A 71854-nucleotide genomic window follows, 5' to 3' on the forward strand; every position below is an offset into this window, starting at 1 on the left:
GCGCGGACTCGCTCTTCCCACTCCCACTCTGGCCTTGCTGGACTCCAGCGAGATGAGCTGACGGGCTGAGCGCTAAGCTCAAGGTCATGCCGGCACACTGGGCCTCCCCACCACCCCCGCCGGCACCACGTGGGCCCACGTGGCCTTGGAAAATCACAGTGTTCTGTGCTTCACGCTCGTGACCCACGGTCTACGGGGGTCCCCGACCAACTGGGTGACAAAGTCGACTAGCGCGCTCCTCGTTCAGGACGAAACTGTCTGAGCACAGCACCCAGGTGTGCGGGGCAGCAGGGCAGGAGGGAGAGCGCCACGGACGAAACGGTGGTCGGGTTCGGACTGTTTTTGTGGCCGATAAATACCCACCAGGAACACTTAAAACAGAAACGCTGGCCGCAGGGGAATGCTCAGTGCACGCGACCACCCTTCCCTCCAAATGGAGAGACGGCCGGTGCGCCCGCGTCATGAGGACCGCAGCCCCGGGAGACAGCCGTGGACCCTGTTCGGACCCTGTCTGGGCACAGCTGTCTGGACACCCTTCCAGGGAAGCAGGAGGAACAGTGAGCGCACACTTGCTGGTGGCCGGCTCCAAGGCGGCGCCCGGACGGCTCCTCTCGGATGAGGGAGCCGCCAGGTGTCTAACTGCCTTTGTAGGGAAATGAGCAGTCGGCTCGCTTGCGGGTGTCGAGACAGAGACAGAGACAGACAGAGACAGAGACAGAGACAGACAGAGACAGAGACAGAGACAGAGCACACCCTCTTCGTTGCCGACGCTTATAAACCTTCAACCACCGACACAGCATTTCAACAGCTCCTGTCTTTTTCTGCTGAATGGCTTCCCCAGCTCCCACTTCTGTTCTTGTGACCAAGGACCGTGCTGAGCGTGCAGACTGCCCCACCCCTGCACGCCCTCCCTGGCTGGGTCATCTCAGGTCAAGGTGAGCACCCCTGCCGGGCTGCTCAGGCCTCGGACAGCAGAGGACGGGCCAAATTCTCCAGTGTGTCATAGCATCAGTGTGCTGACAGTCTGTGGGTCTGTGTGAGGATGCTGGGGTCCCCGAGAATTCCAGGACATGGACAGCAGCCCTCCCCCTCGTGGGATCTCCCACCATCTGCACTGACACACCCTCAGTCCTCTGCACCTTGGCCTGGGTCCCCAACCACCCTCTGTCGTTGCCCCCAAGTCCAGTGTCGGGGCTTGCCGGTCCACACTGACAGCAAACCTCAATTTTTCTATCCCATTCTCCCCTCACCTGCCCTTCCTCCCTTCTCGCGTCCATCTCACCTCTGCACGACCTTGTCCTCCCACCGTCTGCTGCTCCAGTGACCACAGCCCTGCAGGCAGAGGCCACCCAGGCCGGCTCAGGCTCTCAACCACCCCTCTGCTCTCTTCCAGTCCCACCCAAGGTCTGCCCTGCCACCTCCAGAGCCGGGAGAGAGCGTGCACTTTGCAACAGCTGTCCGTCTGCATGCCCAGAGGACTTCCATCCTCTGCACGCCTCAGTTTCTAGGTTGTGCCAGAAATCTGGCTGTTGGGAAAGCTGTTATTAGGGTTGAATCAGGGGAGGTGCCCAGGCCATACTGTCAGAAATGTGACCTACAAAAGAAGAGCATAGGCAGTAAAATGCCGTCTCTCCATCTTACTGAATGCTGTTCTCCTGGCACTTTCCACATCCCTACAAGAAATGAGACCAGCACGCACCTGCATTTACCCACAGTGTGTGTGTGGCCTGGACCTTTCGGTGGTCTCGCCAAAGAGGTCTGTTTGAGACCTCAGACCAAAGCAGCTCAGCTCAGAGATCCTTCTGGGTGTGCCCCAGACCAGATGCCTCCAGCGAGAGCACATCAGGGTCCCTTCCCACGGCCTCGATGCTGGCCACTGGCCACCGGCCGTGGACGGTCTTCCCCACGGTGCCGAAATCCAGCACAGCAGGAGTGAATGGCCCATGCCCGGGAGGGATCAGGGTGCTCTGGTCCCAGCGAGCCCCCCGAGACAATGCTCAGGCCCGTGGCTACACAACCAGGCCTCCTCAGAGCATGCGTTCCATCAAAGCCACCACCACCACGTGGCTCCTGTCTCACTGCTGTGTCTCAGAGCAGCCTGACCTCCTCACGGCCCTTCCAGGCTCTCCTGTAATGATGGCCCCTAGGAGATCACCAGGTCCGCCGTGGGCTTCCTACGGTGCGCCATGCTGTGTGTGAGCGTGTGAGTGTGGCTTTCTATCCTCCTCTGCTGGGGCTGGCCACAGACTCTGGATGGAGGCCCTTGGAGCAGGGGAACCCAGCCACAGGGCTGGATGTGATCAATGTCCCCTCGGTGCCAGTGGCCCCACCTCCAGAGTCCTGATCACTGATTTTAGCACAATGGCTTCGTCCCTGAGTGTGACTGGCTGGCGGGAGGGCATGGCAGATGGCGGGTGGTGCACTAGAAAAACCTGCCAGGCCCTTGGACAGGGGGCTGGGAACCAGCTGACTCCGCCCTTCTGAGCCCCACCACAGAGGTAAGGGGACCTCCCCAGCCTCCCACCCTGGTTCCCAGCTTTAAGGAATGGGCACGGTCACATGGGGTCCCAGAGCCTTTTCACGGTGGAAGTCTGGGATAGTGGGAAATTCCAATCTTGCAAGAATGCAGCTTTTAGGCATGAGCAATCCTGAGAAGTCCCTCACCATCAATGCTGAGCAGACATTTCAGGAGCCATTTCTGGCCCCAGACTCCACTGAGAAAGTCTCAGGCGGGAAGAAGGTTCCCTGCACCGCAAGCCTGTGGCTTTGGCCGGGTGTGGTGGGGTGTGGGATGGACACCTTCGGAGCAGCCCATCACCTCTCCTAAATGACACAGCTGTCCCTGGCTGGGCCTCACTCAGCAAAGAGGGGCTGGGAGATAGCTGTGCCTCGTGCGCCAGCCTCAGAACTAGACTCGGGGTGAGTGAGACCCAGAAAGCCACCACTCTCCGGGAGCTAACGTTCAGGATTGGGAGGGTGGAAACACACTAAGCCTGAAACAGACAGCGAGGAGGATTCTGGACAATGAGCAAGGCTGGAAGTCAGTAAGCCAGTGAGACGGGGTTTACTCCAGAGGTGCTGCAGAACAGGAAGCCTGGGTCTCAGAGCCGAGGCCCAAATGATGGAAGAGTAGCCTGCATGTGCCGTGCTGGGAGAGGAGCTGAAGACAGAAGTAGCAGCCAGTGCAAAGGCCCTGGGGCAAGCAGCAGCTGAAGCGCACGCTAGGGCACACACTGTGGGTCCCATGGGCTCTGGGTAGAAGCCTGGGGTTTACTCCCAGCGTCCCGAGACCAGCCCCAGCAGTGACCCACATGCCCCGTGAGGAAGACGGCTTATATGAAAGGGCATGGTGGGAGCAGAGAGACGGCATGGAGCAGCCAGAGTCTGCCGGTGGTGCTGGCCTGGATGGGGAAGGTTGACTTGGGGGCCGGTGTCAGGAGGGTGAAGGCCAGTGGACCAAGGCTGGCCCCCTTCAGGCAGACTGAGGCAGGTCCTCGGGAAGAACAGGATTTACCCAGCAGGCTGCAGGAGAACCGTTCTCGTGTTCTGCTTTTATGAGCAGGACTGCGGGCTGGGAACCAACACTCCCTTTAAAGGAAAGTGCCGTTGGAGACACGACCATCAGAGCAGGTGCCCAGCGGGAAACCAGACCCATCAACAGGGCGCTCAAGGGAGACACGGGCCTGGGGGAAAAGGCTTGGTGAGTTACCGTCGAGCAGAGGGTTTGGGGTACTGGAAAGAAGCCGTCTGGGACACTGTAGAGTCCTGTGCACACACGCCCCCCCCCCGCCGCCACCGCATACCAGCAGTGGCATTTTAGGAGACAGCCCAGTCGCCCAGCAGCAGCAGAACACGGGACACACAGCATGGATTTCTGCTAACAAACGCAGGCTTCACCGAGGGCACGCGATCGCCCTAGAACTCCGAGCATCCGTGGGACGGTGCAAAGAAACAGCAACAAAACTGTCACCCTGACCAGAAAAGGCATCACAGAAGAGTGCGTGGATTATGATACTTACGTAAAATTTGGAAAAGCCTCAATCACACGGCGCATTGTTTGGAGACGATACGTACATGGTAAGAGTCTCCCAGAACCCAGCGAAGCGGCGACTTGCACATGTTCGGGAGAGTGAGTACCCCCAGGGGGTAGTCAGGCGTCGGGGCTCCCAGGGGCAGGGGGGCGCGGGACGTCCGCGTTCTCGGGCCCAGCGGCAGTGTTCGGGGCTCTACGGTGCTGGCGTTCTCTACAGCGGCATAAACTCACACGCGCTTTCGTGCGTGCGGCGGTTTCCGGCGTTTCTTTTCAAGGAAGGAGTGAATCGCAGCTGGGGCGCAGGCGGCTCCGGGAGCCGAAAACGGGCGGTGGGAGGGGAGCAGGCCGGCGGGGAGACGGTCCGAGGGGGCCTTCCCAAGAGGCATCTGCGGCCGCAGGTGCGCTCGCTCTCAGGGAGGACTCACCGCGGGAGCCGAATCCGGCAGCCCCTCTGGATCCCCGCTTTGGGGTCTCTGTTTGGGGAGACCTGCACCGTCTCTAGTAGTGAGGCCGACCCGGCGACCGGCAGCTCGGCCCTTCAGGAGCTCACGGGACACAGAGCCCTTCTGTCCGTGTAAACCAGTACTTCTGGGGAAAGCAGCAAGATCCCCGTGTTAGGGACTCCCGTGCCTCACGGAAGCCGGACACTTGGGAGCTCCAGCGATTTCCCTGTTAGGAGCATTTTTGTCTCAGAAAATCTCTAAAATGTGAATATGCCTAATGACATCTTTGACTACGGCGGAGGAGGAAGTAATTCCTGGTGGGAAGAGAAGAGCCTTCCTCCCCCGTGGCCGGCTTCCTGCGGCGAACCCGTGCTGGCAGGAGCGGGTATCGCTCACGAGGGCAGGTGCGGTGTGGGGGCTTCCCTGGCTTGGGATGGGGCCTGGATGTGCCCTCCCCCGACAGAAACGAGAGGAGTCACTTCCCAGCTGTTCGGCGGCAGGACAAAATGTGAAATTTAAACCATTCGATAGTTCTGGAAGCAAAAGAACAGGTGGTAGACGGCTTCCGAGACAGATGGCACTTTTTAATAGTTGTGTTCGACCGCAGCCGCTCTACGAGCGGCCGAAACGATCACTCATCTTTTACCTTTTTCACTTGAATGCTTGCAAAGTGTGGGCCAAGCTTTTTTTTTTTAAGATTTTATTTATTTACTTGACAGAGAGATCACAAGCAGGCAGAGAGGCAGAGAGAGAGGAGGAAGCAGGCTCCCCGCCGAGCAGAGAGCCCGATGCGGGGCTCGATCCCAGCACCCTGGAACCACGACCTGAGCTGAAGGCAGAGGCTTAACCCACTGAGCAACCCAGGCGCCCCCAAGTTTTAAAACGAACTACCATCAGTCTTAAAAAAATTAGAATCCCTTCCTTTATTTCCTCAGCTCCGAGCAGCGCCAGAGCCCTGCGGCATGGTGACCCCCAGGGGCCGGGGGACAGAGGCTGCAGGCAGGCCGGCAGGTACGAGCCCCGGTGGCCCGCAGGCCCCAAAAGCTCCCGTCTCCTTAGAAACTAGGAAGGAACTACGATTCAAGATTCGTCTTTCTCCGAACGCTTCCTTCTTCCACTTGAGCTCTGACATTTAAGGGAGTGGCTACATCAGCGTGCAAGCCCGCGGACAGGAGGACAGGAAGACAGGAAGACAGGAGGACAGGAGGACAGGCGGAAATGACTCTCCTGGAGCTCCAGCCGCAGGCACAGGCCCTCAGGTGGTGGCCCATGCTGCCAGCACAGGGCAGGGATGCGGCATCTCCAGGCCCTGCCCCCACTCTGCCTTCCCTCCCGTCTACGTCACCCCTGACTCAGGAGCAGGAGTGTGACAAACACTGGCAGAGGCAGAGATGGTGTGAATGACAGAACCGGTCGTGCAGGACGGAGATGGGCCCTCGGGGAAACGCCGAAGGAAGCAGAGGGAAGGAGCATGGCCTGGGCCCGGTGCAGGCTGGGGGAGGACAGGCAGACACAGCCCCACCACACGGGACCTACAAGCCAGGGAAAGGGACGGACAGAGGCCTGTGGCCTGCGAGGTCCCAGGGAAGAGGACAGCAAGGACCAGCTTCACGTGTGCCTGTAGCGCCCTGGAGGGAAGAGCCCAGTTCACGACAGGCGCAGACCAGCTCGTGGGGCTCTTCAGATACAGGGTCCTATTCAAAATGTTAAATCAGGCTGAAGGCATATAATTAAGTGCGACTCTCCCAGCTGATCTCCTTTCCCGTGATATGCCTACCTCCTTCTGGGTCCTTCTGCTGCTGGATCACTGACGCTCCCCAGTGAGCTGACCCACGCACCAGCACAGGTTTCCATACCTCGCTAAGGGGCGTTCTAGAATCTAAACCAGGGCTTCTCGACAGAAGCACTACTAACATCTTGAGCCACATGATTCCTCATCGTGGGGGCCGTCCGGGGCGTCGTGGGGTGTGTGGCTGTCTCCCCAGCCTTGCCCACCGGGTTCCAGTAGAACCCCCCACCTTATGACAACCAAAAAAATGCCTTCAGCCGTCACCAGCCATCTGCCCCGGGCGAGAAGCAGAGAGTTGCTCCCCACAAGGTCTCAAAGCTTCGTGGGCTCTCAGGACCAAGCAGGGTCATAAATAAATGAGTCTAGTCCTTCACCGAATTTGTGAATTCTCTGAATAAAAACAAGATTATTCACCCGTAGATAAATTAAAATTCACATGCTTTTGTAAAATCATTTTCAATATGGAGCACATTTCACAGACAGGTGCGTTTTTCTTGGTCTGTGAAATCGGCTTCGCAGGGACACGGTTCTGTCTCAGCGCTGCCCAGCCCTCTTCCCCATCCGGCCCCCCTCAGGTGCCTGTTTTGCGGGGTGGCAGGAATTCCCCAGCATCAAGAACACTCATTGCCCTCGAAACTCCTTGACCTCAATGAGTCTCGTTCTATGGAGCCACTGACCGCGGTTCACACGAGCTCTGAGGGACAGACCGTCGGCTCAGGCTCCTCTGAGCCACGGTTCTCAGAAAGTTCTCAAGGAAATCCTGGAAATGGCTCATCACAGGCATGGCCAGTCTCACCCAGATGTGTTCTGCCGATGTCCAGCAGACACTGCCCGGGCGGACTGCAAGGTGTCCAGATCTCCCAAAGGACCCACTTAGCAGGGACACTCCGGGTCGGACCACAGACACTGCTGGTGTCAGACGTGGGCACAGAGCTCGGACGGAGGCTACCCTGAGGCTGGGGTCATGTGTCTGGACCAGGCACTGCCTCCTCCTTTACTTCAATTGCCACCGGGTCCCTCTGCTGCAGTGCTCAGTTTTTGAATCAACACATTAGGGGCCATTCTAGAAGCTGCCCCTGGAGTACCCCCTTTCCTTCTTCCTGATGGGCACATTACAGTGGTTACCTACAAGACCGATCACGTTGACACCCTCGTCCTCTAACTGGACGCACATTACAGCAAATTTGATTATAGCACCTTATAAAATGCAAACACAGAGAGACACCTAATTATTATGTCACTTTATAAATCATACGAGGCATGGAAAGTGAAGCCACCCCTGGGGTACATGGGTTTGGGTTCCCTCTAAGATTAATTTTCTCGGAAAACAGTAAGTCATCCTTAATAAATGCCAATGGACTGATGGATTTTAACGGAAATCTTGACGCAGCTGTAAATTATGTTGCACACGAGAGATTATTCATGTGTTTTATTCATTTCCCCATCACACCCTAAATGCATGTTCACTAACAGCTTGAAATAGAAATAAGAATTTGTTCTTGAGAATACAATGTTCTTCTGGCCGATTCATTTATCAAGCCAATAGAGAAATACGGATTCCCAAGACCGCATCTGATTTTCCAGAACAATGTCAGCAAACCAAAACAGGAAAAGAACAAAACTGCGTTATTCCTCTTTCTCCCATGAACTTGCATTTGTGCGCACGTGTCTCACAATCTGGTGATGTTTCCTGTTACTGATAACCTAGTGATTGAGGACATCATGGTAACATTAGAATTCTAGCACCCGATTAATGCTAGAACCCATGGAACTTCCATTCAGGTCTCCTGCATCACAAGCAAACCTAACACCCAAGCAGCAGTTCCAGCTCTCCGGGTCTGAGCACCTACTGAAGGCTCACTCCAAGTCCACGTTGCTTTTGCTACACTTAAGGGAAGGACCTAAGCTCACGTTCACGGGTGGCTTGGACACACGGTGTGCGGTCACCATTAACAGACACACACCTACATCTGTGAACACACACATGGACAACAGAGTTGCAACGAGTGCAGGACTGAGGGTCCTCTCTCTCTCTCTGCTGAGCCCCCAAACACGCATCACGGCACCACTCGGGCTCCAAAGTGTCTGCCAGCCCCATGTCTGTCCTAGAGGCCTCCCAGAAGAGCACACGCATGCATTAAGGAAGCCAAGGACCTCCGTGGCCACCCACGCCCCTCACAGTCAGCCACGCGTCTGGGGCTTCCCGAGGTCCCTGCCTCGTGTTCAGAACGAGCCAGCCAGCAAGCCCGGGGGTGGGGTGTGACTTAGTGAGTCCCAGCATTGCACTTTTTTGTGTTTTACTAACTTAGATGCTCAGCCCTTTCCTGGCGTGCTGCCTTTGCTTCCTTCTGAGCTCCACGTAGGGAAACCACACACCTCTGGGTATCTTGACTCTCTCACTGACTACATTACTCCCCCTAAAAACTTAGCAAAGGGAAGCCTCGCTTCTCTGAATAGAAACTTCAAACTTGGTCTCACGGCAGGAAACACCCAGTCCGAGTTAGCAAGACCATCTTCAGTGGGGTTGAGGAGCATGAAGAGGGGCAGAACCTGGGTGACGCCACAGCATGTCCCTCCCAGGGAGCCCCTCGGCACGTGATCCAGGCACAAAGCCAGAGTCAGGCTGGCTCCTGCCTTGTTCCCCACACGGTGAGCTCTGAACCAGCTCCAGGCTTTGAGAGCCCATGCTCTGTGCTTACCGGAGAAGGGGGCGGTCCTCAGGGGTATCTTGATGGGTGCCAAGGTCAGGAAGTGGCAGGGCTGCACACTGGAGGGGGATGGGCCCCCAAGTCCCTCTGGGTCCACGGACACCATGGCAGCCGTGGCAGTGATGGCAATGCCGGGGGTACTGCCAACAGGCTTCAGGCTGTTGTGACAACCACCTGCAGAAGAGAGACAGGGAGGTCATCACGGGAATGCCCGGTGTCCACCGGGGAGGCGCCATTCCACGATGCAGCATATCCTCACCCAGAAAACAAGGCAGCACTAACCCATTTCTTGGAAACCCATGCCGTGTGCCAATATCCCAGAAATACCCAGGCTGAGTTCTCAATCTGTCCAAACGCTGATTGTGCAGAGCACATGCACACCGCTATGTGACGTCCGGTGAGTCACAAGGCTTAGTTAGCGGGGGACACACGTGCCTGAGCCCCTGGCTGCGGGGGGCACGAGGTATCTGTGTAACCAGGGGTGGTGGTGACAAGCACGCCGTTCCTTGGAGCAGCGAGGGAGGGGGAGGGCAAGACAGGAGCACAGAAATGTGGGAGGTGGGCTCAGAGGAGAAGACAGCCTGGGTCAGGGTGGAGAGGAGGCTCAGCTGATCCCTGAGGACGAGGCTGCCACCTGCCTGGTCCCTGCAGGGAGAACCTCGATCTCACATCAGCCTGGGCAGCCCCTTGTGAGGAGCTGGGCCCCAAGCCTATAATTCGGCTGGTCTTTCCTGGCAGAACTGGAAACACTTGAAACTTTGCTTCTGTCTCTGCCTTTTCTGTAAAGCTGTTATTTAAAAGGACTCTTTAGTCCCTAAATAATTGCAGATTCTAAGAAATAGTCTGTAACTACCTGCTCACACGGATGGTGCAAGCTCTGGAAAGCAATCTGGAAATGTGTCTTAAAAATGTTAATAGAGTTTACAATTTTAATCTAATGTTTCCCTTCCTAGAATTCGCCCACGTGCCCAATGCCTTCAGATACAGGTTTGTGGCAGGAGACTGGAAAAAGCAGCAAAGGGCAGATGCTTGTACTAACGGTGGTGCGTCCGGCCAGCGAGACGCTGAGCAGCTGGTAGAACCCCACAAGGAAGAACACCCAGTGCCACAGGGGGCAGCTCGCGGTGTGTTCAGAAAACAAAGCAACTGACAAAATCATTTCTATTTCTACACCACATAGCCATTCAGTCAACAATGCTTTATTGGGTTGACTAGGTGTCCACCATGTTCCGGCTGAGGGGCAGAGCAGTGACCTGAGCAGAGGGAAGGCCTTCCTCCCGGGACCACACCTCCCAAGGGGGGAAGACACATGCCATATGCTTCCCTCATTTATTTGCTTTGTGTTATAGGTTGATGGGCACAACGCAGAAAAGTAAAGCAAGGAAGAAAAAGGACTGGGAATTGGTAGGCAGGCTCCATCTTTACATGGGGTTGTCAGGAAGGTCTGCCCTGGGAAGAAAAGTCACAGTTGACAGCCTGCAGGAGGCGAGAGTGGAAGAGCTGGCCGAGGAGGGGTGGGGAAGTGCAAAGGGTCTGAGGCAGGCGCCAGTCCAGTGTGTTCCAGAAGCTGCAAGGAGATCAGGGAGGTGGAGTGGAGGGGCAGGGATGAGGAAGTGTGCGTGTGGGGAAAGGGGGACGACTGTGCCTTGCAGGCACAAAGGGGCATGCAGCTGCCAGGAGGGGTGGGGTGCAGGGGCGGGGAAGCTCTGCCGCCATCTCAAGTAGCACCCTGCCTGCTTTGCTGGCTACAGACAGGAAGGGAGCCAGCTGGGTCCTGGCTACACTCAGCCAGATCCTATCAGTCTGTCTTTGCTTGTCTTTCCACAGTATTCAAATCCCCTTTGATGGGCATATACAAATTTTAAAAAAATGTAACTTAATTTTTATAGAGTCAGCTCAAGTGTACAGAAAAGTGGAGCAGAAAGTACAGAGAGTCGGCAAGTACTCTGCCACAGCCCTACCCCCGCCCCACCCCCACCATGCTCACAGCCCCGTATCAGTGCGAGCGGAGTACCTGTTAGGACTGATGACCCAAAACTGATACATTGTTGCTGACCGAAGCCCCGGCACACAGCGTGTTTGTGGTTGTGTTGTGCATTTCTGATCTTTGCCAAAGCCAGACTGCCATGCAGTCCCACCATAGAGCAGAACACGGAATACAGAAGAGCATCACTGTCCTAAAATCCTGTGTCCTGCCCATTCACCCCCGCCCCCACAGCCGCACCCCCACAACCACAGACCTTTTTATTGTCTCTACAGTTTGCCCTTTTCCAGGATGTTGTATAATTATGTAGACTTTCCAGACTGGCTTCTTCCACTTAGCAATGTATGACTGAAGTCTCTGTCTTTTCTTGGCAAGATAGGTCCTTTCCTTTTATCACCTCCGTCATCTGGAGGGGCCACCGTTCACTTATGCACTCAGCTACTGCAGAACATCCTACTTGCTTCCAAGTTTTTGCAATTATGAATAAAACAGCTATAAACATGTGCGCGCATGTTTTCGTTTGGACGCAAGTTCTCTATTTGGGTAAATACCAAAGAATGTGCCTGCTGGATCATATGGTGAGACAACGTTTAGCTTTGTAAGAAAGCACCAGACTGTCTCTCCAAGTGGCTGTACCATGTTGTATCCCCAGCAACCGGGAATGAGTGCTCCTGCCACTCCTCGTCCTTGCCAGCATTTGGGGTCAGGGTTTGGAGTCTGACCGCTCTGACAGGTGTGTAGGAGCCCGTCCTTGTTTTCACATACACATTTGTGGTCAGAAAAAAAGCCCTACTGCTCTAAATATATTATCTTACTTGACAATAAAAACCTATTATAGAAAACTCATAGAATGGAGTGACTCAGTGTGTACAAACGCCGCTGTGGACCCCCCAGGCAAACACGGCTCATCCTTCGTCATGCAGCAAACCTCAGTTTCCTGGGGGCACGGTGTGGCTGCCCTGGTGTCCCCATCAGACTGCAGGAACAGCTCTTTTTTGGAGATGTTATGAAATAAGCACTTCCCTGATCGTTAAATGGCTTACCCAGTCCAATTATTACCCGGAGCCCAGCATTCCAGGAAATCCGGCTGCCACACAAATTTGCCGCATTCACTATGATCCCCCGTCGTAACAGGAGCTGCCTCCTATTATAAGTAAACATGATGAAAACAACGGCTTGCAAAAACGTTCGTTTCTGCATTTGTTGCTCTGGGACAGACGTTCAGGGTCAAAGCAGTGTGAGTATTTTTGGGTGAGCCTGTGTCACTTTAATGAGGTAATTCTGTGAAAGCCAACACACCATTAGAGCCCTCTACAATTTCTTATTAAGCCCGGCTTCTCTCCCTCAGGATCCACACATTCATATGATCTCTCCGAGGGCGTGTTCACTGGGGTGCAGCCATCAGACTGTGCAGTTTAGAGACAGACCCACTGGGGAGACACACCACCAAGTTCCATGACCTCAGTGACAAGCTGCCTGTTGGATTTGTCTAATAGCCCCAACCTACTGTTCAAACTGAGGATGACCTTTTAGAAACGAATGACAAAGTCATTACTGGTGTTTTAAAAGAAGCAGAAGCCAAGGCAAGCGTGTTTCATAGATGGACGTATAGGGACATGTTTATTATCATGCGATTTTGTTGTCAAAAATAATATGTCACTTGCTGATTTCAACTCTACTATGAAGCTATAATCACAACACAGTGTGGCACTGGCGCCAAAACAGATAAATCGGGCCACAGAACAGAATCAAGAGCCCAGAAATAAATGCAACCATATTTGGCCAAGTAATGCTTCACAAGGGAGCTAAGACCACTCATGGAGAAAAGACAGTCTTAAGTGGCACTGGGATAACTGGAAGAATGAAACCGGACCCTCATCTAACACCACTCACAGAAATTAACTCCAAATGGATTAAAGACTGAAACATAAGACCTGAAACCACGATGCTAGGAGAAGACCTGGGAACAAAGTTTCCAGACATGGGTGGTAGTGATGACTTTTTTTTGAAATTACACCTACAGCATAAGCAACGAGAACAAAACTGATAAACGGGACCACATCAGACCAAAGAGCTTCTGCACAATGAAGGAAACCATCAACAAGCTGAAAAGGAAACCCACAGAATGGGAGGAATGGACATTTGCACACCACAGATCCCATAAAGGGTTAATATCCAAAATACATAAAGAACGCCGACAGCTCAAGAGCAAAAAACACAAATAATCCAACCTAAAAATGCGCAAGGAACCTCAGTAGAAGTTTCTCCACAGAAGATGTGGGAAAGACCAACCGGCAGGTAAACCGGTGGTCCTCTCAACTCCTCATCAGGGAAATGCAAATCAAAACCAAGATGAGGGGTCGCCCCACACCTGTGAGAAGGGCCGTCTCCCCAAGATGAGACGACAGATGCTGGAGAGGATGTGCCGGGAACGGAGCCCTCGTGGGCGGCTAAGATGGGTGCAGCCATGGTGCGCAGCTCGGAAGACCCACCAAAACATTAACTACAGGCCGAGCACGTGGCCCAGCAATTCCGCTCCTGGGAATATATCTGCAGGAAATGAAAACACTAACTCAAGAGTCTACACTCACAGGCACACAGCCCGAGTCACAACAGCCAGGTCGTGGAGAGCACCGTGCCCCTCGATGGATGAATGGATGAAGAAGGTGTGTGTGAACATAGGACGGCTCTCAGTTCTGGAGCTCGGGAAGTCGTACCATCTCTGACAATGCGGGCGGGCTCCGAAGGCATTATTCTAATTGAGGTAGGTCAGACAGAGAAAGACAAACGCCACGTGATTTTGCCAATATGTGGAATCTTAAAAGAAAAAAAATACAATAAAAACAAAACCCCCAACTTATAGAAAGAGATCAGCCCTGTGGCTCCCAGAGGCAGAGGGGCTGTGAGGAAGGAGAGGTGGGGGTAGGGGAGGTGTCAAGGGGAACACATCCAGGTGTAAAGACGGTGCTGAGAACGTCACTGACAGCAGGACACCTGTGGTGGACGCTGCCCAGGGATGCAGAGGAACGTGGTTAAAAGAAAAAATTCTGAGTGCTCTCATCACACCAAGAAAAACATTTTTTCCTTCTTTCTTTATTCTGTATCATCTCTATACGAGTAGATGGATGCCAGCTGGACCGACCATAGAGATTGTTTCAGAAGGGACGTAAATCCAGCCAACGTGCTGTCCACCTTATGCTTATGCAGTAACGAATGTCAGTTACTGCTCAATAAAACCAGGAAAAAATAATGAGTTGGCCGCAAAAGAAAACAGATAAGTATACCTTATCTACCTATTTAAAAAAAAAAAAAAAGCCTAGAAAGATAGTTTTTAACCTGCTTGAATTCATTTGTTTACATACAAAAAGGCAGTGCTCCTGTTAGTTCACAAAACTAACTGAACATGGGTAGTCAGGACGCTCCTGAACAGCCACAGAATGAGGCTCCTAACTGTTGGGCAAGATGGGAGGTGTCCTGGTCTTCTTGCGGCAAGGTTTCCTCCGGGATCCAGCCCGCAGCGGGGGCCCTGTGCTGACATCCCAACCCGGAGCCCGGTCTGGGAGCAGAAGCTCGCACCCACGTCCCCGCACACCGAGAGTGCACATGAGCCCCGATGCACCTGTGCGAGTGTGCAAATGACCCCCTTCGGGGGCCGTACTACGGATGAGCACACAGTAATAAAATTCGAGGAGCCCAGCTTGGGAAGGAAGCTGTTGGCTACCTCGTGCGTCCCTCTCTGTTTTCTTCCCCACACACCTTGGCCAGGCATTTCCCTGGCTACCTGCCAAACCGGGCTCAGCTTGGGACTGGAGACGACACAAAAGGAGACACCCCTGCAAACAGAGAAGCTCTACCCACGGACGCCAGCCAGCAGGTGCACAGAGCCGGAGAGACCCCGGGGACGCCATCTGCTCCCCCAAGGGGTGGCTCTGGAGCCAAGTCTTGCAAGATGAGCAGGCACTCAATAAATTGTGTCGACTGATAATAATTATCATAGCTTGCTTTCCCCCAAGGACCGCAGAGAATCCCTTAGCTGAGTAAATAAACAGTGAGATAAGAGGTCCAGCCAAAAAAAACTGCTAAGCCAGCTAAGTGATAAGCCAGGAATGCTGTCCCATAAGGATCACTTATAAAAAAAATCAATGTTTTAAGCAAAACCGTAACTAACCGTGAGCTTCCCCTGAAGAGAGGCTGAGGAGAGAGTGCAGGCCGGCAGCTGGGGGAGCCTTGCCCCAGGCTGTGTCTTATCACGACTCCCATAGTCTACCTCCTTGCAAAAGAGCTCTGTTTGCATGTTTTATTCTGAGTGATCCCTCCAGCAGCCCTGCGAAGGAGAGCGTCTACTGTCTTCTGCGGCCAGAGACAGTGGGGCTCAGGGCAGCTTCCTGCCCTTCACAAAGACCCTGGAGCATCAGGACCGAACTCCGGGGTCAGGTGTGTCTGACTCGAACCCCCCACAAGGCTGGCGCTGGTGCCCCACTGTCCGGACGTGTGCTGCCTCCCGTCTGAGACACCGGGTGGACGGCCGTGGCTGGAGGCCTTCCTCCTCTACTCGCTGAGCCCACAGGGCGCCTGTGGTCCCTGCCCCGAGGCTGGACTGTTTCATCTCCACAGCCTCAGTGACCCCAGGGCGGGCAGGCTCTGGCGGTGGACTGTGCTCACGTGACATGCCTACTGGACCCTCCCGAAGCCAGCAGCCGGTTTGCTTTTCTCCAGATTCAACAAGGAAACAAGAGGAAGGCCAGTGGCCATGGGAACGGGGACAGTGGGAGAGTCGGGGACTCTAGAAACACCCAGCATTGGCGCAGGCTCCAGGTTTGGACGGCTCTGTCTGTCCTGGCTCCAGGGTCTCCTGCCCCCCACTCCAGCCGTGCTCTCCACCTGGAGGAGGCCCTCAGCCACTGCGGAGGACAGGCGGTGCTGGAAGGGACGCAGCCCTGGCCTCTGGCCTTTGGCCCCCCTGCAGAGGGGCGCTCAGTCTCCCAGGGCTGCTCTGGGGTCAGGGCATCACCAAACCCCAAGCTGGGGAGGCAAACCAGCAGCAGGTTGTGGAGCAGATACGGACATCTTCTCGGAAGGCCGCGCTCGCCTCGCCTGTGTGGGAGCGCACCCCTGGAAGGTGAAGAGCCGCAGGTGTCCAGGACGGCAGCGGGGGACACGTGAGCCACAGGGCGGCCGCGGGGCTTCTGCAGGGAAGGAAACCCCGCTGATGAATGCCAGCTGCCCCCTTCTCCGAGCTGAGGCACATACTCAAAGAATAAACAATCATTAGTTTATTATGTCTACTTAGCAAATGATTTCAGCTCCGGTGGAAATCCTTCAGGCGATATATCTACCAACTAGTAATTATTTCTGCAAAACTGACTGTTTGATCAGAGCAGTGACTTCAGGCACGCGGTGCGTGAGGGCCACATTCTCAGAGGCGAGTCTGGGGTCTGCGGGGGGCAAACAGGAGGGCTGCGGGGCTCGGCGTCTGGAGTCCAGGTCCCGGCTCCCTTCCTGGCCCCCAAGAGCCCGGACACTCTGGTCCCAGCAGCGAGGACGTCCTTCTCGCAAGTCGGTGATGGGCCTTGTGTCTTCACGTGCTGAGCTTTTCCTGAGGAGCGACGTCAGAGCCGGCGGCATTTTCCTCCTTGTACGGACACTTAGCAGCTGTGGTGACTGTGGAAATGACCGAGTGTCCATCCACAGCCCTAGAGCCCCCCTTCTGGATTGTTATCTTGTGTATTGCTGGGTGGACTCAGGGTCTTGGGGTCGTGCCCACAGTTGTGGGTACATCCTGTGAAGACCTGACGGGGCTGCTCAGAGCACTGCACCCCATGACTGATGATCCCTCCAGGTCACTGACCCCGGACTGTCTGACGGAAGGTGGCCATGCTTCCTGGTTCTTGGCCCTGAAGGGGCCTCCAGCCAGGATTAACTCAGATCCTTCTCCTCACAGCCATGGGGACCCTCAGGGGCTCCCCCCAGGGAGCTGAAGAGCGAACGGTATAGCTTTGACGAGTGTGTCTATAGCAGGGACTGCTGATGACGGGAGCTCAGAAAGGTCACTGGCTCCCGCCAGGACAACATGGATGTGTGCCGCACCCCCCGCGGGACAAAGCCCAAATACCTCGTCACATAGTCACCTCCTGGGGACGGCACACATGGGACAGGAGCATGGCGCAGGGGACGGCACGCACGGGACATGGGCACGGTGCGGGCTCTCCCTGCCATTGTGCTGTAGACCGTCTGAGATGAGGACCCAGGAGTTATTCAACGCTAAGACGGTGGCAAATTCACTTCTCTCTGTGCATCAGCTTAGAAATACTGATCTGTTTTATTTTTATGATTTCATGTAACTTGGTACACAATCATTTGAATATTCATTTTATTAAAACCAGAGATTAATTATACTACCCCAAAGAACAAATTACCGCTAATACGGGATAATCTAAAGTCCTGACGGCTGTAATAAACCGAGGGCGGGAGGGGAAGGGCAGACAGAGCAGGGTAGAGATTTTCTTCATTAAGAAACAATGGACCGACTGACGGCAGCTTCCACCCAGCGCCGTGAGCCCAGCCTTCTGCTCTGGGCCAGCACCTTCCATGCAGCCGCTCCCTCTCTGGCATCCCAGCGCCACCACGGGAAGGGGCAGCACGTACGGCAGACCAGGCTGGGGGGGTGCCGGAAGTGGGAAGCTGATGGGGACAGCTGGTCAAGCTGAGCCCGAGGGCTGGCTCCGCATGGTCCCTTGACTCCACTAGACTCACTTTCCATCAGATCATCCAAGACCTGCCCACCAGCACCACACATACTTAGAAACTCCTGGGGGCGGGACTGTACCCACAGGACACGTCCAGATATTGTGTATGCAGTTGGTGCTTAACAGATGCATGCCAGTCGAGCTGCTCCTAGACAACACTCACCTTCTGAAGGACTCATTCCAGAACTGGCTTAGTGGGTTCCATGGGTCCCCAAGGACTTCCGAGTTCACTCCTGAGTGGGGCTCGCTCCTGGGCGCATTTTGAGATGCCTGCCCCACAGCTCCCCTCTCCCCGAGTGTGCATGGCGGTGCCTAAAGGGGGTGCCTTTCTCTCTGGAATACAGTGGCCCCAGGGAAAGATTACCATTTGCCTTAAAATAAATGTATTTACACTCCCAGCAGGAAGCGTGAGGTTCTGCGGACCTTGATGCAGGACAGAACCTTATTTGTTGGCACGACAACGAAAGTTGTGTGGAGGGTTCCTTAACGCGCTAACAAAGCTACGCTGTTCATCATAGCGCAGCTGTTCAAGCCCCTTCATTATGCTCGGCGCACACGTGATTTACACTCACCTCTTACCTGACTCATGACACCCCCTGGCAGTAATGAAGCACAGGAAATTACTCTCCGCCCGCATCTCTCTCCTCGGAGACACATTTAGACAGCGATGCCATCAGCCAGCTGACAATTTTTAGGCATTTTCCTGCTTTGCTGTGCCTATCTTCATTATGAAATTAAGATGATTGAATGCCTCATAATGGAGACACCAAATACGCCTTTTCCTTCACCACCTGCTGGAGTGGTTCTGTCCCCTCACTTCCCCAGGTAACTGCGCACGTCTGTTCCCTCGCAAGAAGGTTCAGGACGGTGGCTGGGGCGTTCACGGATGACGTCACGGTAACCATGTCTGCACTGAGGACCTTATTCCTTGAAACCCAAGTGCTTCTCCCCAAAACAGCCTCCCGGACCACCATTCTTAACGGGGTTTCACATCTATCCCTGATGACGACGCACCGTCCTTGAGAATAAATTTTAAGACAGAAATTTTCAGAAAAAAAATTCTCATCATGGGGAGCTGCTGCTCAAAGAGGCTCTACCGAACCCACGTTGGGTGATGGCAAAACACGGTGCCCTTGTCCGTCCTTGGAGAACTGCTGCCCTCTGTGCGGCCAGAGCCTGAGTGTTCGGAAAGCAGGCATCGGGAGAAACAAGGATAATGACAGCCTTGCTCACGCGGGACCGGCTGGCCCGCAGGCTCCCCACCGGCTGATCGCTGAGGACCAAGAGGACTTAAAAGCAGCAGGCCCACTACAGAGATCAGGAAAGAAACAAAGAAGGCTTGGGACCATTTCTGAGGCCCCGCTCCTGAATCCTGAGGACTGTCTGGGGCAAAGCGAGCCTGCCATGCGCGGGGGGGTGCGGGCACGGGCAGCTACGTGGCCATGAGGGGAGCTGGGCCTCCACACACAAGAGGGCAGCTCTCTGCCTCCCACCAGCAAGGCCGGGGTCCCCCGCGGCCAAGTGTGCACATGCACGTACTGCACACTTGCTGAGCACCTCCCCCATGCAGTGCCCAGGCGACGCTCAAGCCTGGGATGGGGGACCAGCTGCCGCAGGGAAAGGGATGAATGTGTGGCCACACGGGCAAAAACGTGCAGGGAAGGACACAGAGGCAGGGGTGCGCTTTTCGGAAGGGGGCAGGTGGGCTAGCCCCTGCGGTCACCTCCCAGCGGAGACCTTAGGGGAACAGGGAGTGAGCCCCGAGGACTCCTGGAGGAACGGTGATCCAGGAGGAGGAAGCAGCAAGTGCGAAGGCCACAGCCAGGTCTTGGGACGTGAAAGGAGCCGGAGGGTCAGGAGCTCCTCAGGTGGGGAGAGTGACAGGGGCAGTGGGCCACCCAGAGCTTTGGGTTTCATTCCCCCTGCGGGAGCTTTAGTCACTCACCAAGGCTCCCGGAAGGCAAGGCTGAGAAGCTCGGCAGATGGTCCCGGGGAGGGGCCTAGAGGGACAGGCTGCTCCCGAGGCAGCTGCAGCAGCCCAGCCTCCATTCAGGCCTCTGACCCCACAGTTGGGAGCCTGGGGGGGTGGGAAGGGCCTGAACTCGCAGTGCCTGCACAGTCGGCCGTCTGCGAGGCACGCCACCTCCTCCAGGCGGCACCTCCTGCGGACGGCGTCTGAGCCTCGCAGGCATGGTGGCCCCCACCCTCCGAGTCTTCACACCTGAACCGCTGGGGTCTTCTCCGCACTGGAAACTGACACCACTAGCTCCGTGAGTGTCGTGAGCAGCTTTCTGAAGGCTCGGGCTGCTTCGGTCTTGCCGGCGGATGGCAGGGCAAGTATGGGGGCCCAGTTACCCCGATGCTTTCCTGTCGCTCCCTCACGACCGCCCCCAGCCTGCCCTGCCAGGACACCTGCCCGGGAAAACCTGGCTCCTATGACAGCCAGGAGCCTGGCCCGGCGCTACAGCAACCTCTTCTGGAAGCCCATCCTACCTCACTGCAGGACCAAGTGCCCCCTGGGACAGGGACACTGGCCCCTCCCCCGAGCCTGTGTGAGGACTCGGTGAGTAACGCCCCCGCACAGGGAAGCCCTTACACAGTGCCTGCACGCCGCGCCTGCTCCAGTAGAAACCGGTCATTATCCTTGGAGCTTTCAGGCAGAGAAGACATGTGCTGACTTCCCAAAGGGACAGAGGAGGGAGGGAGGGAGGGGGAAGGCAGCGGCCAGCGGGTGAGCAGGAGCTGAAGATTCTTGGTGGAACACACAGTCCCCATGACCGCCAGTCGTGCGGTGAGTCCCAGGTGTCAGGGCACCCTGGCTTCTTACCCCCGCAAGCATTCCCAGAAGGGGTCAAAGAAATCAGGACCATCAGCATCAAAGGCAGAGTGCAGAAGCCCTGGAGGAAGTGACATTTGGTGAGAAAGGTGCAAGTCACACATTTCATGGTGCCCATGGTCTCCTCAGCCTGGCAGCCATGAAAACGCCCAACAATGGACATGGAAAATCAAGATGGGCCCGGGAGGAAAACAGGCCAGTGTCCCCAGGAGGACAGTCACCTCCACTTATGGAGTCCCAAAATCATCTGAAGGAATGGAAAATGGATGAGTTCAGAGCTTTAGTGGTTTTCAGATAGTCCAAGAGTCTAAACCCACTTCTGGCCTCTCCCTCCGCCTTTCATAGTGCTGGTTAGGTCACACCCTCAAGCAGAGCATCCTATTCCCACTGGGAATTCCCACTGGGAATCCCTTGGTGAGAGTTTCTCCCATGTAAGAACCAGCCTGTGTCCTTAGATGTTAAGCCACACATGGCATCTGTGTCTGCACAAGACCACACACCTGTCCTCTCTATGGTTACAATGTGGGGAATCAGCCACCGGTTTGCCTGGGTGTCCCTGGCGAGGCACCTGTGACAGGGAGAAGGCAGGTGGTGGTGGGCCTGGCCACCTGAGGCAGCGCGTCAGGCTACCCTGAGCCTTAACTTGTTCCTTTCCCCAACATCAAGGAAAGAGTCTTGCCATCCCGGAATCCAAGCAAACCCTGGGGTCCTAACCTTCCTCTTTCATCTCCAAACTCAGTCAATCCCAAGTTAATTTATGAAACTTGTGTGATCAGTGAGAACTGTTTAACTCTTATCTAAGCCTGCATCAGTGTCTCTACACCTCTTTCTCATGATCTCAAAAGCAAAAATCTATAGCCAACAGTCACTAACCAACTTCGGAGCTTCTCTTGCAAATCATAAAACTCCATTTTCTGTATTCCAAATTGCATTTGATCTTCCTTCTACTGAATCAGGAGGCATTTTTTGGGTGTCCCTTATGAGCAAGGTCTTGCAGAAATGCATCTGAAGGATGCCCTACGTTCCCCCACACTGCAGAAGGAAATCTGCTATGCAGGCTTGTCTCTCCAACATGAAGAATGAATGCAAATAGGCTAATTAGATCAGAAGAGATTCAAGGTTCATTTCCAATTAAAAAAATCCACTGTATTGAAGATAATGTTACCTGAAATGAATACTTATTTTCCTTAAATGAGTGAATAATGTATTGTTTAGGTAAAAGGCATTTATATTAATGTAGCGAGGTACGAGGATTTTGCAACTTCCTAAATAAAACTCAGGACCACCAGGTCATTATCACAAGAAGAAACAAGGACTGGGCACTGGAGAACACTCAGATATTTATTCTTTCCAAAAGCAAATCTGACTTGAAGCTCTTGAGGCTTAACCTCCAGGGAGCTCATTCACACAAACTCTCTCAAGCCTCCATCCTTAATTCCTATTAGTGACTTGGTCTGCTTTTCCTTGAAAAGAAAACCAGGTTTGCATTAATCTCATGGTCCAAAACACCTGGTCTGCCCCTTCTTAGCAATTTCGGTATCTAAAAGTAAATATTGTCCAAGACAAATGAAAATCTATGTTTCCGCAGAGCCACTTGCAAAGAACTGACCACCCCGCCTCCCGGAGCACACAGAAGAGTTAGATGCTCAGGTCTAACGCTTGAAAGTTTCTCAGAATTCTCACTGAAATCACACTGACATGAGTTCAACAGATTTAACAATGATCGCAGGGAATTTTAGAAACAAGCATCAATTTTAGGATTCCTGGTGCAGTTTTCCTGTTGTTTGTTTTAATTTGCAGGGTCGATACTACCCGATAAGCAGGAGGGAAGTGAGTCTTCATTACAGAAACCAGTGAAAATATCCTTGGGTGTTGTACCAGAAAGTCTGGGTCTCCCTATCTGAAAAGTTTCCACCAAGGGTATTTTAATCTATGCATACAAAAAGTGACACACTAAAATGTTAACAAAATCAGCTAGAATGTAAGACCTACAGAAACCGACCTTTTAACCTTTTGGTTTCCCATCTATCCCCCAGAGCATGGTAGGTGGTAGGTGCTCAATCCATCCTTGGGGTATTGATCCTTGTCTAATATTTCCAAGCACTCATTAGAGGCAAGACGCGTTGCCGGGCCCTAGAGACCCAGCAGTAAACCAAACAGGGTTTTGCTCCCGAAGAACTCCCTTCTCACCTGCGTGATGCTGACACTGAATGTTTAAAGGAAGAAAACTATGGTCGGGCGAGCTGAGTATTTAACTTTTATCAAAAACATTGTGTCTCATAAGTTCATTCCTTATAAGTCTTGAACCTAACTTTTGATTGAAAAACAGTGCTCGTGATTTTGTACTTCGAGAGAAATCTATGACACTCTGCCTGGCTATCCAACCACGAGGGTATCCAGTGTGAGAAAAAAAAAATGTACTCTATTGGAGGAATAGATATTACACAATTACAGACATAAATGGATATGGGCCACTGAGTTGGCTGGTCTTCTCAGTCAGAGAGTTTGAGCTGACTTATATCCCCAACAGTGTGATGAGTTAGTATTCTAACTAAAGGACTCTCCTGTCACTGGAAAGGACAGTCCTGATAAACTCCACTTTAGGATGCTTTCCTAAAGTTGCCAATAGTAGAAGTGGTCTCCAAAGATTGCATCTCTTCTCACTACCAGGAAGAATTTGGCCTCAGGTCTACAATGGCAGACGGGAAGGGTAGGATACCACGGGGCATTCTTGGAGGCTGGCTTGTGGTTAGATGGGATGGTGGAGTCTAGGAGTTTAGAATTGGGCAGGAGTTGTATATTCATGGGGGACTGATCTCATCCTGGGTTAGTGGCACCCCTTATTTCTGCAGAAGTAAGTATAAAACCTCTTTAGGGGTGCCTGGGTGGTTCAGTGGGTTAAGCCTCTGCCTTTGGCTCAGGTCATGGTCTCAGAGTCCTGGGATCGAGCCCCACATTGGGCTCTCTGTGCAGGGGGAAGCCTGCTTCCCCCCTCTCTCTCTGCCTGCCTCTCTGCCTACTAGTGATATCTCTCTCTCTCTCTCTCTCTGTCAAATAAATAAATAAAATCTTAAAAAAAAAAAACCTCTTTAGAGGAAAGCACAACAAAGTCAGGACCACTGCCATTCTACATATTATAACAAAGCAATAACATCATGATTAAAGTACACCAAATCAAATGAGAAGCAAATAATTGTGGGTGATGCCCATCAAAAATAACAAGCAACAAATCTGGATCCTCAAAGACCAGCAATATTGGAATTTCATACACAGAATATAAAATAATTGTGTGTACCATGTTCTCAAGAGGATCAAGGATGAAGACACTATATGCAATGAAGCAGATTTTCAAAAAGAAGCCAATGGGATTTCTAAATATTAAATTATAAATGATTAAATAAAACACATCGTAGAAAGCTGAAACAGAATATTAGAGACCAATGAAGAGAGACTTAGCAACTGGAAAATATACCCGAGGAAATTGCCCAGAGCACAGCATAAAGAGCAAAGAGATAAATAGCATGAAAGGAAAGGTAAAAAATGTAAAGTAATAAAGCTGAAAATATTTCTTATCGACATTTCAGAAGCAACAGAAGGGCAGCATTTGAAGGATGTCCCAGAAATGATGAAAGACGCAAAGCCTCAGAAGCATAACATTCAGTGAGTTAGGAATTTTTAAGAGCACCACAGCCAGACACATTGTGATGAAATTGTAAATCCTAAAGTCAGACAAAAATCTTAACAACCTCCAGAGATGAAAGATAGATCCCCTACATGGAACACCATCAAGAATAATGGAAAACTTTGCAGAAATAAATAGATCTCATAAATTCCTGGAATAGTAGTTGTAAAGATTTGAGAAAAGAATTGCCATCAGCCAGAAAACCCACCCTTCAAAAATGAAGGAAAATTAGTAGTTTTTTCAGATAGGCAAAAACAAGAGATTTTACTACTTGCTGACCTTCACTTTAAAAAAATTCTTGGGATTTAACAAAAAAGAGAAATGATCCTGGAAGGATTGTCTTAGGAAAGTCAAATAGGTAATGAGTATGAAGAGCAATAATAATGATAAATGTGCTTAAAAAAAAAACTGAGTAATGAACAATATAAGCACCTAACTTGGAGAAAGTAGGTAGAAAAGGATGGTCAGTATTAAATTATGACAATGCCCTTATGTTGTTTAGGACAATAACGGCAAGATAATATTCAACTTTGGACTTTTTAAGTTAACTGTTGATGGCATAAATTTAAGAGAATTTTTAAATAATAGAGGAGCACATGGATGGCTCAGTTGGTTGAGTGTACAATTCTTGATTCCAGCTCAGGTTGTGATCTCAGGGTCATGAGACTGAGTCCCACATTGGGCTCTGTGCCCAGTGGGGAATCTGCTTGGGATTCTCTCTCCCTCTTGCTCTGTTCCTCCTCCCACTCTCTCTCCCTCTCCCTAAATAAATAAACAAAACTTTTTTTTTAAAGAGTATTTTTAAATAATAGAAATAGAGTGTATAAATTCCAAACAATAGCAGAAAATGGAATATTTAAATAAAAAATTAAATTCATGGCAAATAAATGTAAGCTATGAGAAGAGAAGAATTAGGAAAATAGTAATGCAAACCTAAGATGGTAAAGCAAAGTCCAGAGAGACAAATACCAAAACAGAGGTAAACCAACCAACTGAGCAGTTAACAACAGGTTGCTAATTGGAAAAGAATCCACCTATTCAATGCTTTAAAAAGGTACACTTAAATTGAAAGGATTCACAGAAGGGTTGACAGCAAAGCTACGGAAAAAGACATAGGCGAGCAGAAGAAAAGAGTGCCAGTGCATTACACTACCGTGAAACAGGTAATGAGCGAGAGCACTATAAGAACAAAGCCCTGAGTGTGGAGGAAGTGACCACATTATCAGTAAAAATGTAAAATTCACCATAAAAACAGAATAACTCAAAATATGAATAAACCTAATGAAAAAGTGTCAAAATTTATGGGAGTAGTAGAATTGGGGAAATCTACCACCACAGTACTAGATTTAATCCTATGTTTCTCAAATAGTTTCAAGAGGAAAATCCTGTAAACAATGTAATTATCAAGCTTACTCAAATGCACACATAAGGAACCTAGTGTCCACCATTAACCAAAGCACATTCTGATCCATCTCGACATAGGTATTAGGCCATAAAGCAAATCTCAGTGAGGTTCAAGAGAATCATTGTTGTATAGGCCACATATCCGACCACAAGTTATTTAAATTATAAATGAATAACAGAAAGAAAAGGACAAAACTTATAAATGATAAAATTAATTAAACAGATATATCCTAAAAATCCGTGAGACATAAAATTACAATAAAAATGCGAAATCTATAAAAGTGAATGACAAAATGGCTTACAAATTTATGGAAAGCAGTGAAAATGATATGTAGAGAGAAATGTGTGGCTTTAAATCTTCTATTAAAAAAGAAGACAAGGGGCGCCTGGGTGGCTCAGTGGGTTAAAGCCTCTGCCTTCGGCTCAGGTCATGATCCCAGCGTCCTGGGATCAAGCCCCACATCGGGCTCTCTGCTCTGCAGAGAGCCTGCTTCCTCCTCTCTCTGTCTGCCTCCCTGCCTGCTTGTGATCTCTCTCTCTGTCAAATAAATAAATAAAATCTTTAAAAAAAAAAAAGACAAAATTAATGTGCAAATATATAACTTAAGGATTTACCAAAAGAAAAATCTGAACGAATCCAAAGACAATGGAAGAAACTAGAGGTAAAATCAGAAATAAATGAGTATAAAAATATCTATAGAAAGTATTTTTAAAGAGCAAAAGTTGTTTCTTTGGAGTTCGAATAAAATGGACAAATCTCTAGTGAAGTTGAACAAGTAAACTGTTTTTAAATAAATGGAAACATTATATGTTTAAAAAGACAAAACTATTAGTATAGAATATTAAAACAATAAGTAAATTATTATTAATTTACTATTAATAAACTATGGTATGCCAAAACCAATTTGAACATGTAAATGCAAGTATGATTTCTAGGAAAAATGTCTATAACACGTTGATCCTTACAGGAATAAGCGGCAGAAAGCAGGAACAGTCGTAAGGCAAATAAATACATTAAATCAGGTGCTTAAAATCTTTCCAAAATGAAAAAATAGGATCTTATATTTAACTGGCAAGTCCTAAACACTGTTTTTTTAAGGAGTATCTCATTCTAATGTAAAACCCTCCCAAAGAATTGCAAAAGAGGGTCGTCTTCTCAGTTTATTCTCTGAAGACAATACAACATCCACACTAAACCAGGTGAGCAAAGTGGAAGAAAAGAAAGAGCGAATCAGGAGAAAAGACCAAGCACCCGAAACAAGGGGGTAACAACAACACCGCCATCTGTAGAGAAAAGCAATTCACAGTGAAGAACTCGGGTTTATCCAAGGATTGCCAGTGATTTAACATTATGAATCTTTTTACTAGCATATGCTAAAATAACAAATTAAAATGAAAAAACTGTGATTATCTTAATAGAAAAAATTGAAAAAAATTTACCTCTCAATTATGATAACAAGCAATAACCACTAGCAAACTAGGAACAGCAGGAACTTATCCTAAGTCCCATAACGGGTAATTAATAAAAGCCGCAACACACTTCAGTGTTAATGGAAAGGATTAAAAGACTCCCTTCAAAATGTGGATGGCCCAGGGTGTCTACCAACATTGCTGTATTAGTCACTGCATTAAAGTTCTAGACACCAAAGGCAAAAATAAAATTTTTAAAAGTGAAATTAAAAAGCATGAGAGTGGAAGGAAGAAACAGATCCTTTTCCTGATGATCAATACTTGTGTGGTTCTCGCAAGGCAATCTTGTGTTCTCTAAAGCAAGTGAAAGGTGGTGACAACTTGGCTTGAGAGGCCTTTACGAAGTCTGGGGACTTAGGAAAAAGCGATGCTAAATGCCTAAAAAAAATTGTACGCACAGTAAAGATGTGGAAATAGTGTTCCCTGTGCATTTATGTTAAGTAAACTCTGATTTGTCAGCTGGATTTTGAAAAATATTATTAAAGGTAACATTTCCTAATGTATTCGATCACAGAGAAATGCATATTAAAATATTAAGTCAGAGTAGAATGCAAAACGGTAGCTACACTATTGCGGCAACATAGTAGCTGCTTGGAAACCCATCCTGCAGCCTCCAGTGACTTTTTTTCCTTCCTTCTACATTTTGGAGTTTCCAAATTCTGCACACCTAACAGATATGGATAATTCTTCCATTGGGAAAAATGAAATGTGCTCAAATGAAAGGCAAACCATTTGTGCATATAAATTATACACGCTTATTACCTTTTAAGTATTCTAGATGTAGGATAGAATTGGTGCCTTAACTATTTTTATAAGATCATAGACATAGAAAGGTCACATTTGAATTCAAGTTGTTTGTGGAATGGGCATCCGGCAAATTTCTTTAAAATGCTGTCTTCACACTTTATTGACTAACTGTTCTATAAAACATCCTGAGGAAGGGATCTTTAAGGTGTCTTCCGATGTGCTTGGTTCTTATCTTCCTGTGCTGCCCTGTCCCACAAAGGGGACATTAGCCACGCGAGGCCACCAGGCACTGGCTGGTCCGCACTGAGGTGTGCTATGCATGTAAAATACAATACAAAAAATATCAAGACAATGTAAATGAAGAAGAAGAAGGAGGAAGAGGAGGAGGAGGAGAAAAATATCCCATTAATATTTTATACCAATTACATGTTGAAATGACAGTGTTCTGCATAGGTGAGGCTAAATAAAATTAAGTAAAATTAATTTCACCGGTTTCATTACACTTCATTAAATATGAGTACCAGAACATTTAAAATTCTCTAAGTGGTCCATGGTACGTTTCCAAAAGAGAATAGTGCTTTATAATAGGTACCAGCATCTGGAAAGTTCTCCTAAGAAAGTAGGGAATGATCACGTCTAATTTGGATTTTAGAGTCCACACGTACCACGGAATGCTGAGATTCCCCTCATTATCTCCCGAATGGCTCAGCACTAATACAATGATTCAGGATCAAATCTGTAACCTACAACTCTCACCTTTCCACAAAGTATTTCATGACTTTGTGGCAAGTCCCCATACACTCAAGGACAAAAAGATCACAGTTGTGTGAAAAGATAGGAGTTTTGTTGGTTAGTTTGTTCATTATCTAGGCAACCTATCAACTCTTGTTGATAGCCGAATACTATTCCAGTGGTTCTGGGGGCACAACCAATTTTCCTGGAAATGGAGCCTTGAAGTACAGTCAAGACACAGAGAAAATATAAAGTGATCAGGAGGGATAGCTGCTTCACTCGATGATCTCCAAGAAGGCACCGCCGCCGCCGTGTCTGGAGAGAAGCTGCTGGGACAGCACCAGCCTCCAAGATGCGATGGGGATATGAGCATGTATATGGATTACTGACATGTCAGAGTAATGTGTTGAATTCTGGAAATAGTCCCACTTTACACAGAGAAATAGTGTCCCTAAGGTTGTACCATAAGCAAGCTGCAGAGTCATTCTGAATGCAGGCCGCCTGCCCTTTGTGATGCCACTTCTCCAAAGCACACTTTCAAGCCACTCGTTAGAGGACGACATGGGATGAGTGTTGTTCCTGTGCCGGCATTTTTCTGGCTTTCTGCAGAAGGCATAACTCACGGTGCTTCTTGGACAACCTCCCCCACACGCCCAGCAGTTGTCTCTGGGGCTGGAGGGAAGTGTGAACATACTGGCGGGTGCACAGCAGACCCTGCACTGGTCATGCCAGCCTCAAGTCCCTTGAGGGCTTCCTGTTTCCCGAAAGAATCAAACACACTCACATCTTCCACTAAAATACCTGGTTTCCCATCAAATTCAGGCAGCGTGCTGCCCCCAACCATCTCAGTTAAGTTGGGGATCCTAGACATCCCTGATTATGCTCTCACTGCAGAAATCCCTGGGCCCCAGGCAGCCAGTTGGAGAGCTGAGGCCAAGGGATGGACGGCTGGGACCTCACGGTCTTGTTTCCTAGGAAGCCGGGCTGAGTCCCAGCGGGCAGTGATGAGCTCTGCACATATCCTGCTCTCCTGGCCTCACCCATCCCCAGTCCTGGAGGGGGCAGATCAGACGGCTGCGGGGGAGGGCTCTGTGGGGACACCACTGTCGGGAAGGTGTGCCACCCCCTGTGCTGTCCCCCAAGGATCCACGGGCTATGTTTCCAAGGAGGACGAGAAAGAGACACCTGTCTGAGGCAGGGGCCCCAAACTGGGGCACCGCTGCTTCCCCAGACAGGGCGAGGGCTGGGGTACGGAGCGCCACCAGTGCACGGCCGCTTCTCTGTGACCCAGGTGGACACAGCTCCATGGTTGGGTCCTACCCGTCGTGCACAGCAGATGCACAGCCCCAGCAGCGGGGAATAGTCTCCTCTTCAATAGCACAAAGGAGAAAGAAGCATTTTCTTGCATTTTATGGCCTTTTCCTGATTATAGAAGAAATACCTTCTCATTTAAAAATGGAAAATAGGGGCGCCTGGGTGGCTCAGTGGGTTAAGCCGCTGCCTTCGGCTCAGGTCATGATCTCAGGGTCCTGGGATCGAGCCCCACGTCGGGCTTTCTGCTCAGCAGGGAGCCTGCTTCCTCCTCTCTCTCTGCCTGCCTCTCTGCCTACTTGTGATTTCTCTCTGTCAAATAAATAAATAAAATCTTTAAAAATGGAAAATAAAAGATACTCTATAGTTAGACATAAAAGGTCTCATTTCTGCCTCCAGAAATAGGTACGATCATTTGGTGAGTCTCCTTGGCTTTCACCAGTGTGTGTGTGTGTGCGTGTGTGTGTGTGCGTGTGTGTGTGTGCGTGTGTGTGTGTGCGTGTGTGTGTGTGCGTGTGCGCGCACGCGTACGTGCGTGCGTGAGCGTGCATGTGTGTGTGCGTGTGTGTGAACAGCGCTCTTGAAATTGGGAACGCCCTGTCCCTACACTTTGCAAGCTGCCTTTCAAACTTACCAAAACAAAACCAGAGCATTGCCTTTTGTCTAAATAACCTTCTACGTCTGATTTTATTTATGGTGAAGACTATTTATTTTTTAATACTGACACGTCCTAACTCATCTAACCAACTATCTAGTCATGGATATTTGAGATTTTATTTCCTCTTTTCAGTATTCTGAATAGTGATGCACTGACTCTCTGTACACACGTATTTGTTCTTTCTCCAAGAGGTGGAATCACTGAAATGATATTAACTTTCTTAAAAGATCTGAAAGTCACAGTGCATGACCCATTACACACTACATTTAATAGCGTTAAGAATGAGCGCACACCATACTGCACATTTGCAAACACGGAGCCAAGGTTTTTGGAAGTCTGTGCTAATTTAATAGGAATATTATATTTGGTGGTTTAAATTTGCATCCTTGAATTGCTTATGAGTAAACCACACACTGCATAATGATCATTTATAATTATTCTGTGAGTCATCTGCTAATGTCTGTCTGTTTTTCATGACGGCATTGGACTATCGTCCCATATAACAATTCTGTCAACACTCATTTCATTAATCCACATGTAGATTAGTGTACCAGCACCCCGATTTTAAAAAGTGATGCTGCTTTGGAATAAGAAGTTAAATCCGTCTGACAGATTTTAAAGGTATATATTTGCCCATCTCCTGTGTATTCCCTGATCAACACTTTAAAATGATTTTCTCACATTTCATAAAAGTAATATAATTAACATTCTATTATAGCCATAAACTAAGATGAGAATTGACATCCTCATGATGTTCCGTTGTCCTATCCAAATCTATAGTGAGTCTCTTCAGTTGAAAAGTACCAGTTTTGGCAAATTCTTCATTTCCTTTGTTTAGATTCATACACAGTGAAGGTTCTGAGGCCCTGGCCCATCGATGGCTGTGTCTGGCACCGTGTGCATCTTCCGTGTGCAAAGACAGCATTTTCCCTGCTGCAATCTGCAAATACGTGTCAACATGTAAGAAACATACTGTCTTTTGTATGTTTATATCTTATCAATCTTTTTTGCTGAACTGCCTTTTTAATTCTGAGAATTTTTAGGTTGAGTGTTGTGAGTTCAAAATATAAAGGTATACAAACTTCAAGCTGAATTTCATATTTATGTTTCATTTCTTATTGTAATGGCTGGGACTTCCAGAAAACAGCCCAGTCAAAGATACATAGTGACTGACTTTCATGGGAATGACAGTGATGTTTGCTGTGTGATGCGGCCGCTTTTAGATAAATAGGTATTATGTGGAGGGTTTACCCTTCAGTTTTGCATTTTCTCATGTTTTAAGTGGCTGTTGAATTTTATCAAGCAATACATCTTCCTCAAATCAAGTTAAGGAATATTTTTTCACATTAAACCTACTAATGTGATGTTGTTGCCAATCCCTTTCTTATCATTACATGATTTCTGCCACCATGAAATGTATCCAGTCAATCCTGGCACGTTATTGTTACTGTACTGTTACATTCTCATTAATACTTTTAGGATTTTTATAGCCACTTTTACAAGTGAGATCTTGTAGTAATGTATTTGCTTGTCTCAGTAATTTTTTTAAAAGATTTTTTATTTATTTATTTGTCAGAGAGAGAGAGGGAGAGAGAGTGAGCACAGGCAGACAGAATGGCAGGCAGAGGCAGAGGGAGAAGCAGGCTCCCTGATGAGCAAGGAGCCCGATGTGGGACTCGATCCCAGGACGCTGGGATCATGACCTGAGCCGAAGGCATCGGCTTAACCAACTGAGCCACCCAGGCGTCCCTTGTCTAAGTAATTTATTTGCTTCTCTTTTTCCCTGTATTTTTGAGAAACGTTGGTAAAATGGGTAGCTGACTTTATAATCTACACCAGCATACTGCTATTCTCTACGTTCAGAAAGAAGCTCTGATGGACTGTGACAGTGAGTGAGATCTGTGAGCCGGCAGCCGTCACAGGAGGCGGGAGACTGGGGGCTGTGACCAGGCTGCCCCACCTTGATCCAAGCTGAAGGGCTCACTATGTCCCAGAAAACACTTCATGAAAAAGATGAAAAAGAAAGAAATACTGATATTGACCAGGAGTGTTTCCACCTGATATGTTTATTTTTTTCTGACAAGTGGGGTGACTTGTTGTTGGTGGTTTTTTTTAATCAGTATTTGTTTTTAAAACTATGAATGTCTGTCTTTGTTTTTATCATTTTCCTAATTTTTCTCTAACTTCCTGATGCCTTGAAAGCGAGCTTACGCTGTGCCCGCGGTAGCACCATCGTCACTGGGGGCGTAGGTTTCCGGGGCCGGGGGGAAGGTACCACTGGCCGCGAACTACCCCTCGGAACAGGTGCACGTCGCGTGTGGTTATTTTATTTCTGCCTCGTTCATTCATTTTTCCTCGTCTTCCGGCTTCTTTACAGCTCACCCTCACTTGTGAATCCGCTGCGCTGGGGCGGGCAGGCAGGGTCGCACCACCGCTGTGCTTTCTCGAATGCGCTTCCTCTGTTTTTTCCATTTTCGTTATGAAAGCCCCAGCAGTAATGAAATAGAGACCAGTGCGATGGTCCCCACCTCCCCAGCATCCTGGGTGCTCACCCCACCCCGATTCCGCCACGGCCCACGATCCCCCTGCAGCTCCGCACCGGCTGCAGCACACGCGCCCTGGGAGCCGAGGGCTCTTTTGGAAAGTGTGAGCACGGAAAACCCTGTCACCCGACAGCTGCGCCAGACCAGCGCGACCTCCTTAGAATTATTAATACCTAGTTGTATTAAGTGTCCAGTTGTCTCACGGTTTTTTGGTTTGGTTTGTTCAAACCAGGATCACAGGAATTTTGCATGTGTTACTGGGGGGGTCTCTAACGACTCTTCTTAAAAAGAAGGAGTTGGCGCGTTCAGATACTATTTACATACAGTGGAATTCACTCTTCCACGTGGAGCCATGCCGGCCTCGGACAACTGACCACAACCCTGCACCATGCCCTCTGTGCCTCTGTAGTCAGGACCCCCTCCCACCCCTAATCCCTGGAAACCACTGAACAGCTTGGGATCCGCAGTGTCGCTTTCCCTGGAACGTCAGGAAAAGGGGATCATATACGACACACGTGTCTGGTCCTGCTCTCTCCCTTGGCGTGACGTCTTCGGGATTCGGTCGCCTTGCACCCGAGGTCCATCCCGATCATAGGCCATGATTTGGACGTGCCCAGGTTTGTCAGTCATTCAACAATCAGTGGATATGTGGATTGTCCCCAAGTTTGTTGCTCACCAAGAAAGCCAGTGTGAGCAATTGTGTATAGGTTTTCGTGTGGACATGCCTCTTTGTTTTTCTTGGGTAAATACCCAGCAGTGAGATCACGGGGTACAGGACATGGGTATGTTAACAAGAAACTGCCAAACTGATTTCCAAAGTGATCCTAACTTTCACATTCCCACCAGCAAGCTGCCCCACATCTCCCCACGTACATGCCACCACCTGTGTAGGGTTTCAATTACAGCTATTCTAATATGAAGCGGGGAGGGTCTCAATATGGATTTAGTCTGCATTTTCCTAATGGTAGAGAGCACTGAGCATGTCTTCATGTGCTCAGCCACCATCCGTATATCCTTGCTGGCGATGTGTCTGCTCACATATTTTGCCCATCTTCTTATTACTGACTTCTGAGAGTTCTTTGTATATTCCAGATATCAATTCTTCATCAGATATATGTTGTGCTCATCTATCTATGGGCTGTGGCCAGGCTGTACGACCTTGTGATTTTTCTTTTCACTTTATTAAAAGTCCTTTCAATGAACAACATGTAATTTTGATGAAGTACAATGTAGCAGTACATTTTCCTTTATGGTTCAGGCTTTTGTGCCTAACTAGGAAGTCTTTCCCTAATTCAAGGTTAAAATTTTTTTCTTTTATGTTTCCTTTCAGAAGTTCTAGGGTTTTTTGTCTTGTAATAAGTCTATAATCTATTTTCAGTTAATTTTTGTATATGATGTACAGTATTGCTTAGGGTCTCTTTGTTTATTATAAAGATGAATTGTTCCTAAGCTGTTTATTGGAAAGGCAAGCTTTCTCTATTAAATGCCTTTGTAGCTTTGTCAAAAACAAATTAACCATCTATGCATGTGTCTATTTCTGGAAGGTCTGTCACTATGTCTATTGATCTTTGTTCCTATGGGTTTGCCAATTATATAACACCTCCACTCCTGTAGCTTTATCGTAAGCATTCAAATCAGTTACGTATGATTCCTCTGCATTTTTGTTCAAAACTACTATGGCTGTTCTCCTTTCTCCAGCTTCCCAGATAGAGTCAACTTGTCAATTTCAACACACAGGGATTTTGTTTAGGATGACATCGATTATAGATCAATTTGGAGAGACTGATATCTTAACATTATGGAGTCTTCTCGCCCATTAATATAAATTATCTCTCCATTTATTAATGCCCTTGATTTCTCCAATCAATGTTTCATAGTTTTCAGGACCTGTGTTCTGTTAGAATAACCTGTAAATACTTCATGGTTTGAGTGCTTTAACGATACTGCTATGTTATTTTAATTCCAATTGTTCATCACCCGTAATGCAGGAATACAATTGAATTTTCACATTAACCTTGTGTCCGGCAGCTTGCTAACCCCACTCCTGAGAACTAGTAGATTTAGTAGACTCTTTGAGATAGTCGTATGACAATCATTTTGTCTGTATACTGTTGGCACTTTGTCTGCTTCCCAATGTTTTCCTTTTGCCTTATTGCCTTATCGCATTGCCTCCACCCAGAAGTTAGGATTTCTGGCAAAATTTCGCACAGGAATGGGAAGAGCACAAACACTTACCTTGTTCTCCATCTTCGAGCAAAAAACATCAGACATTCACTACTAAATACAACATTAGCTGTGACTCTTTGAAGGATGTCCTTTCTTACTTTGAAGACATTCCCTTTAATTCCTAGTTGACTTCAGGGCACCTGGGGGGCTCAGTTGGTTAAGTGTCTGCCTTTGGCTCAGGTCATGATCCCGGGGTCCTGAGATCAATCCCCGTATCCTGCTCCCAGCTCAGCGGGAGCCTGCTTCTCCCTCTCCCTCTGCCGCTCCCCCCTGCTTCTACTCTGCCTTGCTCTCTCTCAAATAAATAATTTAAAAATCCTACAAAAAAAATTCTTAGTTGACTTAGAGCTTCGTTTATTATTTTTTTAATCTGAATAGATGTTGAGTTTGACAAATGCATTTTCTGCATCTACTGAAATGATCATATTGCTTTTCTCCTTTATACTTTTGATAAAGTAAATAACATTGATTTGCTAATGTGGAACCAGCATTGATTTCCTAGAAAGAGCTCTGCTTGATCATGATGTATTATCAGTTTTATATGTTGTTACTATCATGTTGAAGGCATTTGCGTCTCTGTTTATGAAGTATATTGGTCTGTAATTGTCTCTCTTTGCACTAGTTGGTTTCCAAATCAGAGGAGTGGTGAATGAACGAATGAATAATGAATGAATGAATAAATAAATATAGGGCAATGTTATTCCTCCTTTTATTTTCAAACAAGTTTACTTAAATTTGGTATCATTTCTTCCTTAAATATTTGATAGAACCCCACTGATGCTGTCTGGGTGTGGAGTGTTCTCTCTTGGAAAGATTAAAATTATGAATTCAATATTTCTGATATATATGGTTCTATCGTGTTTTCTACTTCTTGAGTGAGCACAGGTAGCTGTGACTCACAAATAATTTGTCTCTGTCATCTAAGCTGTTGAGTTTACTGTTATGAAGTAGTCTATAATATTTTCCTGTTTCATTTTTATAGTAAGATCCATAGTGATATTTCTCACCTGATTCCTGATATTAATAATTGGTGTTGTCCCTCTTTTTTTATTTTTAGGTAGGCTCCACCCAGTGTAGCACCCCGTGTGGGCTGTGAACTCACAACCCTGAGATCAAAACCTGAGCAGAGATCAAGTCAGATGCTTAACTGACTGAGCCACACAGGCGTCCTCTTTTTTCTCTTACTCCCTGTAGCCAGGGGTTTGTCAGTCATACTGACCATTCAAGAAAGAAAGGGAGAAAAGGAGAAAGGGGAAAAGGGGAAGGGAGGGAAGGTAAAGTGGGAAAAAAGGAGGGAGGGGGGGAGGGAGGAAGAAAGAAGGAAAGGGAGAAAGAAGTGGTTTCACTGATTTTCTCTATATTTTTCTGTTTCCAGTTTCTTTGATTTCTGCTCTTTCAATACTATTTTTTCCTTCTGCTAGTTTCAGGTAAATTAGCTCTCTCTCTCCTTTCTAGATTTTTAAGGTGGAAGCTTTAGATCATTGATTTCAGACCTTTCTTCATATTTTCTTCATTTTTCTTTTCTTGATGAGAAAATGTAGGACTGGTCTCTGAGTGGCTGTAAAGCACACAACGCAGCATTGCGGACTGTAGTCACCGAGCTGTGCCTCCCACCCCCGGAAGGTGCGCGTCTTCCAACCGCAGGTTTCTACTTTGACCAACATTGGCCCAACCCACTCCAACCTTGGTGACAGCAATTTCCTCTTTCTCTGAGTTCAGCTTTGATAGATCCTGTGTGGAAGTGAGGTCAGACAGTATTTGTCTTTCTGCATCTGACTTACCTCACTTCACAGAATGCCCTCAGGGTCCGTTGTGTTGTCAAGAAGGACAGTATTCCTTTCTTTTTCCTGGCCGAGTGCTACTGCATGAGTGTATTAGAGTGTATTACCACCTGCTTGTCCATGAGTGCCTGCAGTTAAAAGACACACTGAGACTTTCCGTATCGTGGCTAGTGTGAATAACGCCGCAGTAAACACGGGAGCGCAGGTATCGCCTCGAGATCAGGACTGCAGTTCACGTGACCATATGCCCAGAAGTGGACGGCTGGATCATAGGGTAGTTCTACCTTTAATTGTAGGGTTGAGCTCTATACTGTTTTGCTCCGTGGCTGCACCAATGATGTCCCCACCGAGAGTGCCTGCCTTTCGGATCACGGTCATTCTGACAGGTGCGAGGTGACATCTCATCGTGGGCTTCATCTGCATTTCCCAGATGCCGAGTGATGGAGAGCACATCTGTTGTCATCTGCGTGTCTTCTTTGGAAAAAATGTCTAATTTAGTTCCTCTGCACATTTTTAAAATAGATGGCTTGTTGTTGTTGTTACTGACTTGTAGGAGTTCTTCATATATTTTGGATATTAACTCCTTAACCGAGGTCTGATTTGCAAATATTTGTTCTCATTCTATAGGTTGCTGTATCGTTTTCTCCTCCTCCTCCTCCTCCTTCTCCTCCTCCTTCTTCTTCTTCTTTTGCTATGCAGAATCTTTTAAGTTTCATGTAGTCTCACTTTTTAGGTGTTTGCAATCTTTAGATAAGCTATTTAGCTGATCTCCCACTACCCGAAGTAGTCTCAGCTGCTACTTCTCCGCCATCTTGACTCCTCGTAGTCTCACTTTTTAATTTTTGCGTTTGTTGCTTGTGTTTTTGGTGTTATAGCCAAAAGCTTTTTGCCAAGACCATCATCAAGGAGTTTTTTTTTCTTTGTTTTCTTCAAGGGGTTTTACAGTTTGAGGTCTCATGCTTAAGTCTTTTTAATTTTTGTGAGCATTGTAAAACAGAGGTCCAATTTTATCTTTTCAATTGAACTATAGTTGACATACAACATTAGAATAGTTTCAGATATAAGACATAGTAATTCAACATTTATATATTATGAAATTTCACTTTTCTGCCTGTGGTTATCCAATTTTCCCAGCGCCATTTATTGAAGAGACTATCTCTTCCTCACTGAATATCCTTGCTCCCTTGTCAAATACTAGTTTATCATATATGCAAGAGTTCATTTTGGGGCTTTCCAAAGTCTATTTTGATGCCAGTACCATGCCATTGTGATTACTGTAGCTTGTATTACAGTTTGAAATCAGGACGTGTGGTGCCTCCAGGTTTGTTCCTTCTGTCTTGGGACTGCTTGGCCAGTCAGGGTCTTTCCTGGTTCCATAAATATTTTAGGATCTTTTCTATTTCTGTGGAAAATGCCATTAGAATTTTGATAGGGATTGCATTGAATCTATGTAAGGCTTTGTAGTGTGGACATTTTAACAATATTAATTCTTCTGATCCATGAACACAGACGCATGTTTTTCCATTTGTTTGTGTCTTCTCCAATCTCTTCCATCAAATCCTGTTGTTTCCAGAGCACGGATCTTTCATTTTTTGGTTAAACTTATTTCTAAGTATTTTAGGGTTTTTTTTGTTTTTGTTTTTGTGAAAAGGATTGATTTCCTTATTTCTTTTTTCATATATTATAGGAAATAGAAGAGCAACTGATTCTGTTGATTTTTTTATCCTGCGACGTTACTGAATTTATTGATTAGTTCCAACAGATTTTGGCTTAGTCGTTAGGATTTTCTCTGTATAAGATCACCTCACCTGCAAATAAAGACAATTTTACTCCTTGCTTTCCAACCTGGGTGCATTTTCTTTCCTCGTGCCTGATGGTTCCAGCCACGATGTCCAGAACTATGTTGAATAAGAGCGGTGAGAGCCGACACCTTTGTTTTGTTCCTGATCTTAGGGGAAAAGCCTTCAGCCTCTCACTCTGGAGTGTGACGTTCGCTGCCGGTTGGTCACACAGGCCTTAATTATGTTGAGGGGTGTTCCTTCTGTCCTCCACTCATCGAGCCCTTTGGTCATGAGAGGACGTTGTATGTTGTGCTTCTCTTGCCCCTGTTAGGAGGATCACAGGTTTCCATCCTTCAGTCTCCTCACTCGACGCGTCGTACTTACCGATCGGCAGATGTTGAACCATCCTTGCGTCCCAGCGACGTGTCCTGCTTGATCATGGCGTCTGCTTCCTTGGATGTGTTGAATTCAATTTGCTAATATTTTGTTGACAATGTCTTGTTTTTCAGTATAGGCGTTTTTAATGCTATACATTTCCGTCCAAATACGGCTTTAGCTATGTTTCACAGGCAGTTTTAAAATTGACTTTCACTTACATTCAATTCTAAATATTTTTAAATTTCCTCTCAGTTCCTCTTTCAGCTACATATTACTTGGCAGGTTTTCATTTAATTTCCAGATATTTGAAAATTCTCTGGACTTGTTTTTTGGTAGGGACTCCTAAATTAATGATATTGTGGCAGAAGAACAAATTTTATATCTTTTATTATTTAATTAAAAGCTGTTGACTTGTTTTCTGGCTAAGAGTACGACTGACCTAGGCACATGTCCCATATGCACACAAGGAACACACATGCCGCTGGTAGGGAGAGCATTCTATAAGTGTTCATTGACCCGAGTTGGTGGACAGTGTTGTGTAAGTGCACGCAGTGTCACTGATACTTGGCCTTCCTGCTCTGTGGAATCCTGATCCATGAGTGCCAGTGTCTCCAACTGCCCTCGTGTCTCTTTTTGTTCAATTCAACCCGTCCTTGTTTCAGGTGTACGGAAGTTCTCTCACCAGATGCAGACGCAGTTAGCGTTGTTATGCCTCCTCATATGCTCTTAAGTATGTTTTGGTGGTTATGGGATGTCCCTTTTCATCCCTGACAATAGTTCATGTTCTGAGTTCCAATCTGCCTAATACTAATACCCCCGCCTACTTCTGATCTGTATTTGCATGCTGTATATTTTCTATGTTCTTACTTTTATCTACTCTACTTCTGTATTTTTTAAATGAGTTTCTTTTTATTTAGGATTTTATTTATTTATTTGACAGAGAGAATGAACACATGTAGGCAGAGCGGCTGGCAGAGGGAGAGGGAGAAGCAGGCTTTCTCCCGAGGAGGGAGCCCAAAATGGGGCTCGACCCCAGAACCCTGAGATCATGACCTGAGCCGAAAGCAGACACTTAACCCACTGAGCCACCCAGGCGCCCTTTCAATGACTTTCTTGAGAACATCATATATTTGAGGATGAATATCTGCCTTTATTTGGGGAACTTAAACCTTTGTACTTAAATCTACCATCTTGTGGTTGCTATTTTTCTTAAAGATTTTATTTATTTATTTGACAGACTGAGAGAGATCACAAGTAGGCAGAGAGGCAGGCGGGGGGGGGTGGGTGGGAAGCAGGCTTCCTTCTGAGCAGAGAGCCTGATGTGGGGCTCGATCCCAGGACCCTGAGATCATGACCCAAGCTGAAGGCAGAGGCTTTAACCCACTGAGCCACCCAGGTGCTCATGGTTGCTATTTTTTAAAATATTTGTTCTATCTGTACTTGGATCCTTTTTTTCTTTTCCAGCCTGCTTTTGTGTTATTTGGTATGATTCTAATTTTATCTCCACTATTGTTTTATTAGTTACAACTTTTAAAATAATTTTAAGTGTTCACTCTATGCTTTATAATATGTACTTACTTTATCAGAATTCACCTCCAAATAATATTATAAAACTTACTATACAGTTTAATAGCCTCACAGCTCCATAATTCCTGTTCCTCCTTCCATCGTTTGTGGTTACTGACATATATTTTAATTTTTACTTGGAGATACACATCTATTATTTCACTACTGCTTATTCTTTATACAGTTATTTATCTTTTGGAGCAATTAAAAAAGGAAAACTTATGTTTACCTTACTGTAGCTTATCTCTAGAACTCTGTGTTTCTTCTTGCACAGTTAGCCTCTCCCTGCTATTATATAACGTCTGCTTGATAAGCTTCCTTATAATTTCTTGAATACAGGCTGACTGACAATGAATTCTCTTCAGCTTTAGTTTGTTTGGAAAAATATTTATTTCACCTTATTTTTGAGTGCTGTTTTTGTTGCTGAGATATTTTTATTTCAGTCTTTTAAAAATGTCCTTTGGTGTCTTCCAGCTTCTATAGGTTCTGACAATAAAACTCTTGCAATTTTAAGATTTGTTTCTATCTATGTAGTGTGTTTTTTTTTTCTTTAGTTGTCTTCAAGATTTATTTTTAATCTTTGAATCTGAAATTTGAATATGATTTGTCTACTTTTCAGTCTTGGGAGTTTGCTGAGTTTGGAGTCATGTTTTGATAAGCTTCATAATTTTTTTATCTCTTCTGGTCATTATTTCTTCAAATATTTTTTCTGTCATATTTTCTCTCCTTCTCAGACTTCAATTATATGTATATTAAACTATTTGTTATAATGTCATAGTGCTGAGAAAGTATCCTCTATTTTTTTCACCTGTTTTCTCTTTGTGTTACAATTTCAGCAATTTCTAATGACATATCTTAAGTTCATTCATTCCTTCCTTGGATGTATCACATCTACTCATGAATCCATTGAAGTAATTCTTAATTTCTCTACCATGCTTTTTCCCTCGTATTTCAGATTGATTTTTTCTTATATTTTCCATATCTGTGATGAAATTCTCTATCTATTTATGTAGTTTGCCCTCCTTTTCTATTAAAAGATATTAAGATATTAAGATATCATGAAGATATTAATCATAGTAATTCAAAGTCTCTGTCTGATAGTTCAGCATCTGTGTCATCTGAGGATCTGGTTCTTTTGCTTATTTTATCTCTTGATTATGGTTTATCATCTCTTGCTTTGTTTGTGTGTCTTGTAACTTTTTAGTTGAATGCCATACATGATGAGTAGAACAATAGAGGGTGCAATGAATAAGATTTACTCCTAAAAATGGGCACCCCTTTTCTTCTGTAAAGCTGCGAGTAAAGGAGGTGTGTCCATATATTTGAGTGTTGACCTGGATTTGGACTTCGTTGCTGCAGTAGCCTGTAACACCCCATAGGCTTCAAAACCCTTTAATGATGCCTTTTGCTTGGGGAAGTTCTGGGGTATCTGACAGACTTTCTTAATATTTGTGCTCTCCTCCTTCAGTTTGCAGCCATCCTCCTATTTCTGCATCACAAGAAAGGGTCACTCTCCATGTCTTGCCCTGCAACACCAGCAAATGGCTGTTTCTCTCATTCATCTGCTTAGTGGAAAGCAGGCCTGGTCCAATCTCAGACCCAGATAACCTTCTTATCTGGGCTTCAAGAATGAGAATTTCCTAATGTTTCTGCTTCTTTTAAAAAAGTTGAGGGATTTTGAGTTTGTGCTCATGTTTCTCATTTCTCTTCTTCCCAGTTATATCAGTACATTTTGGGGTTGTCCATTCAGATTATAATTATTTGGTAATTCCTTCTCCATCAAGAATATTGCTTAGAATTATTCACCTACTCCTGTAACCAAATTAACAAGTATTCTATGTGACTGACAGATTATTGATAATTACAGATATTCTGAAACCTGACTAGCCCCATTCTTAGTTTTTGCTTTAGATTAATTTCTCAGTTGGTGGAGGAAATTAAAGAGAGACTATACATTTTTATGATATAAACTTTTCCCAAACTTCTCATATTCTATAAAAGGATTCTAAAGTGTCATAATTTTCTAAAGTGTTGGTGCTGTCCAGATTTGGAAATCAGAAGAAATGTAAGATCAAGTCTGCTTTTTAAAATCTAACTGGTGACTGCTTGAGAAAAGAGGACCGGCACATCCCACATAACCATATAAAAGTAGACAAAGTCAAAACATAAATGGCACAGCAAAAGAATAAAAACAGATTAAAAGAAAGGACTTACAGAGAACACACTGATGGTCACCAGAGGGGTTGGGGGGATGGGTTAACAGGTGATGGGGTTGAAGGGGTGCACTTGTCCTTAGAATACCAGGTGCTATATGGAAATGTTGAATCACTACATTGTACACCTGAAACTAATATTATACTCTATGTTAAATAAGATTAAAATAAAAATTTAAAAAATAATAAAAATAAAGGAATTACAAGATACCATTAGAGACAGGATATGATAATATAACAGAAGAAATATAAAAACAGGAAAGCAGACATAATATGCTCAACTACATCTTTAAAAGGCAAAGGCAGAGACCGTGCCTTTCAATAGTGAACCTGAGCTTAAAACAAAAGATGAGGCAAAACTGGCAGAAGCGACACCGTGGGGATGTAGCATAGTGCAGCCAGAAGAGAAGCAACATTCCCTGGAGAATTTGAGGCGAAAACTTTGGTGTGACAAAGCCAATCTGTTGCTCATTTGAGAACATGTTTCCCTTACTGATGCATGTGTCTGACTTCCCTGATGGAATACGTTTCTTCAATCACAGACTTTTGTCCTCATAATTCTCTAAAGCTCCCCCACCAACTAACAGTGTCTGGTGCTGAAGAATGACGTAAATCTATGTCCACTTCTATGTCAAGCGGTGCCTCTGCCTCTCATACATACAGTTTAACAGGACATAGTAGGCAAGATACATGGCACAGCCACATTGCACACCCCTGCTGCTCTCAGTGTTGCACGGAAGCCGGAGACAAATCAATGTGTTGTTTGCTTTCTATTTTACGTATCACCTCCTCTCATTATCCTCATCTCTTGTTCCAGAGACGCATGCTTGAGACTTTTCCTGCACTGTCTTCCATCATTACATCCAGAATCAGCTCTTCTCTTTAATGATTTTAATTGCCAGCGTTCAAAAGTTCCCTTGCATTCTTTTCTTGCATCTGACTAACTTTCTGCACGGCTTTGCATCTTGGCTGCTCTCTTTTGATCTTATCTTTTGCTGCTTTTCTGTAACACTCTTTTTTTTTTTCTAATAAGGTAAACCAAATGTTAATTTATCCAACATATTTATCAGTTCCCATGCAAACCTGTTCCTAGGTTTGTTTCTCTTCCACATCTTTTGAATAAATTAATCTTTTATGGAGCAGAATATGATTAGGCTCCCCACCCCATCTTCCATCAGCTCTCTCTCTCTCTCTCTCACTGGTCATCTTCGAATGAGGTTGATTTGGCTTTTTTTCCACCAAGGTGTTGGTAGAATCAGGTTCTTTGATTTTAAGCTAAAGGGCAAGGTTGTACAGACAACTTTTAGACAAATCTCCACATTCCATCAAACTACCATTTCATGCATCTTTACTGGACAGAACCTCCCATTGCTTGATACTCTGAATCTAAGTAATTTTCTTTCTGAGCAGCTTGAGGGACCCAGAAGTTCTCATTTTTATAAGTACGGTACAGAGATTCCATGGGAAGCATTGTTTCCACACTGGCCCTCTCTCCTCTTCTGCTTGCTATCATCCTTGTGTCCCAAGATGTGGTGCAACCCCTCTCCTCCCTGGAAAGATGGGCTCCCCCTGCTGCATGGGAGAAAAGGGGATGTTGGTGGAAGAGAGAAAGCAAAGACACCGACCTAAGTGTTGGGGAGCTCCTCAAGAGAAGAGTACATCTGTGCCAGTGGCCCACTGACTCTCCTCCCCAGCAGTCTTGCTTTGAATCAATTTCCGAGATCTGGGAATGAGTGAGTCCTGGCTTATTTCTCAATTCAACCCATTCATACTGTAATTAGGGATAATTCCTTAAAAAGCCGCTAAATTATTCATTAGAGACTTAAGTTTCTAGTACAGCTGTAACTTTGCATATTTTTAAAATGCTTGGATTTACTTTTCAATGAGAAAAACACTCTGTTTTCTCTGTGTCTGCTCTGCTTCACTTTGCTGAAGGAACCATGGGTCCTGAGCCAAGGAAAGAGGGAAAATTCCACAACACTCTGTAAAGAGCCAGGGCTTACACACCACCCAGTTCCAGTGGGATAATGGGGCTCACACTTGCTGCCCCATCCCTGCCCCCTGCCCCTCTCTATCTTCATCTGTGGTGTGGCCACACTCAGCCACGTGTGATGACCAGACACAACATTTCTCATGTGTTTGTCTCTTGGCACATTCTATGCCCTTTGTTTGGAATCCCATTCCCCTCTCCTGCCCTATTCAAGTTCTGCTAAGTCTTGGAGATGTGATTCAGGTGTCATCACCTCCCCCCTGGGCTGGGCCCTCTCCTGATGATCCCCATCCTAAGACTCTCCTCAAAGGTCCACAAAAAGCATACAAGATCCATGTTGCATGATATCATCTTCTGACTTGCCTGTTCCCCACTGGAGCATGACCTCCTTCTCAGCACCCTGCATGGCCGGCAGGAGCATGGTCCAGGGAATGAAGCAAGAGTATGATATTAATCATTAGGTTCCAGGATGAAAAGCAGCCAATGTGCTTTTTTCAGATTTGCATATAATGGCAGAGCATCCCTAGTACCTTCAATATAAGTGAGTCTAATATAGATCAAAATGAAGTAAGGTCCTTTATAAATATTTATTAGGCTTCAGATGACTTATCTAAATTCACAGCTATGCTAATATTACATGAGACACTGTTGCTGTGCAGTCAGCTACCCAACAACACATCGGGTTGTGAGATATTAACACGAGTGTCCAAGGCCACCCAACACCGCCATCCCTGCCTGTTTCAATGTCTAATCCAGTTCAACAAATGGCGTGATTAGTCAAACAAAGCTGCTATCTATGTCTTATCTTTGGAGCTCATGGCACATCTTGACCTTGTCCTGCTTACAAAACATGACTCCAAAAGTGATTATCACACAAAATTACTACCCACCCAAGAAAGGAAAATGAGCTTCCCTCACCAGACCTATTTAAAATGAGGGGGTTTAACTCATTCTTCTGATTCTTTTGGAGTTCTGATGGTTTTCCTTTGATTAATTGAAATCAGATCAATAAAACATATCTATGATATAAAGCCATTAACTTATGAATAGAACAATGTATAACAAGGTTGGTCAACTTAAAAAATCAACTATATGTCATATTTATACATGATATATTAATATAAGATATGCAATGTTTTATATTTTAAATGTATAACTATATAATAAAAATAAATGTAATATCTAAATTTATTGATCTATAATAGGATAAAAAATTTAATAGCAATTTTTGAGAGAGAGAGAAAGAGATCCTGAGTGGGTGAGCAGGTGGTGGGGGTGGGATAGGGGCAGAGAGAGGGAGAATCCTAAGCAGTTTCTGTGCCCAGCAGGGGGCCTGACCCAGTGCTTGATCTTATGACCCCAAGATCATGAACTGAGCTGAGATCAAGAGCCCACTGCTCAAGCCGCTGGGCCGCCCAAGCGCCCCTTCATGATTACTTTTACCAGTATTCTGAATCTTGACCTGTAATATGGTTCAGTGCATTTTTATTTTCTTAACTCTGGTGAACCCACAACCACGTGTCTTCTTTGTTAGCTGACCTGGAGCTGACTGTCTTCTGCAGTTACGAGCTCTCTTCCCCGCTTCTCTGTTAAGCAGTTAGTAACACACAAGCCACCCCCTCAATACCTTGTGTGTACACAGGGCATTTAACACCTGCTTTCCACAACAGTAGTTCCTAAAAATTCTGAAATTTATTTAAAAAATCAAAATTTTCACAAAGTTTGAAAACTCCCATCTCAAACACATGCATTTAACTGTTATTAAATTACCTCTAGAGACAGACACATTTTCCCCCAAAAGACAAGTAAAAGTGTAAGTCTCATATTCTTATGGGTTTTAAGTTCAAAAAAAAAACAAAAACAAAAACAAACCAGGGAAAAATAGAAGGAGAGATTTTGCAGATAGTGGACCAGGTCAGAGTGATTATTTTATTATCAACCATGTTAGTGAGAAATATTATTTTGTTTTGTCCTTTAAAATAGTCAAAAGTCAAAGGTAAGATGAACATAAATCTGCTTTGAATAAAGTATGAGATGTTGGCCACACAATAAACAATATCCATATGAGAGAAAATCTGTTAGTTGCCACGAGCGACCTTAACTATGTATTTAGCATGTTCATAGTAAAGCTTTTCTTTTTTTTTAATTAATTAATTAACTTATTTATTTGACAGTGAGAGACACAGTGAGAGAGGGACCACAAGCAGGGGCAGTGGGAGAGGGAGAATGTGCTTCCTGCGGAGCAGGGAGCCCAATGTAGGGCTCAAGCACAGGACCCTGGGATCATGACTTGAGCCAAAGGCAGACTCTTGACGACTGAGCCCCCCAGGTGCCTCCACAGTAAGGGTTTTCTAAGAAGAGGAGTAGGTATACCGAGAAGTGTCTCTGTGATACTCAAGGCTGGTACGTGAGCCAGCGGAAGTCATGGAGTCCTTACGTGATACTTGTAATCTGATCATCCTGTATGGTCATTGAATTAAGTAGGAAACAGGACCATCTTAGCCTAAAATGTCTATAAATGTATGCGTGATATGTACTCAGATTTTAACGACCCAGTAATGCACCACTACAAGGACAGAAGGCAAGTTTCAGTGAAGAACCATCAAAGCCTGTGACAAACACGAACACTTGAGCTGTTCCTCCTGATTTGTTACTAAACAAGGTCTCTAGCAAACTAGAACATGCAAGGTAGGCAGAGGGAGAAGGAAATAAATACATGTCCTAAACTGGCACGGTGTGATCCACAGGAACACGTCCTTGTTACTGAATTTTACAGACGCACATTGAGAAAAGCTTGGTAGGTAGGAGATTACAGGAAGATAATGTAATTCTGAAGTCATAAAATATTCCATAATGGAAGGCGTTGCAAGATCATCTTGGCATGGACAGCGCTCGCTTTTATACTATGATCTATGTTAAGGTGATTTTAAAAATCAATTTAAAAATTCATAAGATGATTTTATTCTCCTGTTGCTACATAGGTTTATTATACAATCTTTCAACCAGAGATTATTTCATGAGAGTCTGTTCCAGGACAAATGTTCTTTCAGGCCACTAGGCTCCAAAGATAGAACAAAATCCATCTTCCGAACAGTATATTTTTATAGGTCCTTCCCAATAGCACCCCCAGCACGAAGGCGAAACTCACAAGCATCCTGCAGGTGCTCTGTCCTGCGGACCAGGGAGCTTGGCTACATGAGCCTACCCCACACGAGGAGCGTGCAGGCAATGACCTGTCTGATCCATTAGTACTCCTCTTAAGAGCAGAAGACTCAGCCCAAGCCTAAAAACTGAGCGCTGAGAACTGGGATTCTATCAAAATCCCCTCAGCCATACCTTCATCTTAAAAACAGATTCCACAGTCTAAAAACACGATGAATGAGCTACTCAACACCCGATTTCTTTATAAAAAGGAATCATGCTCATGAAAAAAAGTTACAACGTGAAATAATCATTTCGCTAAAATGACAAATATAGTTTTCATACCTAAAACTAACTTATGACTAAAGCAGAAACAAAAAATAATATGTATTTGGGGCACCAACCTGGTATTAGCTGAGGTGCTAACAGCCCCGTGGGAAGAGGCCAGGAGGCAGGAGCTGGTCTGGACAGAGACAGGGCGACTTGGTTTGCCAATAGATGAGGTTTTTCATGCCCACGGAACAACCTTGACTCCTCAGGATATATCCATGTTGAGTCCAGAGCAAAGGAATTATTAAAAAAGATCTGTCCAAAAATAAAGTGAGCATAACATGTAAGACAAGACCCGTGATAAAAGCTAAACCCTGCTATATAATAGTTCTCTTTCTGACATCAAATACTGGGGATTCTGTAAGTGGGACCCTCTAAAGGCATCATCCTAAACCCTGAAGATCCATGGTGCCGACAACAGTCACCTTCTAGATGAAGTCTCCTGGGTCGGTCTTCTACCACTGACATGCTTAATTGAGCCTAGCAGCCAGTCTACAAACGGAGGAATCCCTCAGTGAAGTAAATAGTGTGCTATAGGAAAGACACCATATTACTTGCCTTTAGTTTTCAAGTAAACACAGTGTGGCCCTTAAATTTGAATCCAAAAGCTAAGATAAATCATCAGAAAGATGAACATTTAAAGCAATAACAGCAAGAAAAACCTCATAAAATTTGTACTTAAATTATACAATGTTTAAGACTAGATTTTGATCAATGCTTACAGATCTAAAAACTGAAAAAAAATTTTCAAGTGGATTCTGATTCAGAAGTAGAAACTTTTTATGGCTCCATGGAATCCAAATTTTTCAGTTAAAACAAAAGAACCCCCCACCTCTGCTGGTGTTTTTGAACAGATTGACCATATTCTGAAAAGATTTATCTCTAGACCTAGGTATTGCAATTAGAAAACACACAATGTTTTCTGCTGTTATGGAAATGCCCAACAAATTAATAATTAATTGTCTCTTCATCTAATTAAACTACTTGCATTTTACCTTACAATTGGGTATCCTTTTGTCTATCCAACTTTTCCCAACAGGAGGTGGGAGAGCAGACGGGCAGACGTGTGGGAAAATGGGCACCAGCTCCACAGTGGAAGAGGGAGAGAGTCCTATAGATGGAGAATGGCCACCGCATAGCCACTGAAACCCAAGAAAACAGAAGGGAGTGCTCATTAGCCTAAACATATCAACTACTTTGTACCACAAGATGTTGGGATAGCTGCTTTAAGAAAATAATTTTAAAATATATGTATTCGATTAGGAGAGAAATTCCTCCTTTCAAGAGTGAAGAAAAACCATAAATATTTGCAAATTTTAAAAATGTGTCAAAGCTTTCATATTGGAATCATCACAAAGCATCACCAACATTGCATTCTTCGATGCTGGGGAAGAATTTCTAAGCACAAAACCATGAGAATATGGTAAGAAATGGGTTTCTACCCTGAGATAATGAGAAACCACAATGGAGAGATGAAATGCTGGGTATTCCTTCTATAATTCTGAAATTCTTTTCACAAGCAAGTAGGAAGCTCTATTTTATGATTATGCTTTCAACACAAATTCTTGTATTAATTATACTTATCATTTAAAAACCAACACAGCTAATAGTTTCAAAATAAAATTAGCTCAGGGGTTAGGATTCAAAGTTTCCCAAGGTTCACAAATGCAAATACACTCCAAGGCAGAGAAAATGTAAGTGAGCTTATCAGACAACTGAAGATCCCAACGCACAGAACAGAACAGCAACACTGAAGGGGGGCAGACAATTTAGGAGACACTCTCTCTAATTTAAATAACTGAGTCGTCATCAGTGGAGAACTAATAAGATTATTGTTTGATGGTATGGAACACTTTGATATCTATTTGTTTTAAAATCGTAAAATCTTCTTTGATCTTCCCGTTAATATGAAAATATTCTTCTGGTTCTAAATATTGTTATTGAACAGAAAATATGTAGCAGAAAATATTTAAGAGATAAGTTTTTTTTTAGATTTTGCTGTTTAAATTCACACACACACACACACACACACACACACAAATGCAGTGTTCTCTACTGAAAAAAACTGTAGTTCCTTGACATTATACACCTCTAGTGGTAGGACTCTGATATAACAACCTTTTCAAAACACGGAAAAAGCTACTGACGTTTATTCAATAAAACCCAATATGAACTGCATCACATATCAAAATGTGATATCCAGCACCTTATATGTGATGTATCGTCAAGTCTGAAGACCAATTTAGGAGGAGTTTAACAACATCTTTTAGAAAAGCTCACAAGATAATATTGGAATTAAATTAATTAAATGCTGTATTCTAACACACCACTCATTTGAATATGCTAATGAGGACAATCTTGGGAATAAAATACAGGGTTATTCCCTGATTTAAATGCATCTGCATAGTTAGACAGCAAACAATGGGTCTTGCCAAAACCAGCCTGCCCTGCTCTGTTGCACCATTAATCAAAGGTACAGTCACTTTTTCTTTTTAATTCCACGTTTTAAACCCCAAACTCTTCTAGAGTGCAATACGGCATTAGCTAATTTAGTGGACTCAGGCTGACCTAGGTGGGAGGGAAAATCGCCGGCAATATTTCTCAGTATTAAAGACAGGATTTCCTCGCCGGCTTCCATTGGTTTGAATTCTCTTAAGCATTGTCCTGAGCCTTTTCTAAAAAAAAAAAAAAAAGAAAGAAAGAAAAAAAAAAGAAACAAAGAAAGAAAAAGAAAAAGGGGGGGAAGCCCAGATCAGAATCAGAAATAGCTCTTGATTCCCAGCTTGCTTTTCAAGTCTGGCAGAGACTGTAAAAGTATTAACTTCTCGGCGGTAAGTCAGCCACAGACGCGGCGGCAACGCGGGGCTCCAGCGGCCGCTACTTCAGCACCGCGCTCTGGACAGCGACCCCGGCCCGGGCGAAAGTTGCGGCCAGGGCGGTCCCAGCTCCCGCCCTGGGGCGCGGACTCCCCAGCGCCCGGCCGGGGGCCGCGAGGACGTGCCGCGAAAACTGCCGAGAGGCAGAGCGGGACGTCGAAGCATGAACTTTGTTGCCGATGCATGGCTGCCAGGCTGCGCCCTGATGGCTCGAGGAGCCGAGCACCACCGCGGGGAGGGCAGGGCCGAGCCGCAGGGCCAGGGCCGCCCGGGGGCCACGCGAGGGCCGCGCCCAGGCGATGGAGCGGGGGTGTGGGGCAGCCGGCGACCCCCGGATCCCGGGGCCGGGGACACGTTACCTGCCCGTGGAGCAAGGGGTAGTGGTGCGCGGAGGCGGCGGCGGCGGCGTGGTCTGGCGCAGAGGGCAGCGGCAGCAGCGGCAGCAGGGGCTCGCCGGGGGCTTGCCAGCCGGGCAGCCCCGGGAGCAGCGGGCCGGCGGGGGGCTGCGCCGAGGCGAGCAGCACGGGCGGGGGCGCGACCCCCGGCGCCCAGCCGGAGCAGCCCGGCCGAGCCGGGAACCATCCAAACCCAGGGCGGCGGCGGCGGCGGCGGCGGGTCTGCATTCATCGGCCAGAGGAGCGGCTGCCGCCGCCGGGGCTGCTGCTGCAGCTGCCGCCGCCGCCGCTGGAGCCTGGCGCCCACCAGCATCCTGCATCCCCGCGCGGGGGCGGCGGCGGGGGCGGCGGGGGCGGCGGGCGCCCGAGGTGCGGGCCGGCGGCGGCGCGGGCTCCGGAGCCAACTCACTTGGTTCCGCGGCGCGGCCGCTCGCTCCGCCCCTGCCCCGCGCGGGGAGCCCCTCCTCCCGTCCGCCGCCCGCCCCTCCGAGCGCGGCCGCCCGCGCCGCCGCCACCTCCCCGGCCCGGCCGGGCCCGCGCGCCCCCCGACTCCGGGCGGCTGCTGTCCGCTCCTCCCCTCCTCCCGCGGCCGCCGGGCGCCCGCCGCCCCCAGCCCCCGCCCAGACCCCAGCGGCGGCGCGGGCGGGCGGCTCCGGGGCGCGGGCGCGCGGGCCGGGATCCCGCGGATCGCGCCCCCGGCTCCGGTGCCGCGCGGGAGGCCGCTGGCTCGCGCGGACGGTGCGCACGGAGGGGCCGCGAGCTCGGCCCGACCCGGGAGCCGAATGCAAGCGCGGCGGCGAGCGGAGGCCAAGGCGGCGGCGCGGGGGCCGGGCACGTCCTGCCGCCGGGCGGGGCCGGGGGCGCGGGCTGGCACGGGCCAGCCGCCCTCTGCCGGGCTTAAGCAGGGCCAAGGTCTCAGGGCCCCGAGGGGACGCTGGCTGCCGACCCGACGCCAGGGGGTCGTCCATCGCCTCTGGACGCGGGCAGATTCCGTTTTGGGAAATCTGCTCAACACTTCCTTGACCCGCCGGCGGGTCCTCTGCCCCGGCTGCCCCTACTCCACGCCCCACTAGCACGCAGCAGGCAGGCCGCCTCTGGGCCTTTGCACACGATGGCCCCATGATCGCACTATGAGCTGGTCCTAGACTCTCCCAGGCACAGGACTGTGCTCCTCCTTTACCCACCGCAAGCGGCTTCTGCTGTGCACCCTGAGCTGCCTGGGACTGAGAACGGACCCCTCCCTCCCAGGACCCTCGCTCAGCCCAAAGCACAGCCCCCGCCTGCGGAGTGAGCAGGTACAGCGCCAGTGACACGCAGTCACCGCCAGGCGGCGCGTCCCAGCCGCTCGGGCCCACCTCGTGCCGCAGACCCAGGTTCCTCCGAGCGCGGTCCCCTTCATTCACCTCGGTGTGATCCCGGCCGGCAGCAGCGGCTCTGAGACCTAGCCCAGCCCTGGGCGGCTCGTGAGACAATCTACTGCTTAGGTCGCTGAGCCGGAGCAGCCCAGCGCCAGTTAGGGGGGCCTGTGCTTCTCTGCAGCATTGGATGAAGGGGCTTCTTGCCCCCGAAGCAGAAAGGGGGGGCCGAATTAGGGTGTATGCATTCAAGGGCATGTATGAAAGGCTCCCCCTGACCTGGAGGGACAGCATAACACCCCCACCCGCCTACACCCACAGGCACAGCTGGGACTCCCCAAAGCCTTATCTCATCACCTCTGAACTGGTCTGCGGATCAGCCCCTGAGACCAGCTAGGGCACCAGGGTGCTTTCAGTTTGCTTCTAGCCTTGTGTGTTCGTCCTAATTTGCTTAATTTCCTCCTGGCCTGGCATGATTTCTTGTAGATCTGGGCATATGCTAATTTACATAGCTGGCATCCCCGTACTTTCCTCCATGCAAACCAGTTTTCAATTAGCAAGTTTAGCTTTCTCTTTGATGCAAAAGTACTGGCAAGATTTTGTTTTTTCTCACCTAAAACCAGAAAGCTCTACAGATTAGAGGCTGTTACTATTCAGCTTAAGCCCTTAATTCATGTACATATATCTGTCTGTGCATGCACGGGGGATCCCAGTGTCTTGATCTTGATGGTCACAGCCGGACTAGGGTTCCGGGACAGGCATCTTCCGGCAGGCTAATGTGGACCTCTTAAAGGGTCCTGTTTGAGGCCGAGTTTTTGCCTCCCTTCCTCCCTTGCGGGCTGGAGACTGAGGACCGTTGGTGGCAGTGTATGGCTTGCATGCTTCCTTTGGGGTATGCAGATGGCCGCATCCACTGACCCCCAGCTCCTGGGAGGGCAGGTTTAGCCATCATCGTCATCTGTGGGTGCTTCAGCAGGCACTTGGGGAGGAATCTCGCCCCACTGTTTCACAGCACTGTCCTTGGAGTGGTTCTACTCAAGCGGGCGTTTGTCACCTGGTGATTTACTCTCTCCCTGGGCATTCCAGGGTCCTAAGTGCACGGTGCCTTGGACAACTGCTCATCTCTGAATGAGAGCTGGAAAATCACAGCTATTCACTTGAATAATTGCAAAGTAGCCCAAACTCCTTGGCTATTTCTTGCCATGGGCTTCACTGGATTCATTTATTACGATGCCTTGAATGTTTTCTTGTACTGTGTGAATTCTACAGACATGGCCTAGGACAACACACATGCGGAGTGATTTCCACTAATAAATGAATTGATATGAGGGGATGCAGGAGATGGGCTCGTCTCCAACTTCTGTTTCTTGTTTCAATCAGATTCATCTCAAGGTTCCCCCCATACTCTCCACTCAACCCGTAGACACACTAATCCCAGTGGGGATTTAAAGGATTCTCTTAAAGCAGGAAGCTCTCCTTGAGGACGGGAAATCAGGGGACCACCCATCAGCAAAGGGAGGCTTCTGGGCCAGGTAGACCAGCACTACTGGTGAGCCAGTCGACTTTCTGGCAGTGCCTCCCGGCAGGTCAGCCCAGGGCAAGGCACATGGCTAGCACCCCACAAATCAGGCCCATTTTCTGGGAAAGAAGTTTTCTTTAGAAAGGGTTTTATACACAATTAGGATCAAGTTCTTCTAACCAATAAAAACAGCCTTAAGTTCATGTTATTCAGGGGAAAACCAGCAGAAATTTGCAGCTAAGATGAGACTAACAGGCAAGAGGAGATTCACACCAGAAGAAAACACGTGAATTATTGACGTATGCTAATGAGTTCTGAATTGTTTATTACCTTTCAGGAAAAAATAATGTTGGGCGTTAAGGAGAGATCAGTGAAATAAGATTCTGCAGACTGTAAAAGGTTTTTCTTTTTATTCCAAGTTATTTTACTCTGTTTTCTAAGTAAAAGCTAATAGAATCCAAAAAATATGAGACAGATGAAAATAGTCTCTTCCAGGCCTGCAGAGTTAAAATGAGCCTTCCCCCCACCCCAGTGTGGATGCCACCTCGTCCTTCCCTCCTGAACACCCACCAACTGTGACAGGATGAGGCCCTGGGTGGAGGCCAGGAAAGCCGCCGCCACCGCGGGAGCCTGGTGGCTCCAGGAGGGGGACTGGCAATGTAGTGCCTGACTCAGTGTGGGGTCAGAAGGAGAGGCTGCAGGAGTGGCTCCCCAGGCTTTGGCGAACTTGGGAGATTCTGCAGCTGAGCCCTGGTCTAGAGGCGAGGACTTCAGGGGTGGCCAGCCACAAGGACAGGGTGGACTCAGGCTCGATGGCTTTGAAGCCTCCGTGGGACACCCAGACAGATGCGCTGTGTCAGCTGGAAACTCAGCCAGGAGTTTGGAAGCAGAGTCGTGGTTGGGGTACAGAACTGGGGTCAGCCCACAGTCCCTGGGGTCAGGGATGGGCGTGGGGTCACCGGAGGGGAGCACAGAATGGGGAGGGAGAGGCTGCTCACCAGGTCACGTGTTGGGGAATGAAGCTCCCTAAAAAACAGAGAGGTAAACCCAGGCTGGCAGTGACCTCAAGCCATCGTGGATGGGCAGGAGTGTGCATGCTTGACAAAGGGTACTGTGACCCGTTTTACTATAAATGTGTCGCTCTAGAATATCTAGAAAACAGGAAAGCATAATGAATATAACCCACTCAGAGAAAAAGAATGCGAAGTTTTTTTGACATCCCTTCCATAGCCTTTCCATCCCTTTCCATCCCTTCCATAGCATTTTGTCCAGTTCATCTCTCTCTCTCTCTCTCTCTCTCTCTCTCTCTATATATATATATATATATATATATATATATATATATAAAACGTGATTGTGTATCTTGTATGAGTATCTCACAGAGCACATCCTATAATATTGCATTTTTAAAATATTTTATTGATTTATTTATTTGTGAGCGCGTGCGCTCCTGAGAGCATATGCAGAGGCAGGGAGGGAGGGGCAGAGGGAGAGGCAGAAGCACACTCCCCGCTGAGCAAGGAGCCCAGGACCCGGGAATCAGCACTGAGCCAAAAGCAGGTGCTTCACCAACTGAGCCACTCAGGCGCCCTTATAATATTGCATTTTATATTAAATTGTACCTTATAAAGAAAGTTTTAATTCAGCTTGTGCTATATATAATATTAAATCTTATTTTTCACTCAACTTCATAGTACGAGCACTTCTCCACAGTATTAGAAATTCTTAGGGGAGCTGCTTCCCGACAGCACAGCAAATCCCCCACTGAGGATCTTTAAGGGGAAGGAACCTGTGCCCCAGTGAGAACTCAGTAGCCCACTGTGGGACGACAGGGATGTTGTAACAGGGTGTCACATCCATGCATCCATCCACCCATTCACCCATCTCTGACACATGTAATTCCAAATAATGGAGTGGGTAGAGGCATGAGGAACAGAGGGAGACTGCTGGGAATCCAGAGCCCCATATGGTTGCTGGGGGCTTGTTCCCTGGCTTCTAGGGCAAGGTGAGAACCCTGCTGCTCTCCCTGTGCCCACAGCCTCCATCCTCCCTGGAGCAGGTCCCCAGGTCCACACCCGTGCTGGGTCATGACAACGCGCATCTGCTGGGTCAGCTCCCCATCCCGGGGACGGCAGGACATGATGCTCTTCGTTCTTCCCTCCCTCGGTCATTCGGGGGACACTAGCCAGTGCCCAGTGAACAGAAGACCCAGGCCGGATGCCCCATTCCTGAGCCTCTGCTGGATTTGGAGATCTGCCATATGGCCACGTCCCACACAACAGACAGCGACACAGCCAGGGCTTTGAAGGTCGTGTGCAAGCAGAGGGGAGGGGGCTGCCACCCAGCCACATACCAGGTTAGTCCACCCAGAGAGGCGACTTCCTGAGATCAAACCGAGGCAGCCTGGGGAATCGAGCTCCGGAGAATGACAGGGAAAGAGGTAGTTGTCCCCATAAAGTGACATCACCGAGCATGTGGTTCTCCAGAGCAGTTGGTGCTGGTCAGGGGTTAAGGAAGCTCCTGCAGGCTCCGGTCTGCAGAGCAAAAAGGGGGAGCAGGGGCTGGCTGTGCATTCTCACGGTAGGCCACACTCACCCCCTCTTTCTGCTCTTTGGACCAGGATGACCTGAAAAGGCAGGGAGGTCAGAGACTGTGGGACTGGTGGGGCACTCCCAGGACAGGCTCCCCACAGTATTGGGGGTCTCCCCTGCCCCCAGCCAGAACTCCCGGCCCCTTCCTGTGCCCTCTGCCACCCCCCTGCCATCTGGCAGCCCCAGCTGCTGTGGAGGGGATGGGAGTCTTCAGCCTTCCAGTGTGATTAAGCAGGCACTTGCGATGAGGGGGGACCGGCAGAGACGCAGGTCAGTGCATTCTCACAAGCGGAGTGATGTCTCTGCCTCATTCTTGGCACACATCTGGTGGCATCTGGTGGCATGATCTGTAGGTTTTGGAGACACGAAATTGTTTGCACTGGCACAGCAAAGCCCGACCCAACAACGAGAGAGCCCCCTGACGCATGCCAAGCGGACCCCATTTCTGGCACCAACACTTGCACGTAGGTATCGTTTTATTTTGTCCTGTCAAAGCTCGCTCACCTCACACCAGCTGAAGGCCCGGGGTGGACCCCGCTCCAACCGTCCAACAGGAAGTGCTCTTCCCGCGCGTCTCTTACGGAGGGCGGGGGAAGGGGTGGGAATCCCCAGCATCGGCATCCCTGCGGAGAGGCACGTGTGGCGGTCACTCGGCCTAACTGCGCTGTGGCCTTGCCGCCCGCTGCCTGGTGAGAGGGGCCGCGGCTGGGAAACCTGTGACATTTCTGCTAATTGGAAGTAACTCAGGAGGAGAAACGGCGTGGTCTGACCTGGGGAGAAAGTACAGTGCCCAGTGCGCTTTAACACAGTCTGACTGTTGGGGGCACGGCAGGGAGCACAAGGTAACAGGTCAACGGGAAGCCCCGCCGTGCCCCCTCCTAGCGGGAGACGAGCTGGGGCCATTAGCGCGCCCTCGGCCTGGTTCCTCCCGCAGCTCGTCAGCCTCCTGGGCCCACGGCTCGCTCCTCGCAGTCCGGCCAGGTTCCATGAGGGCAGCCCCCAGCTCCGCAGCGCAGGGTCTGAGCACACGGCTTTAGAGGCTCCGGAGCAACGAGCTTCCCGGGGAGCAGAGGGTGCGGGCGCGCAGGCCGCTCAGCGTCTGCCCACAGGAGCCCGAGCGCACCCAGTTCTGCAGGCGGACCGCGCCGGCTCCCCGCTGGCAGCGCCAAGTTCGCCCAGGACGCAGGCTCCCGGGGCGGCGGGAACCGAGCGGTCCGCCTGCGGGGCCACAGCCCGAGCGCGCAGGGCGGAGGGGGGTGTCCAGCGAGCCGGCCATGCTCCTGGTGCTCAGGCCAGGCGGACGCATCCCTCCTTGGCCTCCTTGCCCGGCTCCGCTCTCCCCTTCCCCTCGGGAGCGTACGGCCCAGCAGCCTTTCTGAGCGGTTCGGTTCGGGCAAACAGCTCCCATCCCCAAGAGGGGACAACTCTGAACCCGGTGACCGTAATCCTTCAAATCCAAATTCTCCGTTCTTGATAATAAATTATATTACAACCGAGGGAAAAAAAGCTGAGGAAAGTCTAAATGTGCTGTGTGCATCATTGTCTTACTATTTTTCACCTTGATACAATAGTCTTAGGGCAAGAAAAAAACCAGAGTTTCACCGTTAGGGTTTTTTTTTTCCCCCTGAAACGTTAACTTAAACAATTCTGTGTATTCAGCAAATTCTGCCATTTAACCTTTTCTCTGACTCTTCCAGCTCATTAATAAATATGGTGAAATATACTTGCTTTGGGACCAGTCTCTGGGGCATCAGACTTCTGACCTTTTTCCAAGTTCAGAATTAGACAGGGCACAGATTTGGATTATTTAAAGAGGTAAGTGGTAGAACAGAGACACAAACACAAACCCCTGACTCTGAGAGTGAGGCTTCCCCAGGGCTGCTGGCAGAGGGACAGACGGGCCATCGTGCAGCTAGCAAGCCGCTCTGTGAGCTCCTGGGGCTGCCCCGAGGTCCGACAGGTAAGAGCGACTTCGCAGAGCTGCGGTCTTGCTGCCAAGCCACCCTCCCATAATCTGTCCGTGGGGGGCTGCAGGCAGGCAGCCCAAGGTCCCAACTCCAGTTCCCCAAAGTAAGTCACAAAGATTCTGCTCCCGGGTGTCCCCCCAGCCAAGCCCTGACATCACTGGACCTCAGGGGTCTGCATATGAGAAAGGTCTGGATGGAGTCGATCGTCTCCCACCAAGTGTGGCATCTCCTGAATTCAGTCTCTGTGTGTCTCGGGGGCCATGTGACTTTGGGCAAGTCCTGCCACCTCCCTCGAGTCAGTTCCCAAATGGAAGACAGATGCAGGTCACACGACTTAGCAGGGCTCCCACAGAAGCAAACTGAGGAAGATATTTTCCAGTGGCTGGTATGGTCCTCGGCTTCCTGTGTCCGGCAGCTCAGACACTGGTCCTCAGTTCCCTTGTCTCAGCTCTGTCCCCACTGCCCAGAACAGTGCCTGGAACATAGCAGCTCAGTGAGAAAATACGCATGTGTCTTCATCCATCTCAGCTGCTGCAACAGAACACCCTAGCCGGGGTGCTAATCCATAAAATCTTATTTCTCCCAGTTCTGGGGGCAGAGAGCAGAAGCAAGCCAGCTGTGGTGGAACTCTAACAATGGCATCGATCCCATCGTGTCGCCCCGAAGACCTCAGAGAGCCTAACCCCTCCCCAAGGCCTCATCCTCAAGTGCCATCGCGCCAGTAGGTAGGGGTCCAGCCTATGAGTCTGGGAGGCCTGGGGACAGACATTCAGAGCAGAGCAGCACGTACAAAACCCCTACACTCCATTCCGAAATCATATGAAATGTTCGAGGACCACAAGCAGCTGGTGTCGCCAGGGGGACCTTCCTGCACTACACAGTCATGGAGCAGCAGCCTCTCAGGAGGGCCAGCAGCGAAGCTGCCTCAGGCGTTCGCCCAGCCCTGAGGACCTGGGCTGTCTGGGGGCCCTGTACCAGGTGCGGAGCGGGCCTGTCCCAACACCCTCCTGGGGCCTCAGAAGGGATACCTTCCTCTGAAGTCAGAGAAAAAGGCAAAATTAAATTAATTAAATTAAATTAAATTAAATTAAAAGTAAAGTAAAATAAACCTGGAAGAGGAGGCATATTGGCCCCCCAGACCTTCATTCCAAAAGGAGAACTCTTTGCACATGAGTAGACATGGACCGTACATCCCAGAACCACACCCAGGCTGGGACCCAGGATCCTTCCGGACGCTACTGCAGCCTGGGCTTTGGGGCGAGCAGGCTGCACACACATGGGCCTCCCAAGCCCACCCTCAGCTGCCAGAGCCCCAGATCCATCCCACCAAGTTCCCGCTGCTCCCCCAAGGCAGGCCCAGGGCACCTGAGACCCTTCCGGCAGCCGAGTCGGGACCAGGGTCCTGGTCCCTTGGCCCACAGTCTGTCTTGCACCAGCAAGACAAAGACCGGTTACAGATGGACAGACTGGTTTGGGGAAGGAGAGGGCTGTTCCCCAGGAAACGTCCCAGTCCTGCCTGAGCTGCCCAGAGCCTGAGTCTCAGGGGTCAGCTGTGCTGACTTGGTCTCTGTTGAGGGTCTCCCCTCCCTCCCTCGACCTCTCCCCCAACCTGTTCTCTTATCCGGTGTGACTGCTGGCATTTGCAGAAGTCAAGTAATCACATGAGGTGAGAGCCCTCTGCATTAGCAATGCTGGCTGGGTGGGGCTGACATCCAAGATTCCTGGGGCCACCGTGACACTCAGACGTCCGCAGGCCTCTGGAGGGGGCACATGGGTTTGGAGGTCCTCAGCCTGCCCGGAAACAGCCCAGTAGCCTGCGGCAGGTGAAGCAGGCAGATTTTCCTGTTAATAAAGAGATGGTGGGGTCCGGGCTCCCAGGCCCACACTCCATGTCCTACTTGGCTCACTTTGACACCCAGAGCACCTACTCTGGGGTGAGGACACTGGGGTGCGGCGGGTCAGGTGAGCTGCCCAGGGCCTGAACCCCACTGTGGCCCTGTGTCTACCTAAGTGGGCAAGACCCTGCTCCTGAATGCTCAGGACGAGAGACAGGATTTCCTGTGCCCTCGCCAGCTTGCACAGCCTCCAGAGGCAGCTCCCCCAGCCCTGCCCCGGCTCGGCTCGCCGGCTGCCACCCAGCTGCCTTGCACGGCTCTGCCCCTCACCCACAGGCGTCGTCCGAGTGCCACCTGTCACCCCTCGTGTTTTCTCTTGGGATGGATGGAAACATCCTCCTCATCCCTGGCTCCCAGCTCACTGTCCTCACCCAGCAGCCCCTGCGGGGCACTCTGAGGGCCAGGGCCAGGGGGCTGGCCGGTCCTGAGTCCTCCGCCACCCCCTTCCTTCTGCAGCCAGGATCTCTAGACTAGAAGCGGCACATGTCACCCTCTCAGATGCAGAACACCATCGGCCAGCACTCTCAGATGCGCTGGCATTTGGAATAAGGCTCTTACAGACGCTATGCCGTGGACAGTTTCTCATGTGAAACACTGAAAAAAGTATGATTGAAACTTTAGAAAAATACAAGGCTGAATTGGGTAATAAAGAACAAGTAGGGGCGCCTGGGTGGCTCAGTGGGTTAAGCCTCTGCCTTCGGCTCAGGTCATGATCTCAGGGTTCTGGGATCGAGCCCTGCATCAGGCTCTCTGCTCGGCAAGGAGCCTGCTTCCTCCTCTCTCTCTCTCTCTCTCTCTGCCTGCCTCTCTATCTACTTGTGATCTCTGTATATCAAATAAATAAATAAAATCTTAAAAAAAAAAAAGAACAAGTACAGGAAATCCTGAGATGGCAAAAATGACAAGAGAACCCAAAATGGTGATGGGACGAAGCTGCAGCTGTCATCTGACCAGACGTTCACTGCCCGCAGGGATGTCTGTGTCCCTGGTGCTGTGGTCCCAGAGGCCAGGCAGGGGTGGCAGGGACCCCAAGAGGGTGATGGCCTCCATGCGAGCCAGGAAGGGCATCCCTCAAGAGGAGGCAGCAACGCGCCCGCCGTGCACCTGAGCCCAGCTGTCGGGAGGAAATGTGTCCTCTGGAAATTGATAACCACGGACTGTCCTCCCACAGGCTGGAGTCGGCATTCACAGCACCCACGTGACAAAACGAAGATCAGAAGTGGCCCGTGAAGGGAGGTGGGCACGGGCACCTGGCAGCAAGCTCTGGCAACTCTCCAAGAAGACATGAGGAGTCCAGCCGGCAGAGACGAGCCTCAGAAGGAGATCAAAGTCACACCCGGGGCAGGCTGCGTGTGAGGACAGAAGTCATTGTGACTGCGGTCGGAGGAAAGACACTGAAATGGGAAGATCAGCCCCAAGAAAAAAAATATATATTTAAATGTTTTAATTCATTCTGTAGAAACTATTTTAAAATAGTTTAAAATACTGTCCTAAATTTGCACCTAAAGAATGAGAGATTATAAAGACAATGAGGTGAATTTGTGCATTGATTTATCGACTCTTTTAGAGAAAAAACTCACTGTGCAGGGGATGTGGATTAAAAAGCAGCATAGACTGCACTGAGGACAGAAAGGACTGGAGAGGGGAGGATCCCGGGGTCCTGAAAGCCGCCTGCGGAGTTCGGAGGATATGGGGGAAAAAGCTAGTGTGTCTCTTGCAAGAGTCCTTTCTAGAAAGTGGCAGAAGGAAGAGAAGAGAGAGGAGGCGTATTCGGCAGATCACGGGCAGACAGTGTCCAGAACTCATGGAGTCACGAGTCACAGCTGCTGGAAGTGCAAGGGGTGCGAGCGCACTTCCTCCGTTTGTGGTCATCACTGAGGGGCCCCTGGGGCATGCTCCGACCGGCCGCAGGACCGACGGATGGCTTCCGGAGTAAGGATGTAGCCACGCCTCATGCACACGCAGGAGGGGAGACGTGTAGGGTGCCAGGTACGTGCTCCAATCGGCAGGGCTCCATGGGTCAGACCAGCCCTGCTGTCATTTCTTCCTATTGGAAGATTCGAAATTGGCCAGGAATGATGCATGTGGCAATAAATCACACAAAGGGGACAGTCCCACCGCTGACCAGGAAGAGATGGGGTCTCGAAATGACCGGGCGTCTCCATGTGGCTGACCAGCACATGCGTCCCTCTTGTCCCCCCACAGCTCAAAACCTTCATGGACACATCACAGCACCTCAGATGGTCCTGCGGACTTCCTAATGCATTTTAAAAATCAAGTTATTTCCTGGGGGGCCTGGGTGGCTCAGTGGGTTAAGCCTCTGCCTTCGGCTCAGGTCATGATCTCAGGGTCCTGGGATCGAGCCCCGCATCGGGCTCTCTGCTCAGCGGGGAGCCTGCTTCCTCCTCTCTCTCTGCCTGCCTCTCTGCCTACTTGAGATCTACAAATAAATAAATAAAATCTTTTTAAAAAATCAAGTTATTTCCATAGACAAGACCCCATATAAAATATTTGCCCACATTGTCCCCAGTACTAGGAGCAGCCCTGCATGTGAGCAGGAGACAGGAGACGGCTAGTCTAGGTGCACAGCTGTCAGAGTACTATGAGGCAAGAAACTGGACCCCAGAGGGGCAGACGATGAACAGTTAGTAGAACAGCTCCAAGTGTGCAGGAACCTAGTAACAGACACTCAGGATACATAAAGTAAACACTAGCAGACTTGTAAATAGACAACATAGTAGCCTTTGTGGGGAAGTCTGACACATCTCAGCTCCCTTAGCAGCGGGTACGACAGCCGGATGACTCTGGTGCCCAAGAAATGAACAAGATCATGGAGATTGATGAATGGGGAACACAGGACCCAGCATCCGTGGAACACGGAGCGAGGGCAGAATGATGCTCTGTGGAAGCAAATAAAATCTGAAAGCATTTCCTGCAACAGACCCTCAGTATCAGGAGTTATGACGAGGTTCTGGAGAGAGAAAACAAGTGGTCCCCGCAGGAAGGTCTGAGACAGCAGCAGAAACAGTGAGCAGAGGAAGCCTGGACATGCGGACAAAACGTACATGGGCCCCCACTGGACAATGCACAGTAAATGCATCCCGGGGGAGCTAAAAATTAGGTCACAATAACATAATGGACAAAACAATGGCATATAAATCTGGAAAGAAATAAAGATACTTACTAAATTTTAACTTTGTTAAATTAAATATGCATGTTAGGATTTTTCAGAGCAAATACTAAAAGAATAAAAATAGACTTTGGCAGTTTTTTAAAAATCAATATCTAAAAAAGTTGTTCGCATTTTCAGAATACATACAAGTAGAATGTAAAACTTAAAATATGTAATATTTAAAATAGTAATAAAAATGATGAAGTTCCTGAGAGTACTCTGACAGATAATGTGTCATTTCTTTACAGGTAAAATCATATAACTTTGTTGAGACATTGAGGAAAATCTTAAAAAGTGGATAAAACATATGTATGGATAAGAAGATTCCACATGTTAAAGCTGCCAGTTTCCCACACTGACGAATACTTTTAATGCAATCAGAATAATCAAAAGTCATTTTTTAATAGAACATAGGAAGTGAATCCTCAAATACATCTCCCTGTGGAAAGGGCGAATATGGTTGGACGTAACAAGCCGGTCAGTTGGGAAACTGTTCAGAAGTCCTTTCCACACATGGCTTTGGAACTCCTTGATGGAAGTATGAAACACAACAGGACCAATTTAAACTTTTACTCTTAATAAAATGTAAAAAGCAAACCAGAAACTGGAAGAAAAAACATTCATAGCACATTTATCTGACAAACGATGCAGAGTAGGCAAATATCCAGCATGAAGAACTTCCTGCATTAGTAGCAGGGAGGATGACCGCCCAATAAGAAAGGTTGACTACACATTTCACAAAATAAAATATATGCACCCCCGGTGCTCACTAAAGGTCAATAAGCTCTGACTGTCACCTAATGTCATGAAGTACCCGGAAAATGCAAATTAAGACCCAAGGGAGATACATGGCATGCATCCCCATGACGGCTAGAATTAACTGAGAAACAAACCAAACTGACCATCGCAGGTATGGTGAGGCCGTGGAGTAACCAGACTTCATGCACTGCAGAGAAGGACGTTGGTGGTCCCACTTGTCTGCAGCTCTGTTCTCTGGTTTCTTTTAATGGGAACCTTAGTGGCAGGACCCTCAACTTCCAGCTGAGATACATATAAACATGGCTGTAGGGGGCCCCTGGGTTGGCTGAGCATCTGCCTTCCGCTCAGGTCCTGATCCCAGGGATGGAGCCTGCCCCGGGCTCCCTGCTCAGCCTGGAGTCTGCTTCTCCTCTGCCCCTCCCCCTGCTCCTGTTCTCTCTGCCAATAAATAAATGAACTCTTTAAAAAAGTCTATAAGAACACTTGTACGAAATGTCTTAGTACATTTTGTCATCGTGGCCTCAAACCGGAGACATCCCAAAAGTCCATCAATACTGGACAACAAATTTCAGCGTATTTGAACAGTTAATTACTACTCAGCAGTAAGAGTGTGTGAGCTCCTGATGTCTGCACTGTTGATTGTCTGGAGACATTACGTTGACTGAGAGAAGCCCGGCATCAGAGAATGCATACTTAATTCCTTTTTTTTTTTTTTTTTTTTTACAAAATCCAAGGACAGGAAAAATAATCTTCAGTGAAAGAAATTGGGGCAGTGGTTGTCATAGGGATGGGGACTGACTTGAAGAGAAACTCTCTTAGGGGATGAACGTGTTCTATATCTCCGGTGGATGGGGTTACATGGGTGCAAACATTTATCAAAACTCATCAAATTCTGCCCTCAAGATATGTGCATTGTACTATCTGCGAATTCATCTCACAGAAACATAGGTAAAAGATAGAGCCACTTGTTTTATGCTTTTCAAAATTAAACTTTTTGTCTGAGGTCACTGTTGATTCACATTCAGTTGTAAGAAAGAACACAGAGAGATTCTCTGTACCTTTACCCAGTCCCCCCAGTGGGAACGTCCTGCAAAACGGTGGTACATAACACAGCCAGCGTTCGGTCTGGCTGTGGTCAAGAAACAGAACACTTCGCCCTCCCAAGGACCCCGTGCACTGTCCTTCCGGCCACGACCCCTTCGACGCCATTCCCACCACGTCCTTGACTCCCAGGGCACACTAATCTCCTCTCCATTTGTACGACTGCGTCCTTTCAGGGTTATGGCAGACACAGAATCACATGGCGGGAACCTTTGTGGTGGGTGTTGGTCGTTCAGTGTGATGGTCTGCACATCGGCCCGGGTTGTCGTGTACATTAACGTTCCTTCTTTCCGGCTGCTCAGTAGTAGTTCGTGGTGTGAACAGACCGTGTCATGATTTGCCCACAGAAGGCCGCCCAGATGACTTCGTGGTCTTGGTTAAGCTGAACGATGCCTCCACAAACACTAACGCGTGGGTCCTTCCATAAACATGTGGTGTTTCCCTGAGATGAGTGCCCAGAAATGCGATTTCTGGGTCCTGTGATCGTTTCGTTCAAAGAAGCTGTCAAATGTTTGTCAGAAGGGCTTTACTTTTGTACGTTCCTGAACGAAAAATCCGGTTGCTCCTCATCGTCACCAGCATTGGTGTTGTCACTTGAAAACAAGAGTCATTCCGGCAGATGTGAAGTCAGTAGGCTGAATTGGTAGTAATGTCGAGCTCCTCTTCATGTGTTCTCGCCACCTGCACACCCTCTTCAGTCAAATCCTCCTCGAATCTTCGCCCATCGTCAGCGGGGTTGTTTTTACACTACTGGGTTTCGAGGGTTCTTCATCTATTTGAGACAATCCTTTGCTGGACTGATGGTTTGCAAACACCTTTTCTCAGTCTTTACCTTCTCTTGTCATCCGATGAACAAAGTCTTTCATAGAGCAAGATATTTTCATTTTTATAAGTCTATTTTTTCAATCCCCCCCCCCCTTTTGTAGGTAATAGGTTTGGGGACAAGTCTAGGAACTCTTAGCCTGGTCCTAGATATCAGATTTTTATTCCTATGTTCTTTTGTTCCTTCCTAAAAGTTTCAAGGTTCATATTTTGCATTAAGCCCATAATTCATTTTGAATTGATTTTCTCATAACACGTGACAATTAGGTCATTTTGTTGTTGTCTGTTTTGCCCATTGATCCCAGTCGTTCTAGCACCACTGCCCCTCTGCTGAGAATGAGTTAGAAGCCAAAACAGGCCAGATACCCATCAGCCGAGGAACGGACATACAAGCGTGACTTACCATGCAATGGAACATTGGCCACAGACAGGCATGAAACACTGACACCTGCTGCAACACGGGTGAACCGTGAAGCCACGATGCCGAGAGAACGGAGCCAGACATGAGAGATCACACATCGCACGAGTCGATTCTTATGATGCGTCCAGAATAGGCGAACATGTAGAGACGGGAAGCAGGCTGGTGGTTTCTCAAGGCTGGAGGGGACGTGCGATAGAGGAATAATAGCTAAATATTGGGAGGTTTTTTTGAGGTGATGAAAGTGTTCTGAAATTTACAGAAGTGGCAGGTGCACTAGAAAGCACTGAACTACCCACGGCAGATGGGTAGTGTCTGCGTCAGGGAAGCTGTCAAGGGTGTGAAGTCCTTCGGGCTACATCGCTCTCTGTGGCTGGGGCTGTCCTGGCCGTTGCAGGATGTTTGGCTGCATCCCTATCTTTTCCTCATGGCACCAGCAGCAATACTGCAAGTCGCGATCATCAAAAAATGTCTCCAAACACTGGCAAGTATCCCATAAGAGGAATCTGTCAACACTGAGACCCAGTGTCGTAGTATAAGAAAATAGCAAAAAAAGTAAATCTTGAAGCCAAGTCAACGGGCCGTCCTCAGACAGCCAACATGATAAAGATCTGCTACCCCGCACACCCCTATCAGCCCCGCATGCGTGCGACTGGGAGCAGCGTGGACCACTTTGGGAGCCTTCTCCTTAAAAGATGACCTCCTCAGTCCCTGGGGCGCTGTCTCTCTGCTCTCTGCTTGACCAGGAACAAAGCAGAGGTTAGCAAACAGGTCCCTAAAACTCCCCATTGCTAATTCAATGAAGATAGGCACGACTCTGCACAATCAGACACCAGCCCTTCTCCATGGGTCGTCTCCCTTTTCCACTCCATTTAACCAAGACGACTGGAGCTAAGGTGCTTGCCTTTGCCGAGCAGAAGCCCCGTCCCCAGGGCTGACAACAGCAGTGTGCTCTGAGGAGGGCCCGGCTCTCGCCCCTCGTATTTCTACTTTGTCGAGAGCAGCTTCAGCGGCTGCTGCACAACGGCTCTGCTCTTGGGGGGCGCGTTCCGGCTGGGTCTGAAAGGCCTTCCCTGAACGACGTGCTCCGAAGGAGAATTCCGTATTCATGCTCCTTAAGGAAGCACATAAAGCAAAGCTGCCACCAGCCGGCAAGGCGGCCCCTCCTGGTATTTCATTCAAACTTGACCTTCCATAGGAAAAAGCATTAAAAACCCGTATTTCGGGATTGATGGGTTGCACCACAAGAATAATTCCACTTTTACTATCAAGTGGCCAGATGCTTTTAAATAACATCACTCATGCTGTTGTGGACGTCCCCCGGGAGCCTGCTTCATGAAGAGTCTATGAATAAAAGATTCAGAAGCAGCCTCGTCCTCCCCGGGTGCGGCAGAGGCTGGGAGGGGTGAGGCGTGAGGTGAGCTCTTGAGCACAAAGCCTGAGCGCCTTCCCAGCACCAGGAACGACGCGGGTATCCACAAGATCGGCCCTAGAGGAGCGTCTGTGGGCTTGAAGACTGCCAAAGCAGCCCCTTGCCGCACAGCGAAGGTTGCTTCAAGAGCAAGTCACCCTGATTGAGGGTGTGTCATCCCGGGCTCCTTCGAAGCTTGAGCCCACACCCTATGGGCGAGCAGCTGCGCAGACTCCTTAGGAAGGATGGTGACATTCTCCCTCAGGAGAGGCCTGCTACGCAATCACACGTGTGGGCAAACCTGCCTTGGACGTCATGGAGAAGAAGAATGGGTTTGGAACCCATGGAGTTTCAAGTGAGTTTCAAGCCACTTCATTTTGTGGGGCTGGAGATGTCTCCTCTGCTCCCCTCCAAGCCTTCGCCCTGGGACAAGATGCTCCACAAGCAGATGTTGTGCTCTGAGGATGGACCAGAGGGACATAAAGACCACCAGAGCCTTGCTGAAGGGAGCAGTCCAGCCTCGTGGGTGAGGAGTCAGTGGAAGCAAAGAAGGGCAGCATTGGCGCCTGCAGGGAGGGGCACAGTGGAGCCTGGGCAAGGTCAGCAGGGACATCCTATGGGATGATTCCTCCATCCAGCTGACCTGGGCACTGGCCACTCTGCACACACAAGGAAGTTTGCTTTGGTTCTGGCCGGTGCTCTGTCCTCTTCTAGACTGTGTTCTTCCGCCGGTGCCCGCCCTCCTGTCTCGCCAATGTCCATCACTTTGCGTGGACCTGGCGCCTCCTATCTTTCCCATGTTCACGTGGCATTGGCTCTGGCGCCATGACGCATCAGCCTTGGTCGCGCCCCACCCCCCCGACCTGAAGACCTTCGACTACTTCAGGACCCACTGCTGCGCTTGGCATACAGCCGGCGTCAATGTACGGCAGAGTGATGGACGAATAAAAGAAAGAATGAGAGTGTGAGTGAGTGAATGACACGATTTTATGCGGTCAGCGAAAAGTGCGTGGCTGGTGATGCGGTCAGCTTGCTGGACCCACGCGCTTGCCACCCCAAATGTGATCACATACAAACAGAAAAACAAACCAGAAGATGCAAATATCTAAAAAGATATTTTCAACAAACAAAATAAATGGCGCAGCTCCTCTTTCAACTTGTTAGTCTCTACACAACACCCACGTCGGCACGGATACAATAGAGTCGCCGACAGGCAACTTTAAGACCAAAAAGTATCCCCGGGCTGCTCTGGGGGTCAGGAAGGCAGGTCCGAAGGATGGGAGACCCACGGGGCCAGCCACGCGGCCGCACGGAGCAAAACCAACACTCCTTCCGCGGAGGGAGAGAATCCTGTTTCACGCCAAGGACAGACTTTTCCTGAGGCATTAATTACCATCAGCCCACACACTGTTTCATCGCTTCTCACAAATTGCCAAGAAGAGGTTGCCGTGTGACGCCTTAGCGTCGGAGGACAGTTGGTACGCGGTTCGCAAAATGTTATTTAGAATATTTTACGGGGGCGGATGGTGGGAGGCAAAGACACGGAGAAATGTTACGTGCACCTATATTCGGTATCATTTTTAGTTCCTTCTGTCCACTCAGTGACCAGCTCCACCTTAGCAAACGCAGCCGGGCTCCAACACTCGCTCAGCTCGCCACGACGCCCGCTGGGTGTTCTCCAAGCTGTGAATCTTTCCATGGGAAGGTGCCTGGTCCAAGGGCTCCTTTACACATGTGTATGCTTTCTTTTTTACTGAAATTTAAATTTTCAAAATGCCGAGGCAAAATCCCCGAGACCTTACATCTGTCATCCAAGCATCGTGACGCGTCCAGCTCAGCGGCGCGGAGCGGGCTCTCGTGGGCACTCCACACCACCCCGCTCCACAGCTCTGTCGATCTCGGACCCTGAAACTCTCGGCCACGAAACATCACCTCCCTGCTGTTCCTTTCCCCCAGCTTGGGTGCCCGGCATCTACTCTCTGTCTCCAGGGCTGTGATGGCTCTGGGGTCCCCATATGAGCAGGGTTGCACCCCACTCGTGCTTCTGTGCCTTCTTCCCCAGAGCGTAGTGTCCTCCAGGCCCCCCATGTTGTAGCAGGTGTCAGGACTTCCTCCCTCTTTCTGGCTGAACAAGGTCCCGCTGGATGGAGGGACCATATTTTGTTAGTCCGTTCTTCCATGGTGACACCTGGGGTGTTCCCACTCTGCGGCTACTCGTGAATAGCTCTGCTCGGGACGCGGGCGTGCGTGTGTCTTCAACTCCGTCGGGTGTGCACTTTGCAGCCACATTGCCGGCTCGTACGGTGACTCTATTTCTGATGTTTTGAAGAACTGGTATATTGTTTCCCATAGAAGCGGAACCATCTTGCATCCCCACTGAGTGTATAGGGTTCAGGTGTTTCCCACCATCTCCAACAACTGTTACTTTTTTGGATAATGGTGCATGTGGTTTTAACTCACATTTCCCTAATGACTAAGGAAGTTCAGCATCTTTTTATGAGCTTATTGGCCATTTTTAAAAAATTTAATTTAATTTAATTTTTCTCAGTCTTCCAAAATTCATTGTTTTCACACCACATTTTTATGTCTTCCTTAGAGCAACGTCCATTCAGGTCTTCTGCCTGTTCTGTAATCAGGTTGTTTGTTGTGTTGTTGTGGAATATGGAAGTTCCTTATATTTCTGGATCCTAACCCCTTATCAGACACATGATGTCTAGCTATTTTCTCCTATACTGTGGGCTGCCCCTTCACCCTGGTTCTGTCCTTTGATGCACAAAACTTTCCCATCTTGAGGTGGTCCCTTTTCTCTGCACCTTTTGCTGCTGCGTCCGTTCCTTTCTGCAGCCTCCTTAGCTCTCTCCGCTCTGCCACCTTCTCCCGCCCTCGGTGAGCGGCTGGGTTCCCACAGCTGCTGTACTCTCTAGGAAACACGAACAGTGGATTCTGCCTGCGAGGGTAATCCTAGCTGAACCACTTTCTGATACCCAGCAAGACGTTTTACGCCTGCCATTCACTCTCTGGGAAATAGGATGGACAGCCTGACATTTACCTTACAGTGCTGTCATGACACGTGCAAAGCCA

At 48.5% G+C, this 71854-nt stretch overlaps 1 protein-coding gene across 1 annotated transcript; it reads right to left on the bottom strand.

Annotated features, from left to right (window-relative positions):
- Positions 1–7921: 7921 nt before the first annotated feature.
- On the bottom strand, positions 7922–52047 carry LOC125085117 (transcription elongation regulator 1-like protein). Its single transcript, XM_047703306.1, has 5 exons — positions 51728–52047; positions 49488–49634; positions 48567–48747; positions 8965–9147; positions 7922–7969 (listed from the first exon to the last, which is right to left on the bottom strand). Exons 1-5 carry the CDS (start codon positions 51989–51991, stop codon positions 7959–7961), a joined length of 786 nt encoding a protein of 261 aa, XP_047559262.1. The 5' UTR covers positions 51992–52047; the 3' UTR covers positions 7922–7958.
- Between the last annotated feature and the right edge of the window lie 19807 nt (positions 52048–71854).

The sequence above is a fragment of the Lutra lutra genome, chromosome 14 (assembly GCF_902655055.1).
Source record: "Lutra lutra chromosome 14, mLutLut1.2, whole genome shotgun sequence".
NCBI classification, from domain to species: domain Eukaryota; kingdom Metazoa; phylum Chordata; class Mammalia; order Carnivora; family Mustelidae; genus Lutra; species Lutra lutra.

Bases quoted from the DNA above. Each gene is read 5' to 3' on its own strand.
- LOC125085117 (XM_047703306.1), bottom strand. From the start codon at position 51,991: ATGCAGACCCGCCGCCGCCGCCGCCGCCGCCCTGGGTTTGGATGGTTC. The intron at 49,635-51,727 runs GTAACGTGTCCC...CTTGGGTTTCAG, and splicing joins ACCCCTTGCTCCACGGGCAG to TGGCTATGCGGTGGCCATTC. The intron at 9,148-48,566 runs GTTGGTGCCCCA...TCTCTTCTGCAG, and splicing joins AGCACCTCAGCTAATACCAG to GTGGTTGTCACAACAGCCTG.